The sequence below is a fragment of the Alosa sapidissima genome, chromosome 10, assembly GCF_018492685.1.
Source record: "Alosa sapidissima isolate fAloSap1 chromosome 10, fAloSap1.pri, whole genome shotgun sequence".
NCBI classification, from domain to species: Eukaryota; Metazoa; Chordata; class Actinopteri; order Clupeiformes; family Clupeidae; genus Alosa; species Alosa sapidissima.
Genome location: NC_055966.1, coordinates 10,764,352 through 10,823,168, shown reverse-complemented (window position 1 = coordinate 10,823,168; position 58,817 = coordinate 10,764,352). Strand labels below are relative to the sequence as shown.

Sequence of the window (58,817 nt, the reverse complement as noted above, 5' to 3'; positions counted from 1 at the left end):
TGTGAATAATACAGTGTTGGGCAAGCTACTTCGAAATTTTAGTGAGCTAAACTATCAGTTACTCTGCCCTGAATAAAACACTACACAAAACTACCACCCAGTCAAATGTATTAGTAGCCTAACACAAACACAGCAGTAGGCTAGTTCACTACATAGGAAGCTACTTTAAATTGTGCTAATTTCACATGACAAGAAAAGTGTAGCTTGTCTGGCTAAGCTACTTGATAAATAAAGAAGTTGAGCTATTGAAAAGTTACTTTATTCAGGAAATAGTGAGGCTACCACCAACACACTTAGGCTACAAGTAGCAGCTATGCTAGTCTATGCTCTGCTCCCTACTAGCGCTGACGAGATTTGGAGCCGCCATCTTGGACCGGTCATCCACTCCACTCAGTGTAATCTGTTTGGCCGGTGCAATGAGCTGTCAGCACACTTAATTAATCATATCTCACTGAATACCGAACAGATTTTCACACGTTTTTTTTTGCTGCAAAGGTCATACATGTAGCTATGATACAGGCCATATTGTTCGAAAATACAAAATACAACCAATAGTACGGTAATGTTAAATCTTACTTGTGAAAAGTAAATCCCCCCCCGAGTATGGTCCGCCGATTTGAGCAGGAACATGCTGCACAGTGCTGTCATCTTGTGTTTTCTGCTGCAACGCAATGAGGAGTATGACAGGTCCAAGATGGCGGCCGCATTTCTTGTTTCCAGCAGCCAATGCGGCGTCTATGTATATTATGTCTATGACTGGACCTATCTTTCAAAAAAATTTGAACGGCAGTCTATGGCGAAAAAGAAATTATTTTCTGGTCCCGGTTGACTTGTGCCTTGAATTACCCATATGATGTTTGTCAATTTTAAAGACAATTTTTCATGTAAAGACATTTGCAGTTTGTTTCGTAACTATTGAATTACAACATTGTGAAAGATCGTAATTCCAACGACTACAAACCCATCAGTCGCGCTAGTGACGTTAGCTCATTCACAACCACACTAGATTGTACAAGCATACCAGCAACGGGTCTTAATTGGGCTTTCCTTGCCGAAGAAAATACCATGAGTCAGAGGATTAAACACATCAGGTAAGTTGTATTCGTCCATAGACTGTACATAACATACTGTTAAGTGACATAGCAGGCAGCAAGATGCAACCGTTAACTAGCATAACAGCTCTTATCGTTTCATTACGTTGGTGACGTACATCGTTCAAGATGAGAGATGTAGTCCACGGAGTGGATTCGCACAAAACCAACATAACTTTTGAAGTCTATCGAACAACAGTACTTTCTTGACGTGAAAAATTATCTTTTAAATTCACACACATCATATGTGAAATTTGTGGCACAATTCAAACTGGACCAAAAAATAATTGTTATCTCTCCATTAACTCCCGTTCATAATTTTTTGAAAGATAGGTCCCATGGACCGGAAGTAGAAGGGGCGGGACTTCACCACTCAATACAGGAGGGAGGAACTTTCTCTCGTTGCGTTTCAAAAGAGAAAACAGATGTCACTCAGTTTTCAATGGAAAACAAATTCCAACGTTCATAGTGATGTCTGCCGTTCATGACACAAAGCCTAATGTGAACTAATTCACGTTCAGTTCTTTATTAAAAAAATGTGTTGCGTTCAGTTCAAGGTTCAGAAAAAATGAGCGTGTTCAATGAACGCGTTCTTTTGAACTCGTTCATGCACAACACTGGACCTCATCTCATTGAGATGGGGTCTGAGAACTAGGCATTCATTTTCTCGTATTTGAAACGTGGTTTACGAATGCCCAGAGCCGTTTATTGGGCGCTACGAATGTCTATCAAATGCGTCTGTACGTAGCTCATAGGGAGGGAAAGTAATCTCATCGCCATCTAGTGGTTGCGTTCCTAGAGTTTAGCGGAGGGGATGGGATTTTTTTTTTAGAAAAAATATATCTCTGTGCACATTGGGATCTTAATTTAATGCCTTCCATATGTTAGGCACTGGGGTCACCTCTATTGCTTCAAGTGGTCATACCTTATTTTTAGGATCAGTTGAATTGTTTTGAGTTTTTGTCGTAACATGGTGATAACAAACTACAGTTGCATGTGACGTCACAGGTTTGGGCGCTTAATCTCTAACTGATCAATACGGCAATTTGCTTAACTGGCTTACATATTTTTGTAATAACAGAAGGTGATGTAAACCGCGTGGTGATAACCTTTATGTCTGGATAACTGGTGTTGTGCTTCTACTCACATGAAGAGCTGGCAGTAAGTGTTAAGTGGCAATGCTAACCAGGCTAATAAACAAACCATGCTACCGTGAGTAACGTCGAAGGGTAAAGTCACGTGGCTTTTTTGTAGTTCGTTTATGAAACAAAAGGAGCAATTTCGATTTTTTTTAAATAAGGCAAAATAGGGTCTGACATTTGGATAAGATCGCTGATTTGGCTTCACAGTATTTTTTTTAAAATAGGTCTATGGGACTTCACATTGGAGCTGTTCTTCGATAGGAACGCAACCACTTGGGGCGCTGGTTTTCACTTTCCCTCCCTATAACGGCTTCGATGTGTCGTCATCGTCTTGCTGCCCTCCCTCCGTTCTGTGATTGGTCCCCTAACTGAGGAGAAAATTTGCTCCATGGTATCCAGGCTGCCTAGCAGCGTGAATAAAATCGCGCACGTAAGGCAGCATGGGGGAAAACCCAGGCTAGTTACTGATACTGACCAGTTACAATTTAAGGTAGGCTATTCTCTGTACGCAGTGTTGTGCAAGTTCATACTTCACAAGAACTATAAGATTATTGGAAGTGTTTTGTAAGAGGGGGTGCTGACCATAAAAGGGTGGGTCCGGGGGTAGTCTGGTTCAGTTAAAGGAACCATATGTAAGAAATGTATTTCAATTAATCATAAAATGGCCCTGATATGTCACTAGACAATAAGAAATCATGTTAATTTCAAATACTTCTATCACTGACAACAGTAGTTCGGCCAGGATATTGTCATTTAAAAAGTGAAGTTGCAGCCCTCAACTGATGTTGATGTTGTGTTTTGTCATGTCATGTTGTGTTTTGGCCTGATGCGCCACCCTCCACCTATCTACTAATCACAAAGTCAGTAGTGTTTCGGCACTCGGGTTGGCAACCTCGAGTCAGGGGGGAGGGGGAGGGCATACACCGCTCTACAGTAGTGTTGCAAAGGGGCGGAAAATTTCCAGTAAATTTCCGGAAACTTACCATGGTAATTTAAGCTGGGGAATTTTGGAAATATTCCAAATTGGAAACCATCATGGAATTAAAGGAAATTATGGGAATTTACGGGAATTAACTGGGAATTTTGGGTAATTCATACAAACTGTTTCATATACAAACATTAACATTTTGTTTCGTAATAAGCAATATGATTTGTATGTTTGTATTTTTGCTTAGCCTAGCATACAAAGCTAGCTAGCATGCTAGCTGGAATCCCATTCTCTGCCTATGGTTTACTAGCGTGCTAAACTAGCAACACTGAACTGCCCAAGATACATCACACCACTCAACAACAAAATCTGATTGGTTGGAACATTTTTCCCCCATGCATATAAACGCACCAGACGCACCATAGGTTTCCTTTATGTCTAGCAGCCTATGCCGATTGCTGTGTGCATCTGATTGACATATATGTGCAGGGTAGAAATTTGACTGAAATTGCATTAAATCAGGTTGTTTTAACTAATATTAGACTGCACGATAGGGTTTTGTCCACTACATTTAAGTTCCCTGTTATAGACTAACTTGCCATATTAAAAATTCCCAGTTTATTCCCATTAATTCCCGTTTATTCCCATATATTCCTGTTAATTCCCATGGAAAGTTTCCAACTTTTGGCCACAATCTTACATATGGTTCCTTTAACACAACCACAATTGTAGGAAAGACTTCTGACTTTATAGTTGTCAAGAAGACACTCATTGACACCCTCCACTAAGAGGGTAAGCCACAGAAGGTCAATGCTGAAAGGGCAGGGTGTTCACAGAGTGCTGTATCAAAGCATTGAAAGTTGACTGAAAGGAAAAAGTGCGGTAGGAAAATGTGTGCAAGCAAACAAGGATGACCGCAGCCTTGAGAGAATTATCAAGCAAAACCAATTCAAGAACTTGGGGACTGAGGCCGGAGTCTGCATCAAGAGCCACCACAAATGTTGAATGGGCTATACCAGTGTGGTATTACTAGTGTCAAGCAACTCCTGTATCAGAGACAAGGTTAGAGCATCTTGCCTGGGCAAGACAGAACTGGACCACTGAGCAACGGTCCAAATTCCTCTTTTCGCCTAAAAACAAATTTAGCATTTCATTTGGATATCAATCAAGGTCCAAGAGTCTGGAGGAAGAGTGGAGAGGCACAGAATCGGAGTTGCTTGAAGTCCAGGTTGTTTCCACAGTCAGTGATGATTTGGGGTGCCATGTCATCTGCTGGTGTTGGTCCACTGTATTATCCACAGTGTAAGTCCACAGTTAATGCAGTCTTCTACCAGGAGATTTTAGAGCACTTCATGCTTCCATCTGCTAGGTGCTAATAATTCCAGATGCTAATTCCCATTTCCAGCAGGACTCGACACCTGCCCGCAGAGCCAAACTGCTGGTTTGCTTACCATGGTATTACTGTGCTTGATTGGCACAGCTCGTCTGACCTGAATCCCATAGAGAATCTATATGGGGTATTGTCAAGAGAAAAATGAGACACCAGGCACAACCAAACAGAAGACCTTAAGGCCGCTATCAAAGGAACCTGGACTTGCGTAACACCTCAGCAGTGCCACAGGCTGATTGCCTCCATACCGCACCACACTGATGCAGTAATTTGTGCAAAAGCAGCCCAACCAAGTTTAAATGTATAATCTAACTATTTTAGATTAGTCAGATTAGTTCATTTCTTTTCAAAAGGCCATCTTTTCTGTATTATAACCTCTTTATTCTAATATTTTGAGATGCTGATTTTTGGTTTTCATGAAGGAATGGATTCCTTTAAGATGTAATAATCTAGATTAAAACAAAAAATGGCCTTGAAATATTTCACTTTAATATCTAATCAATCTAGAATATATAAGAGTCACTTTCTGAAATAAAAATTGACCACACAACCTTGAGTACCTCATCAGTTCATCGGGCCCTAATAGTGAGTAAGTATTCTAAGTTTGATAAATGTCCTTCAAACAGCTTTGATTCATTGAGATAACTATGTTTTTTCCATTAACGATTGGCATAGAGGCAATAGGACTGGTTGGCTTTGTGGGTGCCTTTTGCTCAGTCAACTTGCACTGGTAAACTTGCTTGTCTTTACCTGCATACGGCTTCGCACGAGGGCTGACGCTTCAGTAATAGCCTTCACTGAAATACTGTGAAAACCAATTGTTCTTTATACTACACTTGTGTGTAGTATCTACTATTTTTCAGTGTGCCCACATTCCACTCACATCTACATTCATTTTTCAAACAATAATAGTATAAGTATTATGATTGGAGTAGGCCATTATGGTATTGGATGCCTGAATATATTAAATTGAATAATTATACAATTTAACATAAATATCAATGTTTTTCATGTTTTTATTTGAATGAATTGCATCGATCTAGGTAAAATATGTAACTGTATTAGTAGTTAGTTTGTTTTCATTCCTTTCCCACTTAACAAAATCCATATTTGTCGGTCATTTTGAAAAATGTGGGGGCAAATCTGAGGCGCCTACGATCCTAAATCCTATCGGACCCCCTTTGTAAGTTTCTCTACCAAATTGGATGCTTTTATGATTAAATGATCCATTGTTTTGAACATTTGAGCTCAACTGCTCCACTGTAAGGATCCGTTTGGAAGTGTAACTAAGTATTAGTAGATCATAATTAACATAATTCTAGGCAAAAATACAAAGGCATTTTTTCCCCCAGATAGTGTTCAACATAGATGAAATACTTTTGGAATAGAAAAAGCCATTTAACCTCGACACTAAATTAACCAAATCCTCCCCATTTTACCCATACATCACAGTAAGACTGGGACTGGTTGATTATTCGTTTTATTAATCATTATTATAAGGCAACTCTGGACTGTGCAGACTCTGATGAGAGGACAAAAACAAACATATAAAGTGAGACATTGCATTCTGCTGCATACAAATGTTTAGCACGGTTCTGCTAGAACCTCCTTTTGGGTGCTGAGGCCAAACGGAACGAAATGGAACAGACAGACACTGGTGACTACTAATGCTGACTGAGAAATGCTGCAATAAATCTGTCGTTTTCACACACAAATGGCCAAGAGTACGTCGGGATAAAAATTGTGGCCGGCGCATAGGATTCCCAAAAGTGCTTAAAAACAGCGGTCTATATTCATACGAAACATAATGTACAACATTTCATCCAGCCATGAGGTCCTGCATAGTTTGACCTTCTCTCCTTCCATCACACACACACATAGGGAACTGTCTTTATGTGTGCAGCGAGACCAATGAGCGAAGCATGAAGTAATGACACCAGAGGGACGTCTGCAGTGCGTCACCTGCAACTATCTATTAACCTTTTTTTTTTTTTTTGTATACAAATGTGATACATCCAAGACATCCAAGTTTTAGAGAGAGGAAGAAAAAAAAAAGACAAAAACATGCCCAAGAAGAAAGGACCGGATATTAAGCTCATAGCATGGGCTGCTTGCCTCTAAAAAAAGCTTTGAGTGTAATGGATGACCCATGTGAGACAAAAACGTACCACCACCACCTCTCAATTTCCATACCATAAACAGCAGCACGTGAAACCACCATAAACTGTAAAAATACACACACACACACACACACACACACACAATTATCTCTCTTTCTCTCTCACTCTCACACACACACACACACACACTCACATACACTTTTATCATACGCAATTTCATTTCATTTTGTACAAGACCCTCACTGGTCCAACAATTTAAACATTAGCTCAGAAGCTGCCTGCCAGACTCCTATCTTTGGTTTCAGCCCAGTAATAGTCTAGGCTCTCTGCTAAGACACACACGTTTGCATGAAGAACATGTTAATGCTGCAAATAAACAAAAAAAAAACGAACAGGTCTCTCCAGCTGGCGGAGTGAGGAGAGAAGCTCGCCTGAGAAGAGGCAGAAGGTATGAAGAACTCCAAGCCACATACGGAGTTATAACAAAGCGTGTGGATTACCCTGAAGCCTGCTCTCCACAGCCCCTAGAGGCCCTGGGACACACAAGCACTGCTGAACGTGCTACAGTCACAAAAGTGAAATCCGTAACAGATGATTTCAACAAAGAAAGATCTCAACCCATCAGACAATCACATCAACTAATTCCTCACAAGTTTTAAGTTGTAGTGCTGAACTAAAAAGTAGTATTATGAAAGTTGGTCACACACTATTCCTGATAACGGAGTAATCCTGCTTAGTGAAATGGCCTCCTGATCTTTGTGTTCCTTGGGTGACTATTTTTTTTAATTCAGGTTAAGCACAAACTATTATTTTCCTCCTCTTTCTTTATATATTTTTTCATGGCTACAGTATGAAAAAGGACTCACGACAGAACCATGCTCTCTATGCTAAACATGTTGTCACCTATGAATTTACCTTGCCTTCAGAAGGGTAGCTTTGACAAATAATTAAACAATCTGAACTACATAGGCAACTACATTGCTTAACCTACTCAGACAAATCCAGATTTTAGAAAATACAACCTGTGGATACCTGTATATATAAAATAACGATACGCCCATATATCAGGTCCAAATGTAAAGGTCCAAGCCCAGAGTTACTGCAATAGAAACGTGCAGTTGAAACATCACAAAGGCACAACCCTCAGGGCGTACTTAACATTTGAATAGCCAAAGTGTGGCCGCACTCTAAATCACAAAGCACTATTCTGGTGTTGCCCTCCAGGCTACAACACCAGATCAGGGAACTGAAGAACAGAGAGGGAGAATGGGATGAATGTCAGCTCGACACCTGATATGATCTCAAAGAGAAACAAACATGGTCCTCCCTCTAGGCTGCTCACCAGGAAAGGCAATTACGAGAAAAACGTCCAGGATATCTGTGAGAGACATTGTGGGGCTGTGCATTTGATTATGTGAAGTTGATTACCTTCCTCCACTGCTAGTAACCACAGTAGTAGGTATCAGGTTGATATGCATGTAAGCGAGGGCTGGACATGTGAGTGAAACTAAACTATGTGGCCTGCGCTCAGCAGCACCCAGCTTCAATCTCTGCTTAAACTGTGTGGCCTCTTTCTGACTTTCGCTCACACACACACACACACACACACACATAGCTTTAAACACACAGAGTGTAAGATCAAAATGAGCACAACAGTATGCTAAGGCAACAGGTTTAAAACCCAAGTCCGAACTGCTTTCCTTGCTGTGATGACACAGCAGGTCCCATCTCTTGTTGTCACCGCAAACACAGCAAACAAAGGTCAAGTGTCACGTGCAGGGAGCGTCCGGGGGGGGGGGGGGGGGGGGGGGGGGGGGGTGGGTTAACAATGATGTTGTTGTAAATCACACACCGAGAGATACATTCAATGGTCTAATTTTCTTCTTTTCCACCACAGTCTTTCTCTGCTAAGAGTATATGTGCCCCAGAGAAAAAAGTAAACCCCCCCCACCAAAAAAAACTAAACAGTGACACTCAGGCAAACCCCCACACCCCACCACAGTTTGTTTTCTTCTTTTTGCTTTAGTGACAGGGGCCATGGTGATTGCTGCAGTCGCTTTTCCCTTCAGAGGCTAGCAGAAGGGTGGATGGACAAGGCAGTAGCGTGAAAGAGATTGGTCCTGGAATGGCTCTGCCAGTGGTCCCCCAAGATGTGGGAGGCGATGGACAATGCTGGGAGGCTTACAGGAGGACAGAGACACGTGGCCATTTGATAGGACTCATCTTCCTCGCTACCCAGCACCACCGACCACACTCCCGCTGCTACTACACACAGACACACACACACACACACACACACACACACACACACACAGACAGACAGAGACACACACACACACACACACACCGACTCCTCAGTGGTCTGGCGTGTCCTTGCTCACTATGTTCGTCTGCTTGTCCTTTTTGGCATGGGCAGAAGTGGGGGTGTGGCCCTCAACTGGGGCATCAGCGGTTTTGGGGGGCGGGTCGAGGCCCTCCTCTGTCCCGATGTTGACCGTGATGTTGGTGTAGAGCGGCTGGTAGTCCCGCGAGACGAGCGCGTACTCCAGCGAGTTCATGCCGTCCTGTTTCCACGTCTGCCGGGTCTTGGCCAGCATGTTGAACCTGTAGCGAAGACAGACAGAAAGACGAGAGATTGAGCAGGAAAACAAAAAGGACAGACAAAAACAAGAGAGAACACAATGAAACACATTTACGTACTGTATTCATTTATGTACTGTACATGTTAACAGAGACATAAAAAAAAACAGTAAACAGACTTTAACTAACTACAGAACATTTCAGACTGACTTTTCAGAGACCTGAAATCCTCCACATATTGTGCTGCTGAACTCCCCTCCCACTAACCACACCACGAGTTCCACTATGTGCTCATGGAATGAGTCACGGGGAAAAAACCCGAGAGCCGGACCATACCTCTCAGGGTTGCGCTCGTTCCCCTCGTCCAGCTTGTGCTTGATCATTTTGTAGCGGCCTACGTTCAGCGACGGGCGAGAGATCACCATACCTGCCAGAGACACTCTGAGAAGAGGAGAGAAGAGGAGAGAGGAGAGGGTGATGCAGAGGAGGAGAAGATAAAGGCAACAGGAGAGGCTGATTGAGAGAACAGTCCGAGTAAAAGTATGTGGGCAGCCGTTAGCACTCTCGACCAGTGGGCCGCGGCTGAAGTGCCCTTGAGCAAGGCACCTAACCCCTCACTGCTCCCCGAGCGCCGCCGTTGTAGCAGGCAGCTCACTGCGCCGGGATTAGTGTGTGCTTCACCTCACTGTGTGTTCACTGTGTGCTGTTTGTGTTTCACTAATTCACCAATTGGGTTAAATGCAGAGACCAAATTTCCCTCATGGGATCAAAAAAGTATATATACTATACTACTACTATACTATAGACATGCTATGATATGAAAGGGACTCTGAAACATCAAACATCAACTGGGAGTAGCAAGCTGATGTCTCAGTGGGTCTGATGTGAACATGGGCGATAGCTTCTCACAAGGATTTGAAAATGAAGAGGTCTTTTTGGAGAGAAGAATCATTACTGTTTTGTTTGATTGAACAATTTGGGTTAAACATTTCCTGGGCAAATGACCTTGAGTAGGGGGTAGTGGTAGGGGCGGGGACGCAGAGTTGGGTGTGTTGATGTGGGCACTCCATTCCACACACACACACTTCCTCACTCACCTGATCCCGATGTCGTCGTCCTCGCCTCCCCAGCCCCAGTAGTTGTTGGGGAAACCGTTCATCTTGAGGTACTGCTGAGGAGTCAGCGCAGACACGCCCCCAAAATACATCTTATATGGCAGCCTGCCCAGAGAAAGTGTACAGAGAGAGGGAGAGAGAGAGAGAGAGAGAGGTAAAGGAGAGAGGAAGGGAAAACAAGTAGAGTATACACAAATATGAAAAGAGGGCAAGGTAAAGAGTGTGGATGTGTGTGTGTGTGTGTAGGGGGATGGAGAATACACAAAGGGGCTAGGCAATGAGGTATGATGTGTGCATGATTACGCCATGTCAAACAAAGGGAGGCCTACACCTTCTCCAGGACAGATGACTTGTTAAATAGACATGTACACGGCTGAAAAGAACATGACGCAGGCCCTCCTGAACACAGAACACAGACACACCCCAGCAGACAAACAGGACAGCATCCTTATGGAGGATTAGTCCTGTTTATATAAAAGGAGGCTCAGGGGCGTAGCCAGGATTATTTTATTGGGGGGGGCCAGCTGGGTCCAGACTTTTTATTGGGGTGGCACTTGGGAATCAAAACTACTATTTGAAAACTACTCAAAAAGTTTTGAAGATTAGGATGGCCTATTTTAATAATGGCAATAAATTGTGCAAAGCCAACACTGATACACAGGTCAGTTTGTTGGCCACTCCAACATATTTTCCATAAATAGGTCAATGCCAATAAAAAATATTATGATAATGCACCTTACTTAATCAGTTTTATTTAAATGATGTTAACTCAAAGAACAATAATAAATACTACAAATATTGTATGTATATATTTGATCTCATACTGATGGCCAAACTATTTATATTTCTGATATCCACTCCAAGTATTTGGCTGTAAGTAACATGGCTCTGAATTAAGAAGTTAACCCTTAGAACCCTAGACTGTTTTAAGGGCTTTTTCACTACCTTAGAAACATTTATCCTGGTCAATGTAAGTGCCATACACAGAGTCTAGGATACTCAGATCTGCCACTATTTCATGTATTAATACTTGCATTGATTTCATTTTGATTTTTAAATAATAAATACAAATAGTGTATTATAAAAATTCTTATATTTTGACATGTATCTCACCACTGCAAGCTGGCATATGTGTGCATAGGGCAGACTGTTCTGAATCTGGCAATATCATTGCCATGGTGGAGGGATTCTCTGGGGCTGAGCAAATGTGAAAAATATGTGGTGTGCCCCTTATGGAAATAAATGCCTTTTTTTTTTTTTTTAGCCCTATGGCTACTCTATTTTTGGCCATTCTCACTACCTTTAGTTATAAGCAGTTATCATGGTCATTGTAAGTGCCATTGACACAGTAATGAAAAATGCCCTTTCTGCGCTCCACATCTGTGACACGAACTGATCTGACCTGACTGAACCCGAGTTTGCATGTTCTGTGTGTACACTCATGATGATCCTAAAACAACTTTTTACTGCATTGTCATGAACAAAGTGAAGGCAAAAAGGCGTTTCTTTGTCGAATAAATTGGGATGCAATGTCTCGAATTGGATGCCATGCAGGAATTCGCTAGGATCTCAAAACCGGATTATGAACATGCTTTGCCATAGAGAAACACATGATAGCGTTGGATTATGAACATGCTTTGCCACCACAACACACAAAAACGTGGGGTAAGTCGAGCTATATGAAGTTATTATTTTGATGTCATTTCGTCAGACCGATGCACTTGGTACCAATAGATAGCCCTGTGTCTCCTCTTTCTTCTGATATGCTTGCCATATCTATGCGATCACGGGTTCGTGAGTAATTCAAACGAGAGTAATGGGTGCGCAGGTGAACTGTGAATATGAATCAATTTTATTTAATTACATGATATTTATTTTCATACTTGATCGCACAGGCAAGTGTTTCGTCTCGTTGGAAAGCCCTACTTCCGCTCTGTCACACAATTAAGGTTTCATCTCGCTGCGATGAACAGTTCCGGAGCAATGTAACAAAGAATTCTGGAGATATGTGCCTAATATGCCTGCATTTCACCCGAATTTTATCGAAATATTCTTGTAACAGCGTTCCCGCGGGCATCCGATTATTTTTGATCAGCCCCACACATCAATGTCAGAGCCTAGGCTACCTAACAAGGACAGCCCAACGGAGCTCACTTGGCTATGATTCATGACACATTCTAACATCTTATTAGCATTAATGTTCCAACTCCTCAACTCACCTGTTACTGAGGTTAAGTAGTAGGCTAGCCTAGTCTACTGTCAAGTGTTTTTAACAGATGACTTGAATTGTCCCGCTGCTGCTGCTGCTGCACTAGGCCTACTCACGATGTGATCAGATCCGTAGGCTACACTTCCTGACTGGGCCAATGGTCGTAGATAGAGTGCAGTAATTGGTTCAGTCCCTGCTTTGCAAAGTGTTGTCGAAAACGGCAGCAATTCTTATTTTTTACTTTTCACTGAACGGAGCTGGGGGGGCCAGCAGGGTTGCCAAGCTTTGACCAGTGGTGGCCGTGGCCCCCCCTGGCCACCACGTAGCTCCGCCCCTGAGGAGGCTCCATATACAGTTCAAACAGGAAAACAAAAAACACTTAGATACGGGTTCTTATTTATATAAAAGGACTGCTAGTTGTCAATTAAAAGAGAGCTAAAGTGAGATTTCTTACGGCTGAAGTGAAAACATTTCTGCTCGATTTACGAACAGCATAATCAGTTTGAATCATTCCTGCTCGATTTACAATGCAATCAGTTCGAATCATTCGTGCCATGACAGACAGAGTACACAAAGGCTGCATTCAGATTACAACTTAATGTGCGATTCTGATATCCCACACCGATCCATTTTTCCGCCTACGTGGACAACCCACACTGATGCTGGTAACTGACCTCCATCAGAGACATTATAATGGACACATCCATCACGGCTGTGAATGGAACGCATACGTCATCACATGTGCCTTCAACAGTACGGTCACATTACATATTACAAGGCCACACAAAACACATCTGATCACATTCAGTCAGGTGGCATGTATCTTACCTATAATCTATATACCACTACACATCTGATCACATTCAGTCAGGTGGCATGTATCTTACCTATAATCTATATTCCGCTACACGTAGGACTGTATTCCATAACTGGGGACTTAGATATGCTAACTGACCTTGGTTCGGAAATCAAGTCTGTGTCATAAAGATGTCTGCTAAATATCAGTCAGCTTTATCTTTATGAACAACGTATGACCCCTGCACTAAATAAATAAAAAAATAAATAAATAAATAAATAAAACAAAAAACCTGTGTCCCATGTTGGCAAAAAAACAAAACAAAAAAAACCTGGGCCTCACATGGGCAGAGTCTAATGCCCTGTGAGGTGGAGGGGATATCAAGCAGGTAGAAGCACAATGTACATAGACTAATAGTCTGTGTAGATTACACATTTTTTCGTCTTCCACGATGGTCTTGACCATGTCAGATTTGGCGATCAGAGAACCCAAAATTCTTGCCACGTCTTGGTCGTAAGATTGGCCACATTACAAGGTCATGTAGCCTATCTACTGTAGCCTTCTCGTCGCGTGTCATCATAATCTCAGTGTCAACACGGGAGTCGTAGGAGATTCCCCAAAAATTCTGACATGCTAGACTTTTGGTTGTGAAGTCGTGGAACCTCTCAGACAATAAATTGCGGGTCGTTGAATATGTCACATTACAAGTCGCTTTCCTCCTTCGGCGTCGTTCTCAACTTTTCATATTCGGGCATGACACTTCAAATTTGTCGGCTACAACAAAATCAGGCTGAAATCGTGTAGTCTGCATAGGGCATAACAAATGATAGGACAAGAGAGACACTGACTTGTAGCCGAATTTGTCCATGGCTATGGCGGCGTGCTTGGGGTAGACGTCGCAGGTGTAGGTGTTGCGGTCATCCTCGGGGATGAGGTCCACATCGTGGAAGAACAGACAGTCCCAGTCCTCCTCGCGCATGGCCTCCCGTAAGCCGATGTTCATCAGCTTGGCCCGATTAAACGTGTAGTCCCCCGCCTGTCCAAACACAGTCATGGTCACGCATTAACACATCTATCTGTCCATACACCGACTCATCCATACACATGCTGCAATACATACATCGTACATACTGTATAACAAGTTGTTAATGTCAACCTAATAAAATACAAACCCTTAACTAAATAGTGAATAACTGTGGTCAGATATCACAATCTGTGATCACAAATATATGTCGAGATTAAATTTGATCACATACTTATCAATTTACGGATGCAAACCTACACACTAATTCCTTGCAATATTCCTGTAAATCCGAGCGAGCTCAGATGTGGTCGGTGCTTGAGGCTGAAAAGCCTGGGGATTAGCAAATCTAATCCCAGCAAGGCTGATGAGAGGTAGCCACCCCTGAGAGAGGAGACATGACAGAAAAGCCAAGGGTTTTGCCCCTGCATAATCACTGTGTGTGTGTGTGTGTGTGTGTGTGTGTGTATCTGGAGGTCTTGATCTTTGTTGGCTGTTTACTGACTGAGAGTCCAACTCTCACATGTGGCCTTGGTAATACGTCCGAGCACACATCATGCTAGGGCTGGGCTCTGGCGAGTGCGGTGTTCAAACAATATCGTGCTGATGCCATGCACCAGGATACAAAACACTTACGCTAACATGCCTGATAATAGGCTAGTGATCGCAGGCTAGTGATCAGAGGCCTACGCCTATTCTCTGTTGACACTTCATTTGGCTGATACGTCATACATCAATTATTATGGGGGCCATTCTCCCCAGAGCAAGTTGGGTTAAAGTGAGTGTTGTGCTCAAGGGCACAACAGTGGCAGCCATTAAATGAATCGAACCCACAACTTCTTCTGGGCACTGTACTAGCCCACTGTACTAGCCCAGGTCTTCATCCACTACGCTAGTAAAAAAAAATCCTCCATGTAAAGTGAGTAAAAGTAGTAGACCAAAGGCCAACACTGTAAAGCGAGAGATGAAGTGTGTACTTTACCAAAGCAGGGGCCGTTGTAAGTGGATAAGGAGATTTGGAATTATGGCTGAACACAACAGGCATGACATGTGTCTATTTGCTGCAGTACCATTGGCTGGTGCCAGGAAGCGCTGTTGAGTCACTTGTGACGCAGTGTTAGGGCTGCAAGTCTATGGGCTGTGAGCTAATTCCCCCGTACTATTTCATCACTGCAGCGTGCCTCATGGGCTAGCTGCAACACGCCTCTCATCTGACTAGCTTAATGTGTTCCTCTAGCAAGCAGTGAGGGCATTAGGAAAAACCACCACACAGAAATCAAGATTGCGATATGGCCCTGATATGAGATATGAGCATGGGAAAGACTGAAGCTGTCTGTCTGTCTGTCTGTCTGTCTCTTAAAGGGACAACTCTCACAACAGGGCTCTCACCTGGTGAATGACGTAGATACCATAATTGAGCTGTTGCCTCTGCAAGAATGGGTGTAGGTAGTAGAGGAGGAACTTCAAGTGGTGTTCTCGGTTTCTGTGGGGTACAATTATGGCGGTGCGATGCCTGGCCTCACAGTTCGGAGGCTGGTAACGACCTCCCCGAGTAACAAGTGGGTTCCTTCGTTCGACTTCAGCAAACGTCAAGCCCATGGGGAAAGTGACGCGGATTGGTCCGCCTACACACACACACACACACACACACACACACACACAAGTAAAAGAGAAAGGGAAAAAAAAAAGAACACAACATTAAGCAAAGCACAAGCTGGAAATAGACCAGGGTTGGCTTAAGGGAATCATAGAAGACTAGAAGACTAAATGATGTAATATGAAGCAAATTCAGTGTAGAGCGACTGCTGACTGCTTGCAGAAAGGCACAGCTCAGGATAAAATGAGTCTTAAATAGTAACAAGAAAAGCGCTAGAATGACTTAAGACATGCTAATGATTAGGGCTGTCACTTTACGTTCGCAAATTGATTGCACAATCGATTGGACCAAACACCACAAGTTTTGAAAACTAAAATAGGGAATCGATTTTAACCAAATATGTACACTATTCATTTTAAACGAATTAAACAAATAAAAAGGATACATGTAACAAAATTCACAAACAAGAATATAAGAATATAAAAAGAATTCCTTAGTGCAGTAAGCATTGCGAAAGCTAAAAAGAAAATTCCCACCAATTTTACGCACCGGAAACAGCTGTTTCAATCAGCTGCTGTGCTGCTCGTGTTTTGCCAAAAAATGGACAACGCGATCAACCTGTGCGACATGAGGGACGAGTGATAGGCCCTAATAACTTGAGGAGTTCGATGTGCAAATTTTGCAAAAAATTCACGTACTGTAGAAATCTGGGGTATTTCTGTATGTATTCTGATGTGTTCATCTGTGTTACTTTTGTGTGTAGTAGAGACGTGGAGAGGTACATGCCATTGTTTCACTCCCTAGTTCTAATCCTTAGGCGCCTGTGTGGCTGCACATAGGATTTACCATCAACAGGTCAGACTGCCATGTTCATGGCCGTAGTGATAGCATGGGCAGAATGAGATATCGCCTTGTTATTCTGTTTTCAGGGCTAGTACTTTTCCTAGCTATGGCTGGTACCTTCCACGTTGGCATGATTTACGTTGATATGATTTTAGTATAACAGGCTTTGTCTCAGGTTTGGACTTCGAGACGGATCGAGGAAGCGACTCGGGGAGCATCTTATGCCAAGACGCTCAGCAGCAGCCCGCTTCTACTAACTACCACACCTGTTAGACTCTGTGCAGTTTTACTGTTTGAGACTTAGCCTGTGCTCGGTTAGTGAGTGTTGTACCATCTACAATAAATTCTTTTAATCACCGATCCTGATCCAGCCGTCAAGCTTTATTGACCATCTTCAGTACAGACATCAGAACTAAAACACAACGCAAAACGATCGTGAATCCAACATTTGGTTTCCGTGACCCGGATGCAAGAGGAGGGGAAGACGAGAACATCCATTCGGCGAGGTCAGACTGAGTCTTCGGGTTCAAACAGACGTCGAGGGCAGATTTTGAAACTTCACATCTGTAAGAAGAGTCTACTTTGGGGCCCCGGGCTGACGTGACCAACCCCAGCTGGAAGCCTACCAAGAGGGAGGACGCTGTGCGCGTGTGCACCCGCCGCAGTGAAGAAACTCTGACCAGGTGAAAGCAAAGAGTTTTTTTCTCCTCTGTGCGTGAAAAGAACCAAGAGTAAAGTAAAAAAATAAACATAATTTAGGGAGTAAATTAGATTTTTTTTTTTATTTAAAGCTGCACATTAATGAGAGTATTGAAGTTTGTGTCATTAAGTATTTTGACAAGTAACGTACCTATATCAATGATTGATGAGCTCTAGATGTCATTGGATATAAGAAGTTTTCTGATAAAAAAAGTAAACGGTTAAAGTGTACACATATTTTGGGTAATTGGAATAGATTCGTGAACGAATTAAAAGAAGTAATCGATTAACTACGGACAAGCTTGGGGGATTAAAGCTTTTATTTTTCTGTACTGCCATTACATGCTAAGCTGTGTGGATTTTGTGATAAATGCTGTGCGGGTGCCGAAGAGAAAATAGAAGGAGTTACTGTTGCTACAGTCATTATTGTTGCTGAAGTGAACTGTGTGGTTGTTTCTCAAGGTCTTTGTTTAGTTTAATGGCCTAGGACTAAACTTAGCGTTACAGTGATACGGAGAGGAGACGAAATCACCAGAGGGGGGTGTTTTGGTTGTGCAGTAGGTGAAAAGTGGAATAGGGTTTCCAACCTATGTTTTTGTTGACTTGGTCAACTGTGAATTTAACGAGAAGATCGTTAAAGGTGTGAGTGAGACGTTAATTTTTTGTCGTTGTCCAGCCGTTTTTGGGGAGAAAGGAAATAGTCTGAGTTAAGTGGAACTGACACTGGTGAAAGTTATTGTTGTGGCTTCATGCTGTGAGTAAAATAATTTACCAGGTGCCAGGTTACGGAGCGAGAGAGATAAGGAGAGAGTGTTTTCTTTTCCCTGGCGGGAGCAGCGAGCGTGTGTGTGTGAGTGTGTGGAAAAAAAAAAGGAGAAGGACAGAGAGAGAGAGAGAGAGAGAGGTTTTTTTTCTCTGGCCAAAGCAGAATCGCAAAAGTTGGCACTAAAACATCACACACTACTGACAAATTTAAGTAAAAAGTTTAAATAAAGGACCTCGTCCTTGTACGAACACATAGTCCAATTCGTATGGCTTCGGGCCCCAATAATAATTTGGAATAAGACATTGTGCAAGAGAGTAAGAAATCAGAGATGGTTCGCGGGCGCAATAAGCAAAAAGAAGATAAGCAAGCAGCTGACCATGATGAGGAGAAAGTGAAGCCTCAGTAGGAGGAGACATTCGCTGAAATACAAGATTATGTGTCAGATTGGATGGCGAAGAAATTTCAATTGGGCAAATTTGAGGAAAAATTGAGAACAGATTTTGAAATTGATCCAGCATCTATTGTCCAGGGGCGCTGGCCACCTAAGAAGGTTCGTGAGGTGTATTTGAGTTGGAAAAAGCACAACAGACATCGTGAGCCCTATGCCTTTTTGTTAATGAGCCAACTAAGGCGATCCTTTATGGGGGCTATGCGGGCATCCTGCTCGCAGGAGGTGGATGCCGAAAAACACCGTACTACATGTCTGGCAGAAGAATTGAAATCTCAGGCAGGGAAAGCTGGCAAGAGGTTGCAGACGGCCGCAATTGTGGAAGAGTCATTGAGAAGGAAGATACAAGAATTGGAGACAGAAATTCGAGACAAGACTTGGAGAAGTGAGATGGAGAATCCGACACTGCACGGCTTGGACCCAGCAGCGCCACCTGCCATGGTGGAGGCTTCTGGAAGTGCAGTGGACATCTCTGACACTATTGAGCTGGGAGGCAGTTTCATCGCACACTATCCGGCTATTGGAGGTCTGTTTGAGCCAATGAACAGCACCCCACCTGGCGGGTACCAACAGCCAACAGGGAGAGGCCCCTGTTACCAACAATCTACAGCTGATGCTCAAGCCAGCATGGGCCTACCAACAGGCCCTGGCCTCTACACTTCATATGTGACCCACTACCAACAACCTGCTCAACCCCAGCAGGGCCAATTCCAGCCACTGGCCACTGCTACAGCACCCACTCCAACACCATCCATGCTGTTACCAGCGCCACCTGCAACCAATCCCCAATACCTGCCACCCGAACAAGCGAACCAAGCACCAGCGAATGATGACGCAATTGCTGTCCCCGTGACTGACGCCCCATCCACATCTGATGCAAGCCAGGGAGCGGCTGCTCCCGTAATTAAGCCCAAGACCAAGAGGCGCAGACCACCAGCAGAGGGATGGGATGTCTGGGATGAATCAGCTGATGAGGCCCTCATATGCCCAGTACGCACAGTAGCCAACGCTGATGGTGTGTGTGTTCTACCAACCAGCAAAGGGCGACGAAATCCAGAAGTGGTCCGCCGCCATACAACACCCTCGGGATGCCGGACGGCATACCTGGACGAAGATAAAAGAACTCAAGGAGATGAGAGACCTGCACCCTTTTGACGCATTGAAGATCCTACATCGTTACGTTACTGCCTTGCTTGAAGGCAACTACCAAAAGACCTGGCAGTCGTAAAAGTGAAAGCACACACAAGGCAAGACACCCTTGAGGCAAGAGGCAATGCATTGGCGGATGCGGCGTCAAGAACAGCCGCAAGAAAAAGAGAGGGAGGGGATAACGAAACGACTAACGAGAATGGACACGGAAATGGAAACACGGACGGATCTAACGGTAACAGGACATTTTTTGAAAATGACAAAGAGAAATGCATGATGAGAGTGACCAAGAAGGTCAAGGAAACATCTGAAGAGGGAAAACGGGAAAGTTTGGCCAACATCAAAGACATGCAGAACAGCGCAAGCCGAGAAGAGAAGTGGACTTGGATTGAAAATGCGGCGAAGCTCCATGACGACAACCTGTGGAGGTTTGGAACACGAACAGTGGCTCCAGAAAGTCTTCTGCCATACCTGGCGACGCAAATTCATTCGCTTGGACACGTAGGAGTGGAAAAAATGAGGAACAGATTCATACAGGTCTGGTGGGCCCCAAAGTTCACAGCAACGGCCAGGGACATCGTCAAGCGGTGTGCCACCTGTCGGCAAAACAACCACGACAGAAAGGTCAAGCTGCCAACATTGAAAACACCTGCTCCACCAGGGCCTTTCAGAGTTCTTCAGATAGATTACATCACCCTTCCAAAGTGCAAAGGCTATCGCGACGTTCTGATTGTCCTGTGCAAGTTCTCTAGGTGGATCGAGGCGTTCCCTGCACGATCCGGAACTGCACTACACACTGCCAAAGTCCTCGTGAAAGACATCATTCCACGATACGGATTGCCGGAACAGATCTGCTCAGACAACGGAACACACTTCACTGGAGCAGTCTGCGCCGAGGTGGCCCGCATGCTGAATGTGCAATGGTCCCTGAACTGCCCTTACCACCCAGAATCCTCTGGGCAGGTGGAGAGAGCCAACCGGACGCTGAAGGAACGACTGGCCAAGAAACATCAAGAAGGCATTCCTTGGGTTGACGCCTTACCAACAGTCCTGTGTAGCATGCGTGCTACAAGCAACAGGGACACAGGACTCAGCCCATTTGAGATCGTGACTGGCAGGCCTTTCTCCGCACCAGGCACGATTGATCTGAGGAAAGCCGACATCCACCTGACATCAGATGCAATGCTGAACTACTGTGTGCAATTGACAGAAGCGGTCCAGACAGCGGCTAACCAAGTGAAAGAGGCCTGGGGAGACCCCCCGGAAGGTGGGCACTCTCTAGTGCCAGGTCAGTGGGTGATGATTCACAAGCCCCAAAGGTTAGCGCTAGAAGCGAAGTACGATGGGCCGTATCAGATCTTGTTGATAACACAGTCGGCAGTAAAGGTCCAGGGCAAAACCAAATGGATACACGCGAGCCACTGCAAACTAGTTGATCCGCCGGAAACATGACACGCCGGGCAGGGTACGAATTATATCTGATTTTCCGCCCGTCTTCTTTTTAGAAATAGGGTGTAGACCAGGGAGGAAGATTCACGGAAGACTTTCATTTTGACGGTGGATTTGTTGTTTTCACGGGAGGTCAGAGGAAAAAATGAAAAGGGTAGGGACACCAGTGTAGAATCTTTCCCTGTAAAACCGAGCCTGCTTGGAGTGTTGTGCTAATTGACTCTTGGTGACACAAACTCATGCTCAGAAAGGTGATAGACTTGGACAAGTCTTACCTGTTTTTTTTATTATTGGCATTAGCCATTATCTAATTCAGGAGTGATTACATATACCTGTGAAATGTTTAATCATTATTTGCTTGCATATTATATTGTCATGTTACAATCAATACTATAACTTGATTATATATTACATTTAATCATTATATGATTGTTCTCACTGCAACCATGACTATCCTCCAACTGATACTGCTCTTTACTTTCACTCCACATGTACCCATGAAGTTGCTCGAAGCCACGGACATCATCCAGGACAGAGACTTTTGCCTTTGAACTGAACTGTTGCCTGCCGGTCTCCTTCACTTCTCCCCAAAAAGACTCTGTTTCCCAAAGGAATCCTCAACTCCATCGTTCTCTAACAGCGATCAGCTCACTGAATTCTGTGTTGTGTAACTGTTGTTGTGTGTCTCCTTTATCAACTGAAAAATGTCACCGAGAATGTTGTTTTGTTGTGCTGTTATCCTGTGTCACCTGGTTATTGTTACTGATACTCTGTATGACAGCCATTATGATGTGCACAAGGACAACACTTTTCTGAAGACGGCTCATGGGTTGGCCCAGGCCAAGCGTAAGCATTCGTGTTGGGTATGCGGGTTAATGCCATCTGCCTCTGAAGTGTATCCTTACATAGCCATCCCCTTTACCATCCCAGAGTATGTAGCGGCCTTTAACAGTACTACAAATGGTTCCCCTGATGACATCTTTCCCAATCCTCCATGGGCCAGAGGGCCCCCTACTAAGCTTAAATTGAGTTATGCCCCACGTGGTGTGATCTGTTGGGTGGCCGACAAGAGTGGACGGTCGGTGATAGGTCAGAGCATCTGCCCATATGAAGTTCAGGTTGGACAGACTGAGGTTTCCATTGAACAGTCAGGTGAAGTGGTCCTTATTACCCTTCCCCCGATGATGCGTGTTCCAGGTGGGACGCCAGGAAGCACGGTCGTCACTAATGCACTAGCCCCTGTACGTGGTTCCATGTTTGTGTGGACAGTATGCATATTCCTATCTTCCCCCTAATTGGCAAGGCTCCTGTTATTTATCTTATGTTGTTCCAGCTGTGAGGATTGTGGGGAGGGAACATTTGGTGGGTGAGTCAACATCCATACACCCTAGGACTAAGCGTGACACCTTTGGGGGTCACAGTACTGTTGCAACCCCGACACAGAGCCGCTTTAATTCCAACTTATGGCCTAACTGTGGCGCTTGATGAGATTAGAGACCTGGTACACATTGTTGATGTAGTAGCTAATGACACTGCACGCGCTCTTTCAGACATTAACCGAGAACTGTATGCAGTAAGACAGGTTGCCCTTCAGAATAGACTCTGCCTGGACGTGGTTTTGGCCAGTAAGGGAGGTGCTTGTGCTCTGATTGGACAGGAATGCTGTACTTATGTGCCTGACTCGACCGGTAATGTCTCCAATTACATCAAAGATATTTACACCCACGTGCAGCAGCTTAAGCGGGATAATGGTAGCTGGTCCCTGGGAGGTTGGTTGAGTAGCTGGGGTGGGCCCCTGTTTGCTCAGATTGTCCAGTTCATTATGCCCCTGCTCATTCCCATCTTTGTCATCTACTTAGCTATCCAAGTGGTGAATGTCTGTCAGGGAACATTTGACTTTTAAAAACCATAGGCCTGGTAGTCACTCAGTGACTCAGAGTTATAAGATAAAGGCAATACCATTTGTGTCACCTAATGCAAGACAAAATGTTGCTTGCGTGGTTAATTAATAGGTGATTTGATGACGGTTTTCAGCAAATTGGAGTGGCTCAAAGAGAATGCGCTGATCGGTCGGTCGGTCTGGTTCATAGGTATGCGTATTTATTGCAGGTTCGAATCCATTTTAATGCTATAAAGTGTGCAAAATTATAGCCTTTATTTTACATGTATTTTGTACGAGTGGTTGTAGTGTAATGATCATGGGATAGATATTAAATGCGACTTCAAATCAAAACAAGTACTTGTTTGTGAATGTTTGACAACTCTTGCAGCTGTGGTGAGAAACGCGAGCACGCACAAGGAAACCAGTAGGTGGGAAAAACCAGAAGGCACACAACCAGGGTAGGAATTTCACGGCGGCCACGACGGCCATGGCCGTCGTAGCCCCTTGCGTTGGGGCCATCCTTAAAAATATTTTCGTTTGCCGTAACCCGACCGACCCTGTCAATTTAGAACCGACCCAAATATTTATTTTTTTCCCCTTTTAGTCCGACCGACTTGCCGGTTGTAAACTTGCGTTAATACCGACCGATTGTTGTTTTTTTACTCTAAACAACCAATACAAATGCAATAAAATAATATTTCTTTTAGTAGGCCCAAGTATTGTGAATATAAATTGCCTACATGCAAACGTGGCTCACTTAAAAAAAAAACCTGTGGCGTCATCTCTACACCATTGGTTTTACGCATGTCACACTATGGCCTACGCTTCGTTTCATTCACACAAACTGATGACGCTTTTACTTGGCACGAAGTTCTGGAAGAACTGTGGCCAGATCTTTTCTCATCCCTTCTCCACCTAGTCTAACGGTGACCGTGTCGGAGTATTGAAATTGGTTGTGGTCTATTCAGCATTTCTCAAAATATGGGTCCGCAACATGGAGACTGCTGGTCCGCGGAGTCGTGGAGTGAAATTAGGCCCGGTGCTTCATCTGATAATTTGCTGCGCAGTTGATCAAGAAACCGCGGATCGACGAAAAAAGAAAACAAACGTTTCTGCTATCGATGTCATTAAACATGGAGCCCTACAATTAAGTGGTGGTATGAGCATTCATTCAATGCGCGTCTGCGCGAGAGAAACTGAAACTAATCGATAACGTTGGTATCAAAGCTCCGCTTAAACCTGTTGGAAGGCTATTTATTTATTTAACGAAACTTAATAGAACGACGTTGTTTTTTGGAACTTCCTTAGAAACAGAGCAGAGACTGTATAATACACTGTATAGCATTGAGTATTGTATAGTCAAATTTCAATATAAACGTGGCCAAGAGCTATTGTAGCCTTCTTTCTGGGTACATGTAGATGAGCCCTATGACCCAAAAGTCTGCCATGACCGGGCCTCAGGTCAAAGAAGTTTGAGAAAGGCTGGTCTATATAACCTGCATCAGAATGAGGTTTGCAATGGTGCGCCTGAAGGCACGGGTTGAAGACCCAGTCAGTGACGTCACGATATGCACATTTGTGTAAATTCATTCCTACGTAATCACCATGACCAAAATTTTACTTTTTTTTTACTTTGAATCTTGAAAAAAAAAAATATTGACCTACCTACCGACCCATTTTTAATTTTTTTTGGCTGTTACTGCAAACAAAAATATTTTTAAGGATGGCCTGGCCGTGAGGCCCCTTTGAAAATCAGAGGTTTACAGGCAACGGTAGCCTCTTCTTTCAATATTCTGCTTTGCGTCTTACTAATAGCGATTTTTATTTAGCCTGTGCTAAATAAAATTAATTTAGTCTTTTACGCAGTGGAGAAAGTGACAGCGCAAGAAAGAAAGTGCGTCCAAATTCACCCATTCTCAGTTGAACTACTCGCGAAGTAGCCTATTCATCACACAGACATCACAAGTATCACACGAAAGAGCTTTTTCTCAGCTTTTAAACGATGTTAGCCGATAATTGCTGTGCTGAACATTTCGCGAGAAAAGTAAATAATATAATTTAATTTAATCATACATTCTACTGAAGGTTGCGTCCCGTGATCGCCCTACCCATTCATCTCAGTGGAATACTTTACGAACCCTTCTTTTAACACATGACAAACCATATATCAGAATAAACAGGAGACCTTACCGAACACAAAGGTGTAAAGCAGTCCCCTGTACAGTTAGCCGTTCCAGAGTAATCCAGTTTTGAATTTGCAGTAAAGTTCGACATACATGGATGTCTCCAAATTCGGGCTTTAAGTTTTACAATGTGTTTAAATTGTTCCACATGATTTCATAACGGGCCAAATACAAAATAAATGTTACAAATATCGCCTAGATATTGGTAAATCAGAGGACAGTTAAGAGTTTGTGAAAGTAGCCTTAATGATCACAAAATGCTAAGCATGCATCTAGGCTATTTGAGTTTCTTAAAGCTGAGCTGTGCTTAAATTGTTCAATACATGATTTCATAACAGGCCAAATATAAAATAAATGTTATATATAGCTTAGATATCTGTAAATATTAGATGATCAGATGATTTACAGTTCTATGTTATGTCATGTTTCATGTTTCTGTAATGTTTCATACAGTGATGCAGGTCTGCTGCAGTGAATAGGCTAAATACAACTTTGATCATTTTTATAGCCTACTACTGTATAGTTAACTTTGGCCTTGGTGCCCTGACATGTGGCCTTTGTGCCCCCCACCAAATTTGCCCAACTGAAGGCCAAGTGGCCTTGCCCCCAGAATGGTGAAATTCCAAGCCTGCACACAACACTTGCAGCAGTAGCCTGCAGGCACGAAACTTCACGCCAATAAATCATTAGAAATATTGCTGGCTTGCGTCTACAAGTGCCCTCTTTACGTTCGTCCTAATGCCTGTTAGTTGTTTGTGAATTGGCCTAGACCTATATTTGCCGTTGAAAATGGAAATGTCTGTAGACATGAAAAATTGATTTTACAATCGATTCAATGAACACTTCACACATCGAACAGGATTTTTTCACAAAAGTGACATCCCTACTAATGATCTGGGTCTGCAGTAAGCCAGTGATCCGTCAGAGGAAGACATGGACATATTCACAACTGTAAAAGCCAAGTCACATAGTACACAGTATCTATGGGAGAGGAGAAGGGCAACCTCTCGTGTAAACTCATTTGTTAGCAATACCATGGATGTTTTCAGCTTCAACTGGCTCACTTGAAGATGGCATTTTAACCTTTTTTCATCCTCTCTCAAGTCTTATCTAAAAGATTGTTCCTTCCCAACAACAGCCTCCTTTATCCAACTCAGGAAACATGCTCCAAACGTGCAGAAGGGTGGTGCAACCTCTCGTAAATCAACACTACACTCCGGTGGCACTGAGAAACCTTAGCAACAGGAAACGCAGCCCCAGCAGTGAGAGGAGGAAGCAGTGTTTTGCAATCCATGATCAGACGACAGACGCCGGATAAACATGAAAATCAGAGTTGCAACCAGGTGGGGAAGAAAAGAGAACAGCGAGAGTTTAAGATCATAGGAGATAGGAGTGGACAGTCGGAGCTGGATTAGAGAGAGGGCGTAAGCATTGGTAGTCTAATTGCATTTTCTTGAACCCAGAAATGTTGAGTACCCTAAAGTTTTATTGCAGAAATGTTATCTATAGGCCTAGTGGATGGAATTCAACTTGGTTGCTAAAAGTTGCACTTAAGATAATTAAAAGGGGTAGCCGTGGCCTACAGGTTAGCGCTTCGGCCTTGTAACAGGAGGGTTGCCGGTTCGAACCCCGACCAGTAGGCGCGGCTAAAGTGCCCTTGAGCAAGGCACCCAACCCCTCACTGCTCCCCGAGCGCCGCTGTTGTTGCAGGCAGCTTACTGCACCGGGATTAGTGTGTGCTTCACCTCACTGTGTGTTCACTGTGTGTTGAGTGTGTTTCACTAATTCACGGATTGGGATAAATGCAGAGACCAAATTTCCCTCACGGGATCAAAAGAGTATATATACTTACTTATAAAAGGTGAATAGGGTAAACTTTTTAAATAATAGATATCACCATGAAACTTATTTATGTTAAGATGAGAAAAAAAATGTATTGCAAGTTTTTTCTATTTTAAGGCGAGACACGGCAGGTGAAAACATCGTTTTTTCATGCGCTGGTCAATTTCGAGATTTTGGGCTAATTTGCTACCTTAGCATGTATTCTTTCACACTACTACAACAACAAAGCACGATTTACACATTTAGGTGTTTATTTCATTACATTTTGTCTACTCGCGCCTGTATATTTCTCCTAAATTCACCAAAAGTTAGTCTTCTAACGTTTCATGCTCTACCGCGACCGTGATACAAAACATAACATGTGTAGTACCGTTGGACAGCTCTGTTTTTCCTGCATGACGTTGTGCTATCCAAATATGGACACTTCCTTTGTAACCGCAACCAATCACGAAAGTTCAAAGGTGAGTCTAGGCTGAGAACGGAATCTCTTGGCTGTGTTCCAAGGCTGTTTTCTCAAATTGAGTTTCTCATTTTCCAGTAGAAACATCTCAGCCTATGTAGCACCTATGTACACCAAACTTTCCAGTTATACACTTAGCAGTATTCTGAAGATATTTACAGAGGGATTTGTTAATAAATCATTCCTGGCCTGATTTATGTGACATTTTAATCAAAAATATATGGCAAAAATAGATTTTTTAAGGCTATGGACAGTATATTCTGATTTCCTAGGTAATGAAAGCAGATATCCTGAAATCCCTCTGTAATTTTATTTTCATCTTGTATGCAAACAAAATGAAAAAAATAATTGTGTACCTGGCTTTATCATATGTTCAGATCTATCTACCGAAAATATATGCAAATTTGCGCATATTTAATGAGAATGCCTAATTTGCATAATTAAACATTCGAATTTCAAGAACTTGTAATACATTTTTTGTTCATACTTGTGTAAGTAATCAACTGAGGAAGTTTCATGGTGATGTCTATTATTTAAAAATTTTACCCTATTCACCTGTAGTGTCTCGCCTTAATGCGTGGCTGAGAACGATGACGAGGAGGTCGTGCGAAGACAAAACCGAAACTTATGTTGATAAACAGAAGTAGCAACGCCTGCAAAGTGCAAACATCAAAGAATGCAGTAGGAAAAATGCAGACATTTATTTACAGCAAAGGTAGACCCACATGCATTATTTCCTGACTGTTGATGCTGTTTATGGTCAGTTTGTAAAGTTTAGGCGAAGTAGGAAGTAACGTTAGGGATCTCTGATCAATATGATTGGTAAGGCTGCTGGACCAATGATTAAAAAAGTTAGTGCCCGTCACGATGCAAGTGTTGCAAACGTTTCCCTATCAAGATCTGACAGACTCTCTGTACAAATGAAATGTACGTACCAGAGTCTGGATATTTCCAGGCTAGGTCAAAATAATTTGGGAAAACACATATACTTGGGGGTCTGAGTTGGTGAAAACATTTAAGGAACCTAGTCAGGAGGCAGTGTTGACCTATTACATACACTATTCCGGCCTTCACCATGCCCATATGAAGAAAGGGATTGATTTTATTGAAGTGGTTTTGGGCAGAACATCCTTTAAACCAATGAGAGGGACATCTGTCATTTCCTTTAACAGCAAGCAGCGCGACAAACAGCGCATAGGTATTTAGGTGATGAGAATACACTATGCGCCGTGCTTTTGACCATCATAATTGAGCCCAATGCGTATGCAGCCAGGCAGCCTGCCATCCTTTGTAATGGCACAAACTGGCCCTGAGGTCTGGGAGTCCTGGGTATTAGGCTTCAGAGGGTATGTCATGTACAGCATGCACACACACACACACACACACACACAAAAACACACAATAACTACAAAAGCTGTATAGAGCATGCACACACTCAATAGCATTCACCATCTTAATCATTTGTTTCCTCATTCCCTTCAGTCTCATCATCTTCTTGGTCTTTATCTGTATATATTGTGATTGATTTGAGCGGTGGACATCACCCCCTTCACACTTGCCACTAATTTGCAGCATGGCAGCTGCAGTCTCCTTTGCTGCAAGCCTTCAATGTTAAGTTAAAGGTAAACTATCCAGTATTGGCAATTTCCTTACTGTTCTCTTGGTTTTTGCTTCTTTTTCTCTGGCTTTGTCATGACGAATGTCTGAGAAACTCCATCGCTACCTTTTTCTAGCCGGTGCCTGGCGTGTATGTGTATTTGAATGCAGTAAAGCAATTTGTTACACTCGTTATACTTCCTGACAGTGAGGCCGTCTGCCCACAGTTGCAAGGGTGGTTTTTCCGCTCACAGGCGCTAGGGGGAAGCGAGACGGCCAACATTCAACCCGAAAAAAAGTCATAACCATTCCAATGACTCTGAAGCTGTTAAATGAAGGTAAATTAAATTAAAAAACTTGCATATTAAGCTAAAAAACCTGCATAGTGTGCCTTTAAGTTATACTGTATAATCCTGTAAGTTCATACGCCACTCAGAGCAGTGAGCTCATTAGGAGCACACACAGTGGTGTCATGCCCATTGAAGTTAAGGGGACACGTGCCCCCTAGGATTTTTCATCCCTGATAATTTTTTGGATCATAACTTTGTTCCTATTATGCTCCATAATAAGCCAGAGCCTATAACGACTCAAATGTATTCTTCTAGATGTGTAATAAACCGTAGCAAAATAGCTGAAGACCAGTCAACAGCCCTTTTCCTAAAATTGGTGTCTGTGTATGTTCCCGTAACAACTCACACGTGCATTGAGCTCGCAATGTTTTGCTTGTGTTGAACTGTTACAGTTAACTTTAGGCTACAGTTTGAACATGTTGAACTGTTACAGTTACAGTTTAAACAGATACAGTCAATGGTGTTGAAGTGGTAAGTAGTCTAGCTAAGCAATAAAAAGTAGTGGAATTATTTGTAGTTGACCAGGAAATTTTGACTTGATGATCAAATAGTTAGAACTATGGATTTGATGTTGGCCGCGAATTCATAGCATTACGTTAACGTTAGCCTACATGGTGTCAGTATAACGTAGCCTAGGCTACTCTTACAAATATTACGAATATTTGGCAAAGTCTCCTGGTTCAATTGTTTCCAGTTTCATAAACGAGGGTGTTAGATTTGCAGTGACTACAAAATCCAACCTAATACCATTAGGCCTACCAAGGAATTGCGTTGGATGTTTCTCCCCTTGTTCTCTTCACGTATCTGGCTGCTAATCCATGTAATGAAAAGGGATAGCCTACCCGTTCAAAAGGATGCTTAAAGTTGTTTTATATAGGATCGCTATGACCGTGATGGAGAGGGCAAGAAAGTATAATAGTCTCTCTCGTGCTCATATTATCAGGTCACTTGCTCATGATTTGCAGATAGCAACTTACAAATGAGGTAGCCTATTGCTTGCCATAATGGTCATGAAAAATATATTACTAGTAAAATATTCAAATATTTAGGGTTAACCTTACTCAGCACTGAAACCTGTCTAACTTCTTTCAAAGTCCTTCATCACATGAATTAAGATTAAAATAATTTAAATTTCTGAGCACCACAAAGTCAGACCTCAGCAACTTTTTTAATGTAAGATTGTTCTTAGGTCACATATCAAATTATAACAACTGCAATGATACTGTTTTTAAAATTATGTGTAGCAGGCCTTAGTGTAAATGTGTGTGTCTAAACATGCTTTAATGAGCTGAATTTGAGCTTACAGTTCTTTCACCAACCTATGTGTTTTACATTAACTTACAAAATAGATACTTTAGCTTAGTCCTCAGATAGAGGATGGTTGCTGCTCTGTTAAGGTATTTCTGTCCCTCCCAAACTGCATTGAAATGGTTTGTTTAGCAGCCAGAATTTCAAAACCACATACACGGAGCAATGGGCAGCCCATATTCTGGGGCCAGTGGAGCAGTTGGGGGTTAGATGCCTTGCTTAAGGGCTCCTCATCCGTGGATGCGGGAGAGCGCTGTTCAATCACTCCCCCCACCCACATTTTTCCTACCAGTCAGGGATTGAATCGGCCACCCTTCGGTCAAAGGTCCGATTCCCTAACCAGTAGGCCACGGATGCAATGTGCTGCAGCTACAGCTGGTGACATCAAGCAGATTAACTGGAGTCCATTAGCAACCTCTCACCCAAATTTAGTGATGTCTCTGGCCTCTGCTGGAGGCTCTCTCTGACCAGCAGCCTTGCACAACATGACCTGAAGATGAGCACGCAGTATGTGCAGCATCAGGTTGCCATCAGTTGGAGGAAGCCTTTTAAGTTCAGGTGGCTTTTTACTGCAACTGTAGAACTGGTAACAAGTGTTATTCATCGACTTGGCCTTCTTTTGCCCATACAGTGCGACAAAGAAGTATCTTATAGGCATTTTTCCACCGACAGAGAACCCAGGTGTTGCATGCAAAACAAAAGTTAGTGAGATGCATGAACGGGAGAATGATTTGACAGTTGTCCTGTAAAAATGGCAGAAATTAGCTGTGTAAAATGCTAGTTCTGCAGACTAGTGCTAGTAGTTTACTCATGGCAACAGTAATCAACTGAGAAAGTTGCATGGTTATATGTATTATTTTAAAAGTTTACCCTATTCACCTTTTACAAGGATACAAGGAAGTTTATTGTCACATGCATATAGTTACTGGAAGTAAGAAATGCAGTGAAATTATGTCTGGTGTCAGCCTATTTGTGCATTAATGGGGGGGGGGGGGGGGAGCTGGTGGCAAGGGCTGCATAAAAAAGGTGGGGGAGGATTGGGATTGGGTGGGGGGCACCAACAAGGAGCACCCAAGAGCAACAGGGGCAAGGAAAAACTCCCTTACTAAGGAAGAAACCTTGGGCAGATCCACGGCTCAAGGGGCTAACCCAACTGCCAGGGGTCTTGGTGTTTGTGTTGGGGGGATGACAGGGGAGATGGGATAGTGTGCTGTGTATATGGGGAGAGGGCAGTGTGCAATATGTGTGTTGAGGAAGCTTCCTCATGAGACAATGTGCTGTGTATTGGGGGGGGGCAGTGTGCTGTAAGTATGTTGGGGATGTGTGTTGGAGAAGCTTCCTGATGAAATAATGTGCTGTGTATGTAGGGGGGGGGCAGGGACTGTGTGTGTGTGTGTGTAGTGTGTAGGTGGGGGCAGTGTGCTGTAAGTATGTAGAGGATGTGTGTTGGAGAAGATCCTGAAGACAATGTGCTGTGTATGTAGGAGGCTTACTGTAGCAAGCAGTGTGCTGTATGTATGTGAAGTGATGACAGTGATGATGTAAGTGTGTGTGTTGGGGATGGGGGTGGGGGGGGTGGGGGGGGGGGGGGGGGTCGAAAGGCTAGGCAATCAAGGACATGGGTAGATGGAGGAGAAATCAAAAATAATAAATAAAAAGTTCTATGGAGATGTGCAAAAGTTGGAGAAAGTCAGATATGTGTGTGTGTGTGTGTGTGTGTTTTGATGTGTGATGAAATAAGAAAATAAATAAAAGGGAGAGGGATGTAAAAGTGCTAAAAGTCTTGTAGGTGTGTGTGTGTGTGTGTGAGTTCAGAGTTGGGAAATGTTTGAGAGTGCTGAGGAGTGAATGTGTGCAAAGTCAGTATAGTGTGAGTTCAGAGTTCGGATGGCCTGGGGATGAAAACTTCTCCTGAGTCTCAATTTTAATTATCTTATTATGCTAATTATGCGAATTACCCAAAGTGCAACTTTTAGCAACCAAGTTGAATTCCATCCACTAGGCCTATAGATGACATTTCTGCAATAAAATTTTAGGGTACTCAACATTTCTGGGTTTACTATTGGGCTTATGGGGGATGCAACTAGACTATGGGGCAAAACCGGAGTTGGTATTACAGATGTGTGGCTGAGGTGGACTCACCAATGAGGGGGGACTTCTTGAGGCAGTAGGGGAGGTCCTCTTTGGCTGGACTCCGGGCCAGGACGGACAGGTTGGCGTACACATCCCCTCCGTTGGTGCCGTTGCGTGCGTGGGACGAAGGCTCCGACTTGCGGAAGATCCGGAAGAAGTATGAAACCCTCCGCTGGTAGCCTTCCCGCGACAGCAGCGCCATGACGACCAGCTGCACGCCCAGGAACATCACCAGGTAGCGCCATTTGGACTGTAGCTTGACCATGGCAACCGCCTGCAGGGGTCAATGTGGTCGGCGGGCACACCTGGCTCAGCTCAACTCGTCTGCGTTCTAAAGAGCCTGCGGGTGGAGGAGGTTATGGAGTGGCTTGGCGGTGAAAGAAACCAGGAAGTCACCCTATGGTGGTCTCATTCCTCTGAGAGGAGCCTTGTGCCACTTAAAAACCCAACAACACAAGTTCAGAGAGCATGAATGAAAAAAAAAAAGCTCAACTCTCCCTACAGCTATGAGTATATAGTATGTAGTGCTGACGAAACTTGGACGAGAGCCAAAAAATATAAACCGGTTGTATAGGGTCTGGAGTTAGTGAGGTCTTGGAATGTAAACCTTTTTGTTAGAAAAAACAAATAGAAGTTGAAAGCAGATACAAAAGGCACTTGTGAGTGGGGAGTTGCGATAAGGAGTCACAAAAATGTTCCGACGCATCCGATTGCTGTGGAATGTGTGACGTTAGTCTTGCAGGGGAGCAGAAACCTGTCAAGTTCTCACTCGTCGCGGGTCTTTCATGTCCATTTCAGTTTCTTTCCGAGTCCTCGCTGATTATCCGTCACAAACCCTCTGTGGAGGCGAGGCGCACTTCACACGGACGAGAGTCTTTTTTTGGGCATCGTCCATGCTAGAAACCACATCCCTCCACAGCAAAGAGTTGTGGTCTCTCAGCTGCTCACTCTTGACCAATGGCCAAGAGTCTAGCTGTTGTAATTGTGAGTGTGTGATTGTGTTTGAACATGTGTGTTTGAGTGTGTGGAGGAAAAGAAAGACAATGAAAAAGAGGGGAAGGGATATCCAATACCCACTGCTATTGTCCCATGTTGTCGCCGTCTAATTGTAGGGTCCAGTAAACCGGTCGGACAAGGTCAGGGACAGAATTATGGGTTTCCCTGTAGAAGAGAAAAGAAAAAAGAGGGGGGGGGGGGGGGGGGGGTGGTTAAGGCCTGATGCTAAATCAAACACATGAAAACATCCATTCCTATTTAAACACAAAGCAACATTATACCACAACTTGCCACTCATCCTCAAATTCATTTTGAAGGAATATGGTGTTGTGTCATGGAACAGTAGGTAGGTGGGTACCTCACTAATCTCAACCCAAATGTTCTTAGAAATCTGTGTCCCCTCATCCCCTACCACCCCGCTACTACCACCCACACACACAAACACCCCTCCAGCCCACGTCCATTGAGGAGGGCTGCCCTTATCTGATGGGCGCTGTCCCATTGGTCTTTGACAGCCAGCGCTAGCAGCAGCTTGTGTTTGTTTTCATCCCTTCCTGAATACCACAGCTCAAGTGCTCGGACGGGATCAAGCATGGTGTGGGTGTGTGTGTGTGTGTGGGGGGGTGTTTCATCCAACATGGCCACCTCTCAAGACTTGTGCTGTGCTGCTATTGCTTCAGACTGTTGTCTAGCTGTGAAGCCCTCGTCTGTCTCACATGGCCTCTCTGAGGATCGTGTACATCTGTGATTACAAATCAATTAGTGCTCATTAAAACGGCCACACTCAGATCTGCTAATCCTAATCCCACGAGCGGCGATGGGATTGGCAGTTTACAGAAGAGACAGAGAGAGAGGGGGTGGGGGTGGGGGGTTGGGGGAAGTGGAGTGACAGGATGTAGAGAAATAGTGTGAGTGAAAGCAATGTGTGTGTGTGTGTGTGTGTGTGGTGTGAGTGAAAGAAAGCAAGAAAGAAAAAGCAAGAAAGAAAGAAAGAAAGAAAGAAAGAACGTATTTGAAGAGCACCACTGCAGCGTTACATTTGTGGGCCCATTTGAGCATTTCTGCCTAAGGCCATCCTTAAAAATATTTTAGTTTGCCGTAACCCGTGACCCTGTCAATTTAGAACCAACCCAAATATTTATTTTTTCCCCTTTTAGTCCGACCGACTTGCCGGTTGTAAACTTGCGTTAATACCGACCGATTGTTTTTTTTACTCTAAACAACCAATACAAATGCAATAAAATAATATTTATTTTAGTAGGCCTAAGTATTGTGAATATAAATTGCCTACATGCAAGCGTAGCTCACCTAAATAAAACCCTGTGGCGTCATCTCTACACCATTGGTTTTACGTATGTCACACTATGGCCCTACGCTTCGTTTCATACACACAAACTGATAACGCTTTTACTTGGCACGAAGTTCTGGAAGAACTGTGCCCAGATCTTTAACCATCCCTTCTCCCCACTAGTCTAACGGTGACCGTGTCGAGGTATTGAAATTGGTTGTGGTCTATTCAGCATTTCTCAAAATATGGGTAAAGTGGAGACTGCTGGTCCGCGGAGTCGTGGAGTGAAATTAGGCCCGGTGCTTCATCTGATAATTTGCTGCGCAGTTGATCAAGAAACCGCGGACCGACGAAAAAAGAAAACAAACGTTTCTGCTATCGATGTCATTAAACATGGAGCCCTACAATTAAGTGGTGGTATGAGCATTCATTCAATGCGCGTCTGCGCGAGAGAAACTGAAACTAATCGATAACGTTGGTATCAAAGCTTCGCTTCAACCTGTTGGAAGGCTATTTATTTATTTAACGAAACTTAATAGAACAACGTTGTTTTTTGGAACTTCCACAGAAACAGAGCAGAGACTGTATAATACACTGTATAGCATTGAGTATTGTATAGTCAAATTTCAATATAACGTGGCCAAAAGCTATTGTAGCCTTCTTTCTGGGTACATGTAGATGAGCCCTATGACCCCAAAGTCTGCCATGACCGGGCCTCAGGTCAAAGAAGTTTGAGAAAGGCTGGTCTATATAACCTGCATCAGAATGAGGTTTGCAATGGTGCGCCTGAAAGCACGGGTTGAAGACGCATTCAGTTACGTCACGATATGCACATTTGTGTAAATTCATTCCTATGTAATCACCATGACCAAAATTTTACTTTTTTTTTTTTACTTTGAATCTTGGAAAAAAAAAAAAAAAAAAAAAAAAAAAAAAAATATTGACCTACCTACCTACCGACCCATTTTTATTTTTTTTTGGCTGTAACTGCAAACAAGAATATTTTTAAGGATGGCCTAATCCCTAGTCAATCCCACGCACACTCACAGGAAACTGGTTCATTAAGCATAGCTCATTAAGATGGGAGAGGGAGAGAGATGGAGAGAGAGCAAGCAGTGGGGGAGAGAGGGGGAGAGAAAGAGAAGAGTGAATGAGAGGAGATATAAACAGAGCCAGCACATCAGAGACGGGAGAGAAATTGAGTAAGCACAAAAGGAGAGGGGAGTAATCAAGGATAAAGAGGAGAGAGAGGGAGAGAGAGAGGGGGGGGGGGGGAGAGAGAGAGAGAGATCAAGCTGGCAGGAAAATGGAGAGAGACAGACAGAGAAAGAGAAGGAGGAGAGAGAAGGGGAGGGGAGGGGGAATGCTGGGAAAAAGCCAGAGCTAATGACTTCTTTTTGTGGTTGGAAATGAGCAGATGGAGGGCTGACCCTTCAGAGCTCTCTCTCCCTCATAAAAGACCAGCTCTGCACACTGAGACAGCCCGCACTACACTTGAACATAGCATATGAGGGTGGAGAGAAATCACACACACACAGCCCTTATGTAAATAACGCATAGAATTGACTAGAGGTATGCAGGATGAGTTCAGCCAGGCGGTTCCAGGACATCCTGCAGAAATACAAACTAAGACCAGCTCTCTGAACAGCAACCTAATGCATCTGGAGAATGGAAAACACAGAGCCTGGAGCCCGAGTAGCTGCACTGTTGCGTAAGGCACATTTTTTGCTTGTGTAGAACAGAATGGAAACGGCATGAGCAGTAGAGCGGTGATGGAGAGGAGGAAAGAAAGATGTTGCTGTCGTCCATGCTTGTTCATCTCCCCTTTCTCGTCTTCCTTTCTTCACTGCTCTCCCTTTCCCTCCGCATCCCTACATGTCTCCCCCTCATCACCATACGCACGTCCCCTTCTCCAGCGCTCCTGTTTCTGGGCACAGTCAGCATTCAAAGCAGCAGCGCAGGCATGACTAACGCTGGCCGCCTCAGCGAGCCAAATCATGTGCAGCGTCATCCCCTCCTCCTGCTCTTCCTCCATCCCCTGCTCCTCCTCTTCCTCCATCCCCTTCTCCTCCTCTTCCTCGTCACTTGCTACAGGCTGCAAGGCCTCTGAGCCTTTGTCAGAGAACGCATCCTATAAATGGGCTGCCTCCGCTGCCTGAGGTCATTAATACCATACCACACACACACAGTCACAAGCCATCTCTCACACACACACGCAATCACACATGCCAATGCACACACAGAGTCACAAGCCATCATACACACACAAGTCACAAGTCATCACACATGCTCATACAGTACGCTCACACACACACAAACAAATGGACTGTGTGGTGAGTGTGTTGGAACAGAAGACTTGGCATGAGAGAAGGACAGAAAAAAAAAGGCTGCTAGCCAAGCCGGCTTGGACATATTTATAGATGTGTGTCTATGCATGTTGGATGTGGGAGATAATTAGAGTCCTACCTGAGAAATCACAAGTCCCTGGCCGCCACATGCTGCCCTAGCTAGCTCCAGTCCCCGTCCACGGCTCCGTCCACCTCCAGCCCAACAACCAGACCCCAGTGGGCCAGAAAAGTAGACACAGACCCTCCCCTGCAACCCCCCCCTCCCCCCCATAACCAACACAATCTCTACACCATCAGTCAAACAGCACAGGAGGAGGAGGAGGGCGTACTGGCTGGCCGGCCTCCGAGTGAAGGACAAAAGGAGACAACTACGACTGCCTGTGTTAGGTAAACAGTAGGGATGGTCCCAATACCATTTTTTTTTTTTCAAACCAAGTACGAGTATTTACATTTGTGTATTTGCCGATACCGAGTACCGATACCAATATTTCTACCACAAAATAACTAGCATAAAATTGCAATGAATTTCCTTCTCTGCTCTAGTTGCTCCAATTATTAAACTGCTTGGTTGAATTTCCCATTGTCCTACGTAATTTAGAACGACCATTAACCGTATGTTATTTGCCCACCTATGAAGTAGATCCATTTTTTTGGCCGTATCACACTTGCATATTAATTTGCCGAACTCGTTCTGAAGTTTAAATGAACAGTCACGTTGCATCCGAGCTGTAAAATGCAGACGTTCAGAACATGGCAACATTGTAGCTTATGACGGATGTGGCTTTTAGCTAGATGGATGACAGCAGGCTAAGTAAAATAGCGATGTTTCAAAGCTAAAGTTCATCAGAATCTTGGGATACGCCCGCTTGACAACGGGAGAGATAGAACTAACGACTGGCCTTTGGCCGTAGCAACCATCCATTTAGAACTAGTAACGGCAGTTTGTCCTGCAAGTTGAGAAATTAGTTGATATGTGTCGGAAGAAATTAGTTCTACAAACAAGACAGTTTTAGCTATTAAAACGTTTCAATTGTAACACGAAATGAACACAACGCAAGTGGCAACAATGGAATAAGCGGGATAATGGACTCCACAGTGGTCTGTTCACAGAAATTAATGCACTTACGAGGTTTAAGTGCATTAATTCCTCCGCTTCACGTCGGGGCCGTTTTACAACCTCGACCGTGCATTAACTTCTGTGAATAGACCACCGTGTCGTCTATTATTCCTTACATAATATATCAAATAAAAGTAGTAGTAATTATTTTAGTAGTAGGAGTATCAAATAAAATATATTTGGCTATATATCAGGCTATTTCAAACCAAAAATAAGCTGTTTACAGGGCAGCCGTGGCCTACAGGTTAGCACTTCGAACCTGTAACCGGAGGGTTGCTGGTTCGAACCCCGACCAGTAGGCACGGTTGAAGTGCCCTTGAGCAAGGCATCTAAGCCCTCACTGCTCCCCGAGCGCCGCTGTTGATGCAGGCAGCTCACTGCGCCGGGATTAGTGTGTGCTTCACCTCACTGTGTGTACACTGTGTGCTGTGCGTGTTTCACTAATTCACGGATTGGGATAAATGCAGAGACCAAATTTCCCTCACGGGATCAAAAGAGTATATATACTTATTTTGTCTCACTAAAATCTGATAGGGCAACGAAACATGATCCCTTTGGAAAATTGGTGTGGCTCCTTTAAGTTAGTGGAGCGAGTGGCTAGGCTATAGCCTGACGAGCCAGACCCACATTAAAATGTAGGGTCTGGGCACTCACCGTTCGCAGTGCACAGTCCAAGGGGCGGGATAATCTGTTGTCTTTCAAATTCCCTCTGCACGCAATAGGACAGCGCTATGAGTCCCATGCGTTTCCCCATAGATATGCGTTTCCCACCAGCGGAGCTAGTTGGCTAGTTCAAACTTTTGCCAACTTAATAAAAGCTTAACTCGTGTCACACTGTTCGCCAAAAGCAACATGTTATTTGTTTTCAAGTAGCAGGGAATTCAAGCCAAACCGTTGCAATTCTGCCATCAATCATTATGTTCAGCCCGCCTAACGACTCTACACGATTTGATTGGCCTGATAGAAGTTTATTTATTCGAGCTCACAAGCAAACGGAGAGTTGCTAGACTGCCGCTAGGGTGCGTCTAAATTTCTAGGCTACTCAATGAGAAAGGAAGAGAGAAGATGCTGCTGCTGCTGTTGTTGCTGCAGAGCCCATCTAAAGCTTGCTGCCAAAGTAGAGTTAGTGAAGGAGACTGGCATTGTTTAAACTATTAGCCATTGAAGAAAGCAGTGATTTCTCACACAATATGTCCTCTTCCTGTTACTCATGACCTACAGTTGAAGTGAATTGGGCACCGACTTAACTTGGAGCATATAATGATCTGACTTTAACGTTACGATCTGGAGCAGAGACAGAAAAGTGTAACATTACTCAGTAAAAATTACAACATGTGAGTTTACAAAAAAGTGAGTTTACAAATTAGATGTATTTATCTACCGAAACGGAAACTCCACAGAGTTTGTTTTGTAGTCTGCACCACCACAACAACAACAACAACCAGTTGTTCACAGTTTAGGTGAGCTATAGTTTAAACTGAGAACCATTTGTGCCAGATACACGCAGATACAGGAATCTAGCTAGTTGTATGTTTTTGAAGCAATACTGATAAGCGTCGCAAGTAGGCTACATGAAAGCACAGCGTCAGTTTCTTGAAAGCAGCAGCTAAGCTACTATGATTTAGGGCAGGGGTATTCAATTAATCTTCAGCGAGGTCCAGTTACGGAAAATTTCCTCAAGCAAAGGTCCGGAGCATCATAATGTTTAACTTGCGTGTTTAGGCTATATGTATGTATAATATTAGGATGGAGCCTAGTTGTAGATAGACCACACACACACACACTGGTTAGCACTCTGGACTTGTAACCGGAGGGTTGCCGGTTCGAGCTCCGACCAGTGGGCCGCGGCTGAAGTGCCCTTGCGCAAGGCACCTAACCCCTCACTGCTCCCCGAGCGCCGCCGTTGTAGCAGGCAGCTCACTGTGCCGTGTGCTTCAGCTCACTGTGTGCTGTTTGTGTTTCACTAATTCACCGATTGGGTTAAATGCAGAGACCAAATTTCCCTCACGGGATCAAAAAAGTACATACATACATACATACATACATACATACATAATTGATCCCCAAGGGGATATTCAAGAAATAGAAGATTGTAGGCCTAGGCCTAATGTGAAATAAAATAAGTAGCCTAAAAGGCAACATTCGAAATTATAGGAGAAATAAGGCAAGATAAGAGTAATTGGGGAGAAAAACTGAGTAGCCTTGGCTATTTTTAAGATCTTAACATGAACTTAAAATAAAATTTGAGCTGAGACAAGGATGGATAGTCCACAGCTGGTTCCTTGAACCCATTAATCAGCAAGTTTAATTTAATTTCTTTTTAGTTTTTTTTATGTCGACCCGAAATCCTGGAAACCCAGGAATATCACGTTGTTGGGCAGTGAATGCATGTTGGCTTAACTAGATTGTGGTTGATCAATCATATTGCCTTCTTAAATCGTAAAATATTCTGTGGTCTCAGTTCACAGATAAAATATTCTGTGGTCTCAGCCTAGCCTACCCTATGATTGCTCAAAATATATGCTTTGTCTAGTAGAGGTGCTTCAAATTGGCTGTCTCAGAATATATAGAAGAGGTCCAGGGCAATTCCGCGCAAAACGGTCACATCCATATTTAGTTGGCGTTACGGACGTGACAGTTTTGCCTGGTATTGCCCCCGTATCGTTATATAAAGCTCTGTTCTCGCTGTCTAGCTTTCTTCTCTTTGAGCAATCGATGATTTGAAAACTTACTTATCGTTAACTTAGATATCCATCTGATTGTTTCTCGTCTCGTCTCCTCTCCTCGCTCGTTTCAGGCTATCAGTCTCTTCTCCATAGTAGGCTACTTTACTCACTGACTTTATCAGAATTCACAGATTTCACTGGCAGAATACCAGTGTAATAAAGTGGTATTGGTGGGTGGTACAAGTATATGGGCCTAGTATAGGCCAGATCCCCAATGCTAGTATCGGCATCGGCCCATCCCTACTAAACAGGAAAGACCAGTCAAAAGTACAAATGCAAACTAAGAGAGAGACTTGGAATTGGAGGTCTTACGAAACAGTGCAGAAAGTGGTGGGCGTGTGTGTGTGGGTGTGTGTGTTTGGGGGGGGGGGGGTGGGTGTGCAGAGGAAATGTGGAATACTTGGAAACATCTGGAAAGCATCGCTGAGATTTTTGTAGCAGAGGAGAGAAGAGATGGTAAGAAGAGGGGGATGTAACAGAGGAGAGAAGAGATGGCAGAAGAGGGGGATGTAAAAGAGACAGGGGGAAAGAGGGGGAAAGGGAGGGAGGAACAACACACAAAAAGAAGAGAGACTGAAACAACCAGGCAGAGAGAGAGAGAAAGAGACAGACCAGGGAGAGAGGAGAGACCAGGCCAGAGAGACAAGTCAAGTCAAGTAGACAGAGACCAGAGAGAGAGAGAGAGACAGAGACTTTTGACTTTTATTGAACCATACTATGGATCAATTACTCACCACCACCCCCCCCCCCCCCCCCCCCCCCCCCCCCCCCGTTAACACACACAGCAAACCCGTGGTACAGAATGTTGTTTCACCATTTAAAAATCAGTCTTCCATCATCAGCAAAATGGATCAAACCTTTATCCACACACCATTTATGTCCAAACCAACTAAGGTTATTTGTAACTTGGAAGAAGGCATATTCCACTCTGACCTCGAATCACGAGAGAGAGAAGAGAGAGAGATTTTGTTATTATTATTATTTTATTTGTATTATTATTATTTTTATCAGATATTGTATCGGTGTTGTTTTGTTATATGTTTGCTTTGGCAACACTGCTTCATTGAGTAATGCCAATAAAGCTCCATTGAAATTGAGAGAGAGAGAGAGAGAGAGAGGAGAGAGAGAGAGAGAGAGGAGAGAGAGAGAGAGAGAGAGAGAGAGGAGAGAGAGAGAGAGAGAGAGAGAGAGAGAGAGAGAGAGAGAGAGAGAGAGAGAGAGACCAGGGGAGAGTGTGAGAGAAACAGAGACCAGGGAGAGAGAGAAAAAAAAGAGAGCCAGAGAGTGAAAATCCTACAGCAGGCAAAACCAGACACAGCCTGGGTGTTTCTGCCCTGGAGCTACAGATCGGTGAGGGAGAGCAGCTCCAGCTCCCCCCAGTCAGAAGTGCCGCCACCACCGTTCCCTAGTCTGGGCAATGTGTCAGACACATCTGTTGGCCTAGGCATTTCCTGCACCCCCGCAAATCCACTCGGACACATTTCCATACTGCAGCGTAGTAAACAAATTGAGGTGAACTCCCTTAATCACATGGACAGGAAGGGGGGGGGGGGACCCTGGACTGTCAGAAGTGGAAAGCGTGAGAGCCCACAACCGTCACCACTGCCAGAAGCAGCTTTACGACACTCACTAGGGCTGAAATCCTCTAAAAGTCCTGTGTTGCGCAGCATCCTGCAATGACCCTATAGGTCCAGACACCACATGGACTTGCATACAGTAGATTTTTTTTTCTTCATTTCCTTTATATAAAAAAAAAAATAAAAAAAAAAAAAAAAAAAATACTCTATATCAGTCATCTGGTGCTTTAACGTTAAACTTAAAGTGCTTAAAAGCAGACGGGGTCCAAATATTCCACAGCTCCATCTGTTCCCGTTACTCAAAGCCATCTTCGGGGAATTTCTGTGTAAAATAATTCTGATATTTTGTCTGTCACTCTGCTTGATTGAAGACTCAAATGCTTTGTTAACATGCTGCTCTCTGAGGTTAAGCAAATCGAGTGGCACACAGCCAAGCTCAGAGACATGCATTCATATCCATTGTGGTTAACAGTTTGTTCAATTCCATTGTGACCTGTAGTTCCACTCTATTAGCCTTGAAAGATTTCTTCTTCTTTGATCATACTTGATGCACATCATACTGTGTGTATTGTATTGTGTATTGTACTTCTTTTGTATTATTTTATCTCTTCATCTTACACGGTGACAGGTACAGTACACACAGCATGGGATAAAAGCCAGGGGCTTTCCCAGTTCAATGACTGCTACAGAATTTCATCTTTGCAAATAGGTTGATATGGTTGGTCACAATGCAAATAGTTGAATAGCTAGGTCACTTTTTAAGAGCAGGAATAAGTTCCCAGGCTGAGATTCTGCCGCCAAGTTCAACAAAGCCTGGTTGGCTTTTTCAGAGTGAATGTCTGAAAATGTAGCCCATGCTGTGAGCATTGGCGCCGGAAGTCGTAATCCTGTGCGCACTGTGCTTACATTTTTTCCCGGCTTTATTTGTAAAATCATTCAAAATTACAATAATAAAAATAGCTTGTGTAATGTCTTGATTGAAACATGCTTCTCGCACAAATGATAGCCAAAGAGAGCAGACTATCCCTGATTCTCAGCATAAGGATAGTCTACATTACAAAGCGGTCTGATTGTTGTAAATAGTGGTGCCACTAACAACTAATTTTCTAAAGACTAATCTTTCGACTAATTTTTCGATTAGTCGACTAATCTAAACGACTAATTTTTTTAAAAATCAAGTGTTTGTTATTTTGTTGTGTCCGTTTTATTTTGAACTCAACTAAAGGGAAAGCGTAAAATATTATATCTACCTACTTTTGTTAGAGTAAGTCAACTGTTCAAAAACATTATGTATTAAAAAAAAAAAAAAACACCCATTGAAAATGCTACCTTTAGATCTGATGTCAGACCTTTGATAGACTTTATTTGTATGCCAGTGTTTGCCATGGACATTGACAACTTCTTTGACCTGAGGCCCAGTCATGGCATACTTTGGGGTCATACTGTAGGGCCCACCTACATGAAATCTCCACCTCCATCAAATTATCATTATATCACATCACAATTATTATGCTATATTGTTATACATGCACTTCAAAGCAGCCAGTGTTTAAAGTGCCTGTTCACAAAAAGTTTGTGAAAACATGCACATCAGAGAACTGCTTTACTAATGTAAAATATAATTACAATAGTTCCATTGCTTTTGCATGGTTGCATGATAAATACTTCTCAAAACAACAGCAATTATATGGGTGTCATCGTTTTGGGATGTTTCCCTCATGCAAGCATCATACACTGGTAGGCAAATGGAAATAATATTGACATTTAATTATGCCACAAGCTTTTGGCCACGTTATTCAAATTTGACTATACAATACTCTAGATAGTGTATTATAGTCTGTGCTCTGTTTTTATGGAAATTGCATAAATCCACATTGTTCTATTAAATGTAGTTTCATAATTAAATAGCCTTCCAATAGGTTAAATTGGAGCTTTGCTACCAACGTTATCAAGTGGTTTCAGTTTCTCTCGCGCATTGAATGAACGCTCATACCACCATTTAATTGTATGCCTCTATATTTGATGACACCAAATTAGCAAGTATTTCCTACTTTTTGCAGAAACGTTTGTTTTCTTTTTCTGTCGGTCCGCGGGGTCTTAATCAATTGCGCAACAAATTATCAGATGAAGCCCCGGGAATAATTTCGCTCCGCGGCTACGGACCAGCAGTGTCCACGTTACGGTCGGTGCTGGTCCGCGCGGCCCATAGTTTGAGAAACGCTGGACTTTGAAAGGCGACAGGAGTTGAGGACTTTGCAAATGAGCCTAACATCAGCATGTTCAAAGCAAGTAGGCTACAGGCACTTTGTGCGTCTTACCATATAGGTTACCTCACTTTCAGTTGGCTTGAACGCTAAAAAAATATGCGTCGTGACTTATTGACCATGCAAATGACGCACACCTTGATTGTTGATATCACGAGCGGCGGAATGTTCGTTTTAACGTTTTTTTGTATGAATGAAGTACAGTAATGACACGCCGTTGCGTTGTTAACGTGAGACACTCTTCACTTAATTTATTTCAATTTTCACAATACTAGAGTTTGGACTAGCTCAACCTACTAGCTTCACTCCCCCCACTTAGCTCTGCCTAAAGGCTTCTACATACCTGACGCACCCGACCGGTAGCGCGACAATGTGACGTCAAAATGACGTAGATCTCTCTGGCGCATGAAAGAATGAATTGCGCTGAAAGCAGGCAGGCGCGCAGCTTTGCTGCTGGCGTTAACAGTTTGCGTGCATAGCGGGGTTTAAAACTGCCAAAGTCTTAGTAGCCTGTTTATTATAATAATAATAATAATAATAATAATAATAATAATAACTTCAATTTATATAGCGCCTTTCAAGATACCCAAGGTCACTTTACAAGAGTGGGAGTAGGGGGGTATGTTTAACATCCAAAGACAGTCATTGTACAAGAGTTAATAACAGAGTTAATATAATATTACAGTGAGCCGTTTGAGACCAAAAATAAATAGGCGGTCAATAGTAAAACGACTTTGACTAAAAAAATTGCCGTCGACTAATTTTCATGGTTGATTAGGTCGACTAAGTCGACTAATCGCGGCAGCACTAGTTGTAAACTTTTTCATGACTATGATAAACAATTCTGGCACTTAAAACACAACCATTCATTCACATAAATCATTTAAGCGTAGTGCTCGTTATGAAAAGAAAACGGCAGCTTAATATTTTTCTGCCATTTAAGAGTAAAAGGCACACCGTTCTTAGCAGCGATGCTCAGTGGCGCCTCCAAGTATACGGCCGTAGCCTACGCACTGTGCGTATCAGGCTAGTCAGCTACGAGGAGGGAGAATTTCCCCTGTGCGTATTCACTCCAAGTTGGACTATCATTACTTCCAATGGCGGAGTGGTAGGCTAATCGTGAGCAGGGGGCGCTGCTAGAAGATTTGGTCCCTATGACAGACAATAATTCTGGGCCGCCCCTCTCTGCCGCCCCCCCCCCCGGGCCGCCCCTCTCTGCCGCCCCCCCCCCCCCCCAAATCACTGAACTAATATTTAGTTGCAGAACCATTGTTTTTGATAAGTGCTGCACATCTGCGTTGCATAGTCAACCAACTTCTGGCACCTATGAAAAGGTATCTCTGCCCAGAATGAACGAACCTTTCCTTTCTGTTTTGCCCCAGAAACTGCATTTTTAATGTCACACCACAAGTTTTCAGAGGGGATGAGGTCAGGGGACAGGAACTGTGGTATGTAGTTTGTTCATTCTGAGCAGAAATACCTGGGGGGTATTCCGGTTAAGTGACAAACCTGGGTAAGTTGTAAACCTCCTAATAAAAAAGGGCTGTATGGCTTCATTCTCCTAACAAAACAATGGCATAGGGCTCTTGTTGTAGGTGGTTTACCACTTACCGAGTAGCAGCGCCCATGGCTGCAAGTACTAGGCATTGGTGCAAGTTCGTCTCAGTGAAGGTTCTCAGGTCAGGCACATACAAATACATAGACTCCTCACAGTCAAGCACGACCATGAATAGCCTAAGGGTGATTTCATTTTTTATTATTAAAAAATTGCGGTTAAAGACCGCAGATTCAGGAACATGAACTAACAGTGTTCATACAATTCAACAACACTGCTGACTCAAGAGCAAAAGATTCTTAAGGCCAAACCATTAATTTGTTTGCTATGGGTACACCTCGGATTCGTACAGGCAAAGCTGAGTGATTCAACCTGTATCAACTCCTTCAGGAACAATTAAAATATGAAGACGGAAATAAAACAGTAGCCTTGACAACAGCAATATGAGGAGGATTAGGTTTGCGAAGTAGACGCTACTAACTCTACTTTCTGAGAGACAGCAGAGACAAACCAAAGTGTTAATCTCACCTGACAGTGTAGGAGAAGTGCAAGTGTGCAGAAATCCTTTTTCATTGAGACACGTCATTTGTGATGAAAATGACAGTGTCAGCGTGGCTGCCTGAGCTTCAGGCTCTATTGTGCCAACCTGCAAGCCTCTGTTTCTACATAACAAAGATTCCAGCAGCACTGTTTACCGTCCAACGGTTTCTCTTGTTGCTGAGTATGAGACCACCACTGAGGCACAGTTCAGTAGAATCTAGCAGGGTGTGGAGTTGACCTCTGTACCTAATGTTTGAAGTACTAACTACAAATGTGTTTTGTCCACAAAGGTTCTATGGTTAGCATAGGCTATATATAAGAGCCACAGCAGCTCCACCAGGACTCCGCCTCTCCATGGAAACGCACCAGCAGCATTGGATCCCATGGGTGTTGGGGAGGTGGTGCTTCTGTGCTTGTGGCATTTGGTTCTCATGACTTCCCATTAAAACCAACCCACCCGCCTCCCCTTACAGTAGTTAGGAGTGCAAACGGTAGTCTCCAGCCTGGCAACCTGAGTGTTGCCCTGAGCTCAGAGGGATCCCTGGTGAGCAGGTGCAAATGAGCTGCTGTGAAACAAACTGTTTAGCATTCTGGGGGGGGGGGGGCTGTGGACTTATTTCCTTATTCTACAGTTACTTATTACAGTGCATGAAATTGCACTGTTCTGTTATCCAAAGTCTTCTTCTTCCCACCAAATTTCTACGTCTAATTCAGCTTCAACCTTTCAACATAGAAACTTCGTTCAAACTGTGTAACGTAGGTCTTGAAAAGGACACTTGAGCAATGTATTTTTCACTCTTTATACTTTGAGATATTAACAAAAAACAAGCTTAGTTTTCCCCATAGACTTTGCATTGGAACTATGACATCACAATGAGCTAATTAAATTGATTTTCACCTGTATCAACTGCCAGCTGCCAACTAGGCCCCATCAAAGAGCCAGCTAGGAACAAACAGGAGATCACAAGCATACACAAGCATGTCCACAAGCAGCCTACATCATGGCATCGACAAAGTTGTTTGATGGGAAACTGGCCTAAATAATGAAACCTCAGGCACAGCCTCAATGCATTAGACTCAGGCAGCCCATTTATGGATTCCTATCTAACACCTGGGCGGAGTTCACTTCCAATCTAAAACCTGAGTGGAGTTCACTTATCACTTATTGACAGAGCAGATATTGAGCTAAATTTCCATGTCAAAGAATAGAAAGACAGAAAGAAATAGGCCTACATTATAGACCTCTGAAGTTCGCCTACTTAAGCCATCTTAGGGCTAGTCCACACATACGAAACCGATCTTTTTTTCCTCCGTCTTCCCTGAAACCGCATCAAGAATATTTGCGTCCAAACGGATCCATCTCAACACGACTCAACACGTTACTTCATACCCCAGGCCTATAGGTGGCACTGTTTCTTTACAGAAATTGACCAAAGTTTGTGCTTTACAAACAGACAGAATAGGCTATGACGAAATGGCTAGTGTAAGGAAACCAGAATTGTTTGTGTGGACTGATGGTGAACTGTCAACTACAAACCGTAAAATAATGTAGCCTAAACTTACACCACACTTTCCTAAAAACGTAAGTTCTCTCGCGTCACTGACAGTAGCTAGAATGCATTAAAAAACACCGGGAAAAAACAGTGTTCAGTCCACCAAGTCATAAGCTATCGGCGCTGCGCAGCACCAGTTGTGATATTTATCTTACGGAGTGTAATCGTAGGTAATGTCATGTATGAAAACTAGTTTTGTTAGGCAATACTATAAGTGCAAGTCCAGGGCAGCTGAGGTGTGGCGATGACATCATCGATACGCAAGCAGGATGTGCGGTTTCGCTGTCTAAACAAATTCAAACAGGCTACGGTTTCAGATTTCTCCACTCTGGGACCAGGTTTCAGAAAAGTGCGGTTTCGGGCAGTGCGTTTACAGGATTCGTTTGGACGCTCGGCCAAGACGAAGCAAAACCTCTGCGTTTAACCTAAAAAGCGCCTCCGTGTGGACGGGCCCTTAGCCCAAACAAGGAAATCCGGTCTAGCTAGCCAATGGACAAGTTCATTTTCATAAAGGACTTTTTTGTCCTACAGACCCAGGAAGGAAGAGGTGTGAAGTGATGCCTACCAACTTCTGCTTTTCACTGAAGGGATTATTTTTGAGCACATAAACACCTTTCATTCATTAACATCAAAGAATCAGGTTCCCTTCCTGTCGGACAACTCCCGTAATCCTTTAAGATCTTTCCCTTTGTCATTCCTCCTTAAGAACGTCAACATACTCACAGCCTTTTGTCCACTCAAGTTCTTGGAATGTGAGCTTATCAGAACCATTAAACCAATTCACCAAAAATGGTAAGAGGCAGGTGTGCCACTGTGTACCATTAATAAATCAATGACGAAAACAATCAAGGTGGATTGGAGAGCTCAACTGCATGTCACATCCCTTGGGTATTTACTTTACTAATAAAGTGAAGAAATCAAGGATATCATAAAAAGTGAAACTCAATCAGAAAGTTCTTGACATGTTCTCTTTAACAACTCTGGCCAACCCAGGCAACATCAGCACTGCCAGAATCAATAAATAAATAAGCTTTAAAAGGTTTAAAAATTCATCTCATGATCTGAAGCACCTGTGTTAGTCCAAGGAGGATATTTTGGTGAAAGCATTTGTTCACTGGGGGATACACTTGTCTTAAGCCCTCCTTACACTGACAGACTTTGGAAAGATTTGCAAAGATTTGGAAAAGATTTTTGAAAGACTAGTCTCAGACCCTCTCACATCTAAAGACAAGTAGTAGAGTTTTAAGTCACAGACTATGATTTTGCAATGACTCGGGATCTTGCAGGGTCACTAATTACAAGACTGCAACTAGATTCCTTTAAATTATTACCCATCGTGCAATAGATAAACAGGAACTGAAATGATAGCCTACTAAACTCAGTCACATTTTCGTGTTTCTGCAGCATTGTTTCATGCGTGACATCCCTAACCGATATAGAGTTGTTCCGTCACGTGGAAGAGCCGACTAAATATGTATAAGAAATGACAAATATTATAAGAATAACAAATAATCATAGACTACAGCTGTCGCCTACTTTGCCCCTTCCTGTTTGGTGTTGGAGAGAGGTCACTATTGTTTTTTATAGTTCACGTCACTATTTGCATGAGCCACGACTAGAAAGACTTGCGATAAGATCAAAAATGTTTGATATTGTTGTAACAGCAAAACTAGAAAAGGACTGACTCCGACTGACTTAAAACCGCTAAGATTGGCACCTTACACTTAACGATCTAGTTGACAGGAGCGCGCCGCGATTCCAGTACAACTCCCATGATTTCTTCGAGGATTAATTCATGCCTTGCTCAAGGGCACAACGGTGGAAGCCAGGAATTGAACCCACAACTTTTCAGGCTACTGCATGCTAGCCCAGCTCCTTAACAACTACACTACCACTGCCGCATGGTAATCGCCCAGAACAGTGTCCTAAACCCAAGTATTTCACATCCCTGATGAAAATCCCATATGGATGTCAAATCAGACAAGGTGGCTGCATGTCTCATTATGGGTCCCAAAGCCAAGGGCTGTAAATATTTCTGTTAAAAACCATTGTCTTCATATTTTTTTTCAACCCTTCATATTTATTTAGTTTTACAGCCTGACACACATTAACTAGGAATCAATGTTTGGGAGTCAAAATCAATAGCCCAAAATGTGTAGGGCGAAGACAAATATGTTCTCAGTATGATTCAACCATTAAAGGTTTGTAAGACATGCTGATTGATTTTCTGTAAGACCCTATATTTGGGGAAATGCAAAAACCGTGACATTGAGGGTATTATAAACTTTTATATATTTGATAATTTTAGATTGAATTTTTACATATTTTACTGTTTAGATCAATTAGATTTCAGACCAAAACATTATGCAGACAAACCAAGCAAAATTGGAGACGGTGTAGCAGCCGTTCACTGAATTCTGTCTCACAAATCTTATCATATAGCTGGTCAGGTTTATTTTGTTTGTTTGTTTTCACTGGTATGGCATGTAACCTTGGCAAGCCAAACAAAACATTTAGACTCGTTGCCATGTTCAGGGGCTTCACTTTACCATGTAGCACAGGTTACTGGATGAAAGAGGTTAGGTGACAAAACCAATCATGTTACTCAACACAGCAGTGTGCGACTAGGCTGTGTCAGGCAGCCTTATTGATCGGCCGAAATTGATACTATAGACCTGTTGGCAAATGTCTGGGATAGAAGGGAGATTTAAGAGTAACAGACACACGGATTATTCAAATGTAAATTTTCTATTTTATTTTAACTATTCAATAATTCTATGCATTTTGTTGGGCGACATACTCAAATAAAACTACTTGATGTAGCGGAGTGGCGATTCTAACGAGGTATAGCTGCTACTTTTTTACACGTGTAAACATGGGCTAGACACAGAAGCGTTATCTAAACAGAATAATATGTTACCCATAACAATTATTGTAAAACAAGTTAGGCCAGTTCAACATTCGAAATTGCTAACATTAACGTAAAACCAAACCTCAATCTTTCCAAAGTTGACTACAGCTGCCAGCAATCACTAACGTTAGTCCATCATTAAGACCAAATCATACAACTAATGTTATCATGCGTTAGTGTCATGGTTAAGACCTTCTTTTCATATTAGTTGTAAAACTTTCGTTTATTTCTAATATTTTCGCTTGACAACGCTACGTGTAAACACAGACAGACTTGCATCTAACCTAACGTTATCTCAAACAAAAAACAGAGGACAAGAGCCAACGCACGGATGTGGAAACTAACGTTACGTTCATACATGTGTAGCCTAGCGAGCTAGCAGAGTTCCAGCCCTCGATGAGAACTAGCTAGGGAACTATGGCAGCACACTGTACAAAATGGGCTATTTTATTTAGTCGATCAAGGTAATCGTTCGTCTGCCTGGCCTCGCCACTTACCCGATGTTTGTAGTCCTTTTAAGTGCCGTGGTTATTGCTCCGCACAGTTATCGCTACAGCTCCCACTAGTAAAGTTGAAAGGCGCAGCTTCGCTACTTCAGCACAGGAAGTGATGTACTTCTTCTATGCGATCCTGGAACCGGGAGGGTGGTTACTTCAGATTTAGTTTATTTGGTAAAACACAACCTACTAATTACCTCTGTATTGTTTTCCCCCAAAACATAATTTATTAACTTGCGCAGGCAAGGCCAACCACGTCGTTTAGTATTTTTTTTTAACCACAATCCGCGAAGTCACCGTTAACTTATTACACTGTGAACACAACAGTTTCTTAATAACCTTTGCTCTGTCTGTGGCAGAAGGCTTTGGCGGTAGTAGGCAATCAAATAACAAGTATAACAGCTCGTGAAACACCAGCATCTAATATTCAACAGAGATCTATTCTAGAATGTTAATGTCAACTGTAAAACCACTTTCACAGAAGCAACAACAAATCAAATAAGCTAGGAATGAACTTGATTTCAATCACTTCTCCTGTTAATTAACACCTGGAAATGTATTAACGCTAAAAAATACTCAGTTATAGTGTTTGTCGTTAAATTAAGTGATTTTACGACTTAATTTACAAAATGTAGGTAGCCTACCAACTAAATTTAGGCCTACACGATGTCACAGGAGTTTCCCCAGTTCCAACCGTGGCAGCCCCAACCCAAACTTGATGCAGTGGTTGCAGCTCTCTGGCAAACTCTCTGCCCTAATCATAAAGGCACCTACAACCTGGATCTGTCATGTCTGTCTTCAAATAGACCTGAAGTTTACGATGTATCGCTAGTGACTCATGCAAACTACACAAACTTCTTCGACCCTGTTACTGAACACCTGCCAATGAAAACGTCATTAAACAGGTAGGTAAAGAAAGCCTGGATTCCCTTACGAAATAGACCTGAATTAAGTTAATGATCTATCCTTAGTGACTCATGCAATCTACACAAACCACTTGTCACTGAATCTGACAATCAACGTCATTAACCAGGTAGCCTAGGTCAAGAAAAAGTAATTTGGGACACTATATTATAGTAATCTTAATAGCCTATAGAGACATAGAAGTAGGCTATTATGGTAGCTAGGCTACTTTGGGACATATAGTCAGGGGTCACATTTCTGGATAATAACATTACATTTAGACAGTGGCAATTTTTTATTGGCATATTTCCAAAATGGCCACCAAAAGAGAAAAAGAAAACATAAAACACACAAGGTAAAATCATTTAAAAATAAAGAATAATGAAAAAAGACAAAATAAAAGACAAGGTAGAATAACTATGACCGCCACTAGTCATATAATGATTGTCAAAGTTTTTTTTTTTTTTTTTCCATCATCTACATCCTGAATTTTTGGTCAACGATACCCGGGACACCGAAACACCGGTGCACATGAAATTTGGTGGGTATGTAGCCCCAAATGTAGAAAAATTTAGTTTCATCCCCGGGGGCCACTCCCCCCATCCCCCCCCCACCCCCGTGCTGGGCCCCCCGAACCGCAAAAAAAACAGTTTTTCCTAAATAACTACCTGAACCGTGGCACTGAGGATGAAGAATCTTTTATGGTATGTTAGTCTCAAGGGCCCACATCAACCTGGCCCATAATCACTCATTTGTGATTTGCACCCCCCCGGTAAAAAATGAAAATGCAATATTATTCTGCTTTAATCGCCCCTATCTTCAGTTAAGATGTTCAGAACTGCACCAAATTTTATGTGTATGATTGACCTGGCATTCTCTGGGGGTAAGTTTCGTAGAATTTCATCCATGGGGGGGTCTAAAAAAAATTAGGTTATCAGGGTGCGATTTGTGTAAAAACCAGAGGGGGGGATGATTTTGAATAAGTTTGTAAACCCCCCCCCCAAGAAAAAAAAAAAAAATTTTGCCACCTTTGTAACATTTTAGTTTTAGTTTACCGTGGTGTATTACTTTAAACAGCGAGTGTGCTTGGTATGATGATCAGCTCCTCTAATGCAGGGTAGGACTACGTTTTGACAAGCATACAAATTCACCTTGTTCTTGCCCCATCTGAAATGACTTCTCTACTTTTGCTGCCTCCATCCTTTCTGTATTTGTTGTGTAAAAAAACGTTGTATATGATGGCACTGAAGTCTTAAGTTAGTGAATTGGCTAACAGTGTTATTTGGTAACCAAATAGCCAGGGTGAGATTTGTGTAAAAACCAGAGGCGGGGGGGTGATTTTGAATAAGTTTGTAAACCCCCCCCCCCCCCCCCCCCAAAAAAAAATGAACGAACGATTCATAGCCTAGTAATGTCATGGCTAATAATACCCTATATTATTATGACTGCTGCGCAGCGAAGCGGCGGTCATATAGGTTTAGTCAAATTTTTTTTTTTTTTTTTCTTTTTTTTCTTTTTCGCATGCCCAAATTTCCGTCAATGATTCCCTGAAAGACCGGGGTACACGAAACTTGGTGGGCATGTAACCCCATATGGATAGCATGGAACCATCGTTTTTCGTTTTGATCTGTAGCCCCCCCGCTGGACTGGACCCCCTGAAAGGAGAGTAGGGCAGACACAGTTTTCTGTGAATATCTCGAAAACCGTAGGGTTTAGGAGGACCATTTTTTTTTGTATGTTGATCTCAAGGGGCCATGTCAACCCATTCCATAACCACTCATTTCATGTATAGCGCCACCTAGTTAAACACAAAAAAGTAAAAATGAGGTGTTGTAATTGAAGGTATCTGTGACCTAACATAGTCAAAACTGCACGAAATTGGAAGTGTAGGATCATTATGACACCCTCTGTATGCACGCCAAGTTTTGTGGAATTCCGTTCATGGGGGGCCACACAATAAATTAATTTATGTTACTATACACCAACTGGCCTGTAGGTGGCCGGAGACAGTTTTCTGTGAATATCTCGAGAACCGTAGGGCCTAGGAGGTCCACCTTTTTTATGTATGTTGGTCTTAAGGGGGCATGTTAACCCATCCCATTACCACTTATTTCATGTATAGCGCCACCTAGTTAAAAATTAAAAAGCAAAAAATTAGGTGTTTTCATCACAATATCTCTGGCTGACAAGGTCAAAACTGCACGAAATTAAAAGTGTAGGATCATTATGACACCCTCCGAATGCATGCCAAGTTTTGTGTACTTTCGTTCATGGGGGGCCTTACAATAAAATAATTTATGTGTACATTTAGTGACGTACACCAACAAGGATTCCCGGGACACTGAAAGACCGGGGTACACAAAACTTGGTGGGCATGTACCCCTACATGGATAGCATGGAACCGTCATTTTTCGTTTTGATCTGTAGCCCCCCCGCTGGACTGGACCCCCCGAAAGGAGGGTAGGGCAGACACAGTTCTCTGTGAATATCTTGAGAACTGTAGGGCCTAGGATGACCAATTTTTTCCGTATGTTTGCCTCCAGGGGTCATGTTAACCCATTCCATGTGCACACATGTGCATAAACAGATACACACGCATACACATACATTTACAGTAATCATACGTATGACACATACTCACACAGTAGACATATGTACGCATGCATGCACATGCACAAACACACATACGCAGGCAAACACACAAGTACGCACATACACACACACACCCACACACATAAACATAAACTTGTACACGCACACATGCACACAATTCAAGAATTTTTCCCGTCATCTACTTCCTGAATTTTTGGTCATTGATACCCGGGACACCGAACCACCGGGGTACATGAAATTTGGTGGGTATGTAGCCCCACTAGACTTTTACGCAAAAATGTCATTTCGTCCCCATCCCCCCGGTAAAAAATGAAAATGCAATATTATTCTGCTTTAATTGCCCCTATCTTCAGTTAAGATGTTCAGAACTGCACCAAATGTTATGTGTATGATTGACCTGGCATTCTCTGGGGGTATGCCAAGTTTCGTAGAATTTCATCCATGGGGGGGTCTAAAAAAATTAGGTTATGTGTACATTTAGTGACTGTACACTCATTGGCCTGTAGATGGCGGTGCACACATATACACATGGACACACACACAGCCACGCACATACTATCGGTATTAGAACGGCCGATACATAATTACAAATTCAGTAGGATTAAAAGAAAGCCAAATATTCATCATCATCATATCATCATGGCTGCATTTCCAGTATTGGCGATAAGTAGTCGTTTGTCCACTAGATGGCGCATCGTTGCAGTGAGACGTAATTTTGTTGGAAGTTAAAAGTGGGTTGGAAAAACAATGGACGCTTCCTACAAGGACTGTAGTTTACCGCAGAAAACGTCTAATAAGGATAAAACGATGTACACATGAAATGTAATTCCCATTTCTTCTTGAAGCCGAAATAAATCTGAGGATGTTTATCGGACATGCTTGGTTTTTACTTTACTTTTTTCTTATAATATCAATAAGGACCTAGGTACAATAATGTTACCGTTAGCGTTGGTTGAGTGATGGAGGCCAATTTGATTGATTGCATTTGTAGAAAACTATAAATGCGGTTATACCAAGCAAATTGATAGCAGCACTGTAATTGTATCTTTCGACTGTCATTTGTTACACGTGCTACAAAAACCATTCTGTGCAATGGAAGATTTACCAACGTTACACCGGTCTGATACAGTTTTGCCTGAATGCGTGAGACTGAGACGCCTGTTTATTTGTTTTAAGTGCGTGCAGGTTGTGAGAGGGGAATCGATGTGCTTTGATTCCAACTTGGTAGTTGTAGTCTGTGAAATTAAAAAGCATGTGTGTGTGAAGTATCCAAACAATGACACCTTCATTTCATTATGGCTGCTTTAGCAACACACCTTAAGCTACTGTGTAGTGGGTCCCATTTAGAAGTGGCTACTTCATTCGCGCTTTCCTTGACTCATGGAGCTGCGTGAATTTTATTACAACTTTTCGCCACGATATGGCAGTTTAAGTCCGCTTGATACTGTAAGGCGTAAGCCATTGGTTTCCAAATGAGATTTTTTGTGTCGCCAGCATAGCCTATTGACAATTTATGTTGTAAATAGGCCTACCTTATAAGCCTACCTGTAGCTTAGGGAAGCTAACAGCTTTCTATTAGGATCTAGTTTGTTAGTTACAGTTTTGTCATAACTCCCTGATGCATTTTTGCATTTAGAATAGCCAGAGCGTGGATATCTCAATCGGAAAATTAAACAATATCGGGTGCCTATGGACTAGGCTGGGTGAACCCAGCCTGATCTGCCCGCTATTTATTTTTTGATTTCTTAAAAGATTGAGCTTGGTCTGGTGAAAGCCAGACTAGCCATGCACCTCAGTTACACAATGCAAGGGAACATGAATCAGCCTATATTTGCACGAACAATAACGGACAACAGCTCTTCAACTTTGGCCCGTTAAAATGTGTATGAACAGTCTAGCGACGCATTTCATCAAGGCCCATTTGGACATGTCAGTTATTTGCACCACTGGTTAGATGTAAAACAGCATTTCGTTTCAGACTACTGTTACTTAATTTGTGCATTAACAATAACGTTTCAGACTACTGTTACTTAATTTGTGCATTGACAATAACTAAAGATGACTAAAATCTTATGTAGAAGAAGAAACATTCACAAAAAATCCATCCATCCAAAAATGACCTTTGTTTTTGATAGCTGTTGAAAACGGCATGGAACTGACAGAGATGTTTTTGTTTATTAATAAATAAATAAATAAATAAATAAATATAACATTATGCTGATACCTTTTGCTTTTCCCAAATACAATGTAGCCTACAGGTGTAAGTGACCTTTCATCAATCCAGTTGCAATGGATGAACTGTGATGAACTGCCCTACTTGTGATTGTTTAGAGATTTTAAAGGTTTTATAACAATGCTACATCTTCTTTGGCTATTCTACAATCTATTCACCTTTTCAGCACCAGTAGGCTACTTTCTGTGCAGCCGCACGCACACACTCAAGCATGCCAAACAAGCATACACAAAAGTTTCAAGAGTGGGGGATGGAGTAAAAGATGGAGACAAATTGAAGTGTGATTTATTTTCGCGGAACGGATGTCCAGGACTGAGCGGCGGTCATATTTTGTACCGCTATGCGGTACATCTAGTTATTATCATTGTATGGGTCAATGACGGATAAGGTTTTTCAACTGGCCAAATTTAGAATTCTAAAAATAAGAATTTCTGTTTCAATTGTTCAAACATTAAGAATGTTGGGTATATGAAAATCCATATTAAAATTTCAAGTAATGTGATTTTAGTGTTTTTTCATGAGAATAAATTGGTTGCGGCCTTAAAAAATGTCATGTGGTGCGACCATAGATTATCTTAAAATTAAATGTATTTCCTTAA

The 58,817-nt window shown here is 42.9% G+C and overlaps 1 protein-coding gene across 3 annotated transcripts; it reads right to left on the bottom strand.

Annotated features, from left to right (window-relative positions):
• Positions 1–6,013: 6,013 nt before the first annotated feature.
• Positions 6,014–53,361, bottom strand: si:dkey-199f5.8 (beta-1,4-galactosyltransferase 3). Of its 3 annotated transcripts, XM_042108440.1 has the most exons (9): positions 53,114–53,361; positions 52,470–52,602; positions 34,175–34,258; positions 33,107–33,437; positions 15,782–16,017; positions 14,220–14,407; positions 10,349–10,471; positions 9,588–9,692; positions 6,014–9,275 (listed from the first exon to the last, which is right to left on the bottom strand). In XM_042108440.1, the coding sequence occupies exons 4-9, from the start codon at positions 33,360–33,362 to the stop codon at positions 9,026–9,028; spliced, it is 1,158 nt and encodes a 385-aa protein (XP_041964374.1). In that variant the 5' UTR covers positions 33,363–33,437; positions 34,175–34,258; positions 52,470–52,602; positions 53,114–53,361; the 3' UTR covers positions 6,014–9,025. The 3 variants fall into 3 exon arrangements, with proteins under 3 accessions (XP_041964374.1, XP_041964373.1, XP_041964375.1); XM_042108439.1 differs by having other exon boundaries at positions 33,107–34,258; XM_042108441.1 differs by lacking the exons at positions 52,470–52,602; positions 53,114–53,361 and adding an exon at positions 47,497–47,604 and having other exon boundaries at positions 33,107–34,258.
• Between the last annotated feature and the right edge of the window lie 5,456 nt (positions 53,362–58,817).

Excerpts from the sequence above, each read along its gene's own strand:
- si:dkey-199f5.8 (XM_042108439.1), bottom strand. The coding sequence starts at position 33,362 with ATGGTCAAGCTACAGTCCAAATGGCGCTACCTGGTGATGTTCCTGGGC. Across the intron at positions 16,018-33,106 it reads CAAGAAGTCCCCCCTCATTG|GCGGACCAATCCGCGTCACT; the intron begins GTGAGTCCACCT and ends GTGTGTGTGTAG. Across the intron at positions 9,276-9,587 it reads AACGAGCGCAACCCTGAGAG|GTTCAACATGCTGGCCAAGA; the intron begins GTATGGTCCGGC and ends TCTTCGCTACAG.